Here is a 71,730-nt window from a genome sequence, read left to right as displayed (position 1 = left end):
GTTGGGGGTCCGGAGAATTCTCAGAGGGGCCAGAATCTGCCTGCGGATTTCGCCAGGTTGCCCGTCTAAGAATACCCGGTTTTGGGAGAGAGGGAGAGGAAAGAGGAGTAGGATTTTTAGAACTGGGGTTAGAACTGGGGGTGGGTTTGTCTACAAATGGTTGTGGCAGACCTTCATAGTTATTTTTAATAATGTCTCTAATTTGGAGAGCCAAATGTGTAAATTTGGAAAGAGAAAGATCTGACTGTCTGAGGATCTCCCTTCCCACTTGGTCCCAAAAGGGGACTTGATATAATTTGCTAGCCGAAATATCAGGGAAGGTCTGAGACAGCCATCGGACAAACTTCTTAATTTCACTTTTTTAGACGTTTTTTCCCCAACACAAAGGATGCCCGCAACTTGGGAATACAATCTCTTCTCAGGCGCAGTCAGCTTAGCACCCATGCTGAGAGATGGAGAAGCGCGCCATAAAATCCACAACCGGGAAAATAACAACGAAAAACAAAAGACTGCCCTTAGTCTGATTGCCCTTAAAGCTTCCCACACCCTGGGAAAGGAAGCGAAAAAGAGAATGTGGGATCTTTCCCCAACACCCAGGGAGAAAGAAAAGCCCACCCAGCAAAGGAATCCTTCCCCCAAACCCTGGGGAGAAAGAAAATTCCCAAAAAAGGACAGAAGGCTAAGCCCCAAGGGCCCCCTTACTTACCAACAGAGAGGGTCCAGGGATGTCAGAGCAGAAACGAAAAAATCCTGGAGGTAGATAAGCCATTGGAGGAAACCAACTCCGGTGGTGCCGTCTGGAGCTGCCGGTGCTGTCCCCGGGAGCGCCACCCACTAAAACAAGGGTGTGCACAAACCAGGGTAGTTTGATGGCCAGAGAGGTGCAAGCCCACGGGTCTTCTCAGACTCCGAGGGTCCTCTGTCATGGGGTTAGGCGCTTTGGAGGCTCCACATTGGGCGCCAAGCTGCCACGCTCCCGCCCCAGGTCCCTTTCTGCCCCAGCTAGCTCTCCAATGGGGCGAGGGGGGCAGATGAAACACCCTCTGCTGAGCCCAGTGGGGCTTTGAAGAGTGCTTTGTGGGTTAGGAAAGCGCAGCTGAATCCCACAGCGTGGCAAAGAAGAGAGTCTCTTGTTGGGGGCTAAATCCAAAGTTTATTGTAGCCCAGCAGGGCCCAACAACACCTCAACAGTGCCTGCCAACAAGAGCACCTGCAAGGTGCTTGCAACATCTTATATACTAGGAGGGAGGGGAATCGACCAGCCAATGGGAGTTTAATGGGGAGTGGCTCTTGTATGGGCGGACACATATGGGAACCAATGAGGGATGGATATGGGAGGGACCCCAGGCTCCTGCCCAATCACCCGGCACCTAGGATGGAAGCTTCTGGATGTATGGGAAGGGATACCAAGTGACTGACAGGGCACCTGGGAGGGGACAAGGGAATGATTCGGCACTTTAGGGGAGGATTGACACTTGGGTAAGGTGGGAAAACTAGGGACAAACCAAGTTGAATATGGGAGGTACATAGGAACAAACCATTACATTATGAAATGATAATAACACATGTAATAACACAGCTCCACAACTTGGAAATTGTAGCTATACAGGAAAACGCACAAATATTTGCACATTCCAGTACTTACAATAAAGAAAAGGAAAAAATCTGGATCTTGAAAGTTTGAAAAGAACTGCTGTGACCCTGTATCACTGTGCGGGTTGGATTGTAATATCTATAATACACTTGTAGTCTACGCTGTTACAAGGTGTTTTATCTCCCAGTGGTTTTTACTGAGTGTATATCATGATAAAGAGTGAGGATGGTGGATTACTGGGCTAGAATTGTTTTTAATGGAAATGGAAAGGAGCAGGGATGTGATTGCACCACTGCTTTCTCAGTTTTTCTCCAGGAACAGGGGTGAGAAGCTGAAATGTTTATAAAATGTAACTGGGAAACAAAATCTTGTACTTTGGTGGAGTCTGGTATGGCATTGGTGTGGAGCTTCTTCTGGAGCCCAGTACTATAACAAGTGTTTTTCGGCTCTCTGCTCTGCCTCCCTGAATAGGAAGGCAAGGTGATGTTGCTCTTTCTACTTTACAACGACTCAGAATTAGACACAGCAGAAGAAAATATACCTATGCATATATACAGAGCAAAAAAATTAATTGCATTAATGCAGATGCAGTTTTCCATAGCTACCATGTATTTTAAAATCCATGGAGTTCTGTATTTCAAGGTGTCTTTTCTCTTGAATTGGAATCAAGAAGATGGGACAAAAATCTGCCTAAAGTGTACTTTATGAGGTAATGGAAGATGATACATTATATATATGTTTTGGCTATATTTTATCATCTGATTTAATATCAAACAAAAAATTGTTTCAATTAATTGAAACAGTAAAGAAAGCGGAAACAACTAAAATTAATTATAAAAAAACCTGAAACAAAAAACCCCAGCAATGCAATGAAACTGAAAAGTTATAGATGGGGAATTTTAAGACAAAGAGGGCAGAAGCTCTAGAAAAAAAAAATCTCTTGATCTATAGCAATTTTTTCCCCTTCACTCCTAAAGAAAGGCAAAATTTAGTCTTTTGCTTCCTGAACTCTTAGTGTGTGCTGTCATGAACATAGAGACACATGATGATCAGATTACCATAAACATGTTTGTAGTCTTAGTTTCTGTCTGGTGGTGTGAATGTGGTGCTACTTTTTTACTTCAGTCCACACTCTTCCAGCAAACCATTGCCCCAAAGCCCTAGAGTAATGGCCACAAATAGCCCTTTCTGTAGCCATAAGTAAAAAAAAAGCAAAGCCTGCTTGTTCAGGAAATAGAGCACCTTATTTTAGCTGTATCTTTGCTAGTAAATTAAATATGCCCAGGGATGTTTGCTTGACATTAAAACCACCAAGAAGCACAAAACACAGAATTTATGTCCAGACCTGCACATATCTCTGCAGCCAAAACTTCTACTTCTGTCAGAGACCAACTGTTGTAGGTGGACAGTTGAACTTAGTAACCCAAGGGGTAATGAAACTGAAGGCTGCTGGTCATGAAACACATAGGAACCATCCTAATAGTTTGATGTCAAGGATGACCGACCATGTCACAGCAGTGGTCAACTTATTGGAAAAGTAATACTATAAAAATACAAGCCACTATTTCCCACCAATCTATATTCTTTGAGCTTTTGGAGGGGAGGATGAAAGGAACCTCATCTGTGTATTAGGCATATTGCTTACTACTCATAATCACATTTCTTGTTGTGCAGATGCTATCCATTTGAGGATTTTATTTCAACAGAGAATGGATGTGCTGAGTAAGTTTAAAATCTCCTAGTTGTTTGTCATGGTTTAACTCAGTTAGCATCTAAATACTGTGCAACTGCCTGCTCGTTTTCCCCAGGTAGAGAGAAAAGTCAGGAAAAAAAAAGTAAACTTGTAGATGGAGATAAGACCAGATTAATAATTGAAATAATATAAAATATAATAATACCAATTATAATTATATCAACAATATATTCATCATCAACAACACTAATGAAGCAGAGAGAGAGAGGAACAAAACCCCAGAAAGGCAAGAGCTGCTCAAAGGTAGTGCTCACCACCCAATGACAGATTTCCAGCCTGTCATCCTGCAGCAAGAATCAGTACCTCCCAGACAGCTCCCCCCAGTTCACATCCTGGCCATGTCGTTCTGTATATGGAATATCCCTTAGGCCAGTTTGGGTCAGTTCTTCTGGCCATGCTCCCCCAGCCTCTTGTCCATCTGAACATAGGACACTGGAATGTTGTTGGCTATGGAAAGTATTTAATGATAATAAAAAAAATAGTAAAAATAGCAAAAACTAACAATAAACAACAATTTAATTTTAGTAGTGAGCAGAGGAGCTTACTTTTGGTGAAGTTTGCAAAAATTGAAAGATTTATAGCAAGATGTTTTATCCAGACTTACACGTGTGTAGGCAAGGCTGTGCTCCAGGACAGTTAAGGTGAATGGAGACGAGAGATCTCTGACGGCTGCTCTTGGGATATCAGGTTTATTAGGGATGGTGAAAGGTCTTGATTGGAACTGCCAGACACAGCACGTGGCGAGGCTTGAGGGGATGGGGGAGGGGAGAGACAAGGGGTAGAGAGGATGCTCTAGGACAGGGTGGAAGTTCCAAGAGAGCGGGGATTCCAAGAGAGCATCTGGCTACTCAGAGACCCCTTATCAGGGGGCTTCAAGGTGGGCTGGAACAAGGCTCAGGCCAATGGGTTTACAGGCACTTGACGTTTCAGGAGAGGGTTACAGGTGTGGGATGAACCATACATTTTGGGGATTGAGATAGAACAGTCCATTTGACTTTTGGACCTATCTGTAGGCAAGGGCATTGTTCAACCCGTAGGGGGGATTGTTTTCATCCTGGCTGTATTATTGTGAATCTTTTGCCAGGCAATTATATTTATTCATCCTTCCCAACACATGTGCAAATAATTACAGCAAGAGATGTTCACAAGAGTGGTATAATGTGAATACTTTAATTTAGGAGATTTTTACAGAGGTCGTCTAAGGAAAGCTTCCTAACAGGGATCTACCTCAGGCTGCAACCTTCAGCCCTCCTTAGACTTTAACACCTCTGAGATGGATAACCCTAGTGTGAAGGAAATTAGGTCTATGCTCTGTTAAAGGCACAGCTTTCCCAGGAAGGTCTTCTTGCTTAGAGAAAGCATCCTTCTGATCATATTCATGCTGAAATGGGACTACCCTTGCAATATAACTGAAGACAACTGTTACTCAGTATGCAAAAAAAAAAATAGATGATCAAGTATCTCCTCTGCATGCTCTGCTGTTGATCAAGGAGGAAGTTTTTAATGAACAGGTAGGTATGTAATTCAATTATAAACAATTAACAGCCTAATAGCCATCATAATTTAAAAATTATTTCCAAGAAACTTGTGTTTACTTATTAAATATATGCTATTAGCCTTTCTGACAACATTGCTATATTATAGCAAGATATCTTTGTTTTGTGAGAACTGGGGGGATTATTTCCTAAACAGGAGGCCTGGTACTTGTGTTTTGAGGGTGTTTTGCCTATTTCTTTTGAGACACTTTGTAATAATTACAGAATCACAGAATCCTGTATACTGGAAAAAACTTCTGAGATCACAGAACCCAACCTTTGATCACCACCTTGACAATCAGAGCAAAGTTCCATGTGCAGTAATTTCTTGAACACCTCCCACCTTGGTGCTGCCCTGGATCCTTCTTCTGGCCCTTCTTATTGATGAGCGTCACATTTAGCAAACTCCAGTCAACTGGAATGTCCCCAGTTAGCCAGGATTGATGATAAGTGACAGAGAATGGCTTAGCAATCTCTTCTGCTAGCTCCCTCAGTACCCTAAATGAACAAGTTCACAGCAAGTATCATCACTGTCTGTCAAAGAGTTCACAAAGATACATGTACTTCCAAAAACTTTGTACTGTGCACATTGATGGGTAGAACTTGAAGAAAATCCTTACAAAACCAGTTTTATTCACTTGGATATGCAAAGTTTCTAAATTTATCTAATAATTAAAAAAGGGGAGAAACAAAAAAAAATTGGCAAAAGTTGGTGACAATACATATTTTGTAAAGAAAAAAAGGCTACAGCAAATAAAATTGGCTATGAAACGAAACAGCATTAAACTGTGATCTGCTTATATTTAGGAATTTGCAAGATCCTGATATCATGCCAGTTATCTGGTCTCCCTTTTTCAAATTTAAATATGCTCTATGTTCGCAAGTTAGCAAGGCTAATTTTAGGAAAAATACAGAAATTGCACTTCATAGAGAAAAGAGTAGGGTAGAGATAGGCATCCAATTATTCACTTGGTATTGAATGTTTAGTACATAATTCCTTCAACATAATTCCTTTTTTATCTAAACAGTTTGTTGTCAATAACAGTATTTTAAGATTTGTTTTTTTTTTTTAAAAATTAGAACAGTGAATAGCTCTCGCCCGTATTGGCCAAAGAGAGTGGCCCCAGCTGCCCGCAGTGCCAAGGACACTGGGCTAATGGACCCTTTGGGAGGCACCACAACAGTCTGCCAACTTTTCTCTTGCCTACTAACACCAACTGAATTCCTGAGGTGGGAGGCAGAGTGGTGGAAGGAGGTCCAGGATGCCCTATTCCACCTCTGGGAGAACCCAGCCACTGCTAATGATGCAGGGGGAGCATGCTCTCCAACCACCTCTGTGGTCAGGCCGAGTGGGCTGATGGGGTGAAGCAGGCCACGGAGATCCCCTGGGGGGCTCTCCATGAAGCAGTAAAGGCAGCAGAAAAGGCTTTTTTGAACCTGAAACCAACAGGTCAGGTCCAGAATTATTTATTTAAAGATAACTCAGTCCCCTACTGAACCATTTATGGAGTTTGTAGAGCAACTTTGCAGGGTGGTGGAACTGCAAGTGAAGAAAGAACGGGCTCGCTAGGAGGTGCTGAAGGAGATTGCAGTTCTCAATGCAAATGCGCAGTGTAAAGTGGCCATCCTGAGCTTACCCATGGAGCCTCCACTGACCCTGCAAGACATGCTTGAAGTCTGCAAGAAAGAAAGTCAACTTAGAAGCAACAGAAGAACCACCACCATTAGGACATCCACCTAGGACTGGACCCACAAGAAGAGCATATGCCACTGATGCCTTTCCTGCGCCACACTGACCCAACACTACAACCGCCACCTTGAACACCCAGGCCGCCCCAGGACAGATATTACTTGTGCAGAGAACCAGGACACTGGGTCAGGAACTGCCCGCTAAAGTAGGAATTTCAGCAATTCAAGAAGGAACAGAGTTGGGGTCAAGTGCCCTCAAAAAACTAATGTATGAGCACAGTCCCCCCCTGTGCTCCAACATAAATTTGGTGGGCTCTTTAACATCGCAGGGAGGAGACACACAGCAGACGCCCACTTGGACTCTACAATCTAATACAGACTATGACAATAACCTGCTGGGCTATGACATCATGCATAAGAGACCTATTTTAACCACATGCTCCAACTTCTTTCCCTTTAGGCTCCAGCTGATGGAACCTACACATCTATGGGATTCCGACCACCACCTTATTTCGGTTTCTCCCAAGGGTTCAGGTACCTGGAGCCAGCTGAGATGTAAGTACATAGTCATTGGGGACATGAAGTACACACCCCAGGAGATTGTGCCTGGGTTGATAACATCGGACCCAGGGCGATTCGTGCTTTCCCTGTATTGCGTTTGCCTGCCCGTCTTCCTCCCCAAGGGATAAATAGTAGCCCAGGCCATCCCGGTCCCCAAACCATCTTGGGACCGGGAACAGGCCAGTGCACTACAGAAAAGACTCTTTCCCTCAGTCTGTTGGGCACAAGTCCCGGGGAAGGACAAGCCAAAAATCACCTGCGGCCTCCATCTGGGCGGCGAACGCAAAACAATACAGGGGCTCCTGGACAGTGGGGCAGATGTGATGATCATTCCAGCTTGGGAATGGCTGTCACATTGGGGGCTGCAAAACATGGCAGGACGCATGCAGGGTATAGGGGGAGTACAACTGGCAAAACAGTCAAGGAGCGTTGTTCAAATTGAGGAGCTGGATGGGTAATTGGCCTCCATACGCCTATTTGTACTGGGCTTCATGGAACCCCTGTGGGGAAGAGACCTCATGGCCTAGTGGGGAACGAAAATTGACATCCATAAGGCCCCCCAGTTTTTTTGGGCTTCAGTCACTGAAAAGCACCTGTGGGAGGGGGTTCTGGAGACAGTCCCCCTGAGATGCCATGGGAGGCAACCAATGTGTGAGTTCCCACCTCCCCCGATGTCACTCTTTTATTATCCCTTCCCCTTGTTCATGCCCATCATTGTGTAAGCCGTCCCTCAGTTCTAGAAGGTTCTTTGTTCTATGTACCCTCATTGGTTCCTTTCTAGTAGCCACTCCTTCCCCTTGTCCCCATTGGTTGTTATCCTGTCAGGTTTCCTCTACTCCGCCCTTGGGCCTTTCGCTCATTGGTTGTTGTGCACCTTGACCCTCCTACCCTGTTGCTGTTAAATACCTTACCCCACCCTCGGGACGGGGCTCTCAGAGTCTGCTCCCCTTCCAAGTGGTTGTTCCCATGCACCTCTGCCTTTCGCTACCCTTCCAATAAACCCTCTGGAAATCAGCTTGCCAAAGGTAACATTGTGGAGACCACATCCCCGTGGAACTCCCCAACACAACAAAGACAAATGGCAGTTCCTTCACGACCTCTGTGAAATCAACAAGGTCATTGAGGATATGGGGTCTCTTCAACCTGCAATGCTCTCCCAAAATTGGAATTTGGTTGTAATTGACATAAAGATTGCTTCTTCCAAATTCCCCTACATCCTGACGATGCCCCGCATTTCGCCTTCTCGGTTCCAACCATCAACCGAGAAGCCCCAAGGCAGAGGTACCATTGGCAAGTCCTTCTGCAAGGCATGAAGAACAGCCTGGTGATTTGCCAGTGGTATGTCTCTTCCTTGCTGTGCCCCTTCCGTGTAGCTGAGGGAGATGACATCATCCTGCACTATATGGATGACATTTTGGTGTGCACCCGTAATGATGATTTACATGCCTATGCGCTTGATCTAACAACCGATATGTTGGTTGCTGCAGGGTTCGAGCTCCAGACAGAAAAGGTTCAATGGATGTGCCCTGGAAGTACCTGAGACTTGAAGTGACGAGGAAGACCATTGCTCCTCAAAAATTGGAGATAAAAAATTCTGTCTGGACCGTGGCGGGTCTACAACAACTGTGTGGGTCATTGAACTGGATAAGACCATGGCTAGGTATCACCACCGAGGACCTAGCCCCCCTTTTCAATTTATTGGAAAGGGGAGAGTGTGGAGTTACGTTTCTAGATTTTATCATATTAGCATTCTGTAGTGGTTTGTTCTCATGTACTCTCGCATTCTATTTGGTTTCTCCCTAAGTTTTCCCGCCTTCCTTCCTGTGTCAATCACCCCTAAAACTGCTTAGTCATTCTCCTGTCCCCTCCCAGGTGCCTTGTCCGTCACTCGCTGTCCCTTCCCCTACATCTGGAAGCTTCCATCAGGGCACCAGGTGATTGGATGAGGACCTGGGGTCCCTCCCCTGCTCCTCCCTCATTGGATCCCTTGTATGTCAGTTCCCACAAGAGCCACTCCCTAATGTCTTCCTATTGGACCGTCGGTTCCCCTCCCTCCCCGTATATCAACTGTTGCAGGCACCTCTCCAGTGCTCTTGTTGGTTGGCTGTATTCGCTTGCTGTTGGACCCCTCTGGGTCACAATAAAGCTTCGGAGTTTAGCTCCCAGTGAGACTCTCTCCTTCTGTTATGCCGGCAGGATCTGCGGCATCCTCGGAACCCATAGGAGCACTCCCTAAAGCCCATCTGGGTCCAGCAGGGAGTGCTTCCTGCTGCCCTACTCGCCCCATCGGAGAGCTAGCCAGAGCTGAGGAATTTTGGAAAAGGATGTGGGGTGAGGACACAACAGCTTGGTGCCCAACGTGAGGCCTGAAAACCGCCAGACCCCATGGCAGAGGATTTTTGGAGTTGTTGGGACTCTTGGATCTATTCCTTGTGGCCGTCAAGCTACCCCAGTGGGAGCAGACCTATGTTCTAGTGGGTGGTGCTCCTGGGGACGGGACCAGCAGCTCCAGCCAGCACCTCCAGAGTTGGTCCTCTGTCGGCAGGCCAGCACCTGAGGATTTATTTTCCACCCAGACGCAACCAGACCATCTCTGGGTGAGTTGGTTCCTTGGGGCTTTGTGGGAACTCAAAATGTCTCTCAGACATTTTTAGAGGTTCCAGGCCTTGGTCAGCATTCTAGACCCTGGCAGACAGCTGGAAACAGCTGTGATTTTGCGTTTGAGCCATGGAATGAATTACCAACTTTGGAGGTGGAACAAGCAGTCACAAAAGGTTAGATAGTATAGTAAAAGTAATTACAAAGTAGAGGGGAAATTTTTTTAGTATTGTACAGGGGGTGTTTAGCACATGTACGGGGGGGTTTTACTTTGTACATGGGGGTCAGAAGTTCTAGGATAGAGGAAAGTGGGCTGATCCTGTTCTTCCTCCTTCTTTTTCCTTACCTCCATGTTCTTGGTGATGTTGGCACTCACAGATTGGTTTAGAGTAGAAAAGCACTTTGTAATATAGGAAGTAGGTATTGGGGGAAAACTATAAACATGAAATACATAATATATCATATAAAAGATAGCAGCAGCCCTGAGCGAGAGGAGAGATGAAGAAGACAGCAGATAGAGAGGATGTCAGTGTGTGTGTGTGCCTCTACCCAGGCCGCTGACCAAACAGCCGCAACCCGAGAACATAATCTGTTAGATAACTAGAAATAAACCATCTTGAGATGGAACAACAGGAGACTGTGAAGTTTTTCTTTGGAAGCACGGGTTGGAGGAGGAATTTCACTGCCACATGGGAACCCAGAATAAGGCCAAAGTTCTCACAGGGCTTAAATACCCATTCTTTTGAAGGGTTTTCCTTTCTCCTGAAGGGTAGGGGGAGGGATTGCCTTTTTGGGTGGTTTTTTCTTGTTCCCTGGTGGTGAGGAAAAGATCCCACATTCTTTTGTTATAGCTCTCTTTCCCAGGGTGTCGGGGAGTTCAAAGGGTGGGTAGTTTAAGTTGTCTGTGGGGGTCTTCTTTTTTCTGTTGTAATTCCCTCAGTTGTTGGCTTTGTGGCACATTGGTAACATCCGTCAGCATGGCTGACAGTGCCAAAAAGGATAATTTATTTCCAAGTTGTGGGCATCCTTGTGGGGGAGGTGAGAAAAAAGTTTAAGTTTCCATCAGTCACTCCCCCTGGCCCTGACTCCGCCCCTTCTGCCTCCCACTTCAGTTCCCACGATCTCATTTCCGGTTCCCACGGTTTGGGTTCCAGGAGGGGGGAGTGTGGGAACTGCGGCCTGCCCCATTCTCTGCCTGCTTTCTCTGCCGACCTGTCAACTTCACCCCACGGTGGGGAGGCAGGTCCCTCGCACAATAGTCTGTCATCCCCTCAGCAAATCATCAAGGATCTCTGCAAGGCCCAGAAGGAATTTGGCAGGGAAAGCGAGTTTTTCCGAGGGCTTTTAAAGGCAACACTGTCATCATCTGACCTGACAACAGACCCTATGCCCTACCCAAAGGCATCTTCCTTATTTGCGGAAATCGGGCTTCAGCTGGCATCCCCCTTCATCTAGTCAGAGGTCCATGCACCTTTGGGCAGTTGAGCCTGTTTACCCCCAATAAAACCCAAATTTCTCATTGGCAGACCCTAAACAAAACCACACAATTGGTGACCAAAAGGAGATTCTGAGTTTATGAATTAGGATGAAAATTGTGACTCGGAAGTCATTAATTGTTCGAAACCTAAAAGCATAGCCACCATCACATTTTTACCATGGGTGGGTATCGCACGAACATTTGGGGAACTGGCGACCCTTGAATGTTGGGTGACTAAGCAGGAAAATCTTACATCAACTGCTCTGTCAGGCCTCCTATCAGATGAAGAAGTAATGAGGCAGGCAATCCTACAATATCGTGCTGCTATTAATTTTCTTCTACTCCTTCATGATCACTCCTGTGAAGAATTTGAGGGCTTGGAATGTCAGGAAATCAATCAATCAAATGAAGAATAAGATAAAGGACATCAAGAGAGAGACTGGGTACTGGCTGGGAGACATGTTCAACAGTTGGGGATTCTCAGGCTGGGTGACTTCTGTGATCAAGACTGGACTGCTAATTCTGTTTATTTTTATTTTAGCCCTTATTGCTTTTGGAATTCTGAGATGGGTGGTGTCCAATCTTATGGCCAAGGCTTTAAACATCCCCAGTGTGAACCAGGCGGCAGTTCTACCAGCAGCGGAGTCCACAGGATGAAGAAAACTACACCAAGCCGGAGCCTCAGAGTGGACCATGGAGGGAGATTGCTCCAACCTGCCAGCCCTGGTTCGCGAACACCTACCTGGACTCGGAATTCCTTCCCTGAATTGTATTTAATTCATTTTAAGAGACTTTTTTTTTTTTTTTTTTTAATTTAAAATAAAAAAAGGGGATAGTTGTTGGGTTGTGTTTTTAGATTCTCCCCTTAAGATGGTTGTTCTCTGTTCCCCCTTTATGTTAAATGGTCCTGCTCTCCTTTTCCTCCTCCTCCGCCTGTCAATCTGTCCTGGTTTGTAGGATAAGCTTGTATTCTATTTACCATCTGTTGGAGGTTGGGCAGGTTTGTTATCTCTTCCAAAAACAATGGTTTGCTCCGAAGAGGTAATGGTTTGTTAATGGGCCATTGACTGACTCACTGCAGGCCTGGTAACGTAACACCATCCCATTGTGAGATGCTCCACCCAGAGGGGGAAGCCAAGCACTCTTTTTTTTATTGTATAAAGGGATAGCTTTTGGGAGACAGAGCAGCTCTCTCTCTCTTTGCGGGATTCCCAGAGAAGCAGCTCCTTCGGTGGAACTCCCAGAGAAACGGCCGGAGCGTGGTGAGGCGGTGGCGGCGGAGCTTGGAGACGGCCCCGGCGCAGAGGAAGACCGGCCCCACTGCCACCAGATCTTCAGAGAAAACTATACCCTTCTAAAGATCACCACTTCAGCTGCAATTCATCAGCCACTGCAAGAGGAGCAGCTGTCATTTCAACTGAACTGCTACCAACACCCTGAATCCTCAGGGTGTCAGGTAGTGGACTTTATTACTAGTTTTGATTGTACCAATTGCATTTGCCTTTTTAAATTGTTATCTAGTTTTCTCCTAGTAAAGAATTGCTACTCCCATTCCCATATCTTTGCCTGAGAGCCTTTTAATTTAAAAATCCTGGTAATTTGGAGGGAGGGGGTTTACCTTCTCCATTGCACAGGAGGCTTTCGCCCTCCTTCACAGAGTCCTGTCTTGTCAAACCAAGACACAATCATTCCCTCCCTCCACCTACCTCATTAAAATTCCTCTGAGTCATTCCCCTGACCCCACCCTGGGGCCTGTCTGTTACTCGCAGGCTTCTCCTCTCCATCTAGAAAGTTTCATCCAGGGCCTCAAGTGATAGGCTGGTCTCTCGGGTCCCCCCTTACCTCCTTTCCCCATTGGATTCCACCCCTGTATGTCACCCCGGTTTCCACGCCCTGTTACTACCCCATTGGTTCTTTGTGAATCCCTGTGGGAGGGGACTTAGGAAATAGTCCCCCTGAGCTACCATGGGAGGTGACAAGTGTGTGACTTCCTGCCTCCCCTGTTGTCAATCTTTTATTATACCTTCCCCCTGTTCCTGTCCTGATGTAAGCCATCCCCCAGTTCTAGAAAGTTCTTTGTTCTCTGTACCCCCATTGGTTCCTTCCCGGTAACCACTCCTTCCCCTTGTCCCTATTGGTTGTAACCCCATCATTCATCCTTTACTCCGCCCCTGAACCCTTCCCTCGTTGGATGTTTCCTACCCGGACCCTCCTTCTCTGCCACAGTTATAATCCTCATCCCGCCCTCAGCTCGGGGCTCTCAGTGCGAGCTCCCTTCCAGAGTGGTTGTCTCCCTTTCGCTCCCCAAGCTGCCTTTTCCTACAATAAACCCTCTTGGAAACTAAGCCGCCTGAGTGTCATCCCGCCTTTGAGAGGAAGCTGTTTCTACGCTATCCAGCTCCTGAGGACCTGACCCTGTGGCATGCCCGGAGGTTGAAGGACCCAGGCATGTCAACTGGTGCCTGAACAGGTTGACCCCTCTCAGGAGTCAGCCGAAGAGCGTCTCCTCTTCCCCTTTGGATCTGTGACACGGCTGCAAGAGGAAACAAAGCGCCATTCCCTGCCAGTGCCACGAGCAGCTGCAGTTCGTTCAAGAAGATCTCCTGCCTCGTGAGCTGTAGGCAACCCGTCCCCATTCGACACTACAGCTTCGGGAAAGCTTTGGACCGGATGGGACCTGCAGCGCTTCCTCTCCCCCTCAGAGGTCCTTTGATTTTGACAGCGGTCTTCAGTTGGTGAGTTTTTCTGTGCCCTGCTTGGCACCTGACCCTGTCTCTTTCCTTTTCTTTCTGCATTTGCCTCTTTGGGGGATTTTATTTTGCAGTGAGAATGGGCAAACGCCTTTGTCCTGCCTGGCGGGATTTTTATATCCACATTAAGTCCACCCTTGTCTTGGGGAATATTTCTTTTAAGAAAAGGGAGCTTAAGGCTTTTGTTAATCTTATTTTTGATCACTTCCCTGATACTTCCAGGGATGATTTCTCTTCTGTTGTATTTTGGGGAAAAGTTGGGAAATTGTTGTACAACTTAGAAGTTAGGGGAACTTTAAGGTTGTGCATTTTATTCCACGTTTTCATTCTATTTTTACCTTATTTAAACAAAAAGGGGAGAGTTGGGTCCCCAGTTCTCCTACTCCTCATTCCGCCCCCCCCTTCCTAACCCTGTTTCCCCTAAGAGTGGGTTGGGCGGCAGACCCTGCCTCAACCAGGCACAGGGCTGCCACCGTCTCCCTGCTGCCCCCCATCCCACTCTGTCCCTTCCTCGCTCTGGGACTGGCCACCCCAGTGCGACCCATTCTGCTCCCCAAAACCCTCAGGCCCCTGCTCCCAGTTTAAAACCCTGTTGTTCGGTTCCTGACTTATGTCGACACGAGAGACAAAATGGCGCCGGCCACATGGCCGAGCAGCCCTTTACAGAGACACAAAATGTCACCTCCTCTCCACCTCCCTGCTCCCCTCAGGCCCCTGCCAATTCCCCTCAGCTCCACCTCTGCCGAGTGTCGCCCCTGCGTTGGGTCCCACCCTATCCAACGTGTCGATTATTATGTCCTTGGGAGCTGCCCCTTCAGTCCCCATGGCCACACCCCTGGGTGGGCCTCTGGTGGGTGGAACCAGCCTGCTGGACGGCCACGCCCCTGTGGGTGGGACCAGCCTGCCAGACGGCCACGCCCCGGTGGGCGGGCCTGGCCACGCCTCTCTTTTAGCCACTTCTGCTTCCCACTCCACTGGAACCAGAAGTCGGTCTGGCCGGAAGCAGGCCATCTTGGTCTGCCAGGCTTCACATCAGCGGAGTCCACCAGCCAAGGGGAGGATCCAAGCCCTTGCCCATCCTGCCTCATCCTTTGAAGAGGATGAGGACAGCGACAGCCCCCGGCCCACACCCAGGTTGGGAGGCGGGTGGGCCCGGATCTGGGCGGAGGCAATCAAGGATGGGGACCTCGAGCTAGCAAAAGACCTGGGGCCATTCATGACACCAGTGGTGAGGGCGAGGGGGGAGCGGCTCAAATGGGAGCAGCTTCCACATGTGGAAGTAAAAGAACTAAGGAAGGCTGCGAAAGATTATGGAAGAGACTCCCCATTCTTTAAGAATGCTTTAGATCTGACTTTCTCAGGCCACACGTTGGTCCAGCATGACTTAAAATACATCGCAAAATCACTGTTCACCCCCACCGAGTTTCTCTCGTGGGAGATCCAGTGGAAAAAACTGCTCAAGTCTCTGCTAAAAAACCACAATCTATCGGAGGCAATTGGTGAGGGGGAAGAGGCCATAGAAGCTTTGGCGGGGGAGGGAGAGTTCAGCCGGCCGGAGGACCAAATCCTACTACCGGTGGAACTCCTGGACGACACCAGAGAGGCTGGCCGAACCACTTTATTGAAGATCCCAGATGGAAAGACCCCCCTCTAAAGCTTCTCATCTATAACACAAGGCCCAGAGAGACTTTTATCAAATTCGTCGACCGATTGAGAGAAGCCATTGACAGACAAATCAACCATCCGGCAGCAAGGGAGGAGCTCCTGAGAAAGATGGCTGTCACCAACGCAATGGCCAAGACAAAGAAGATATTAAAGGACCTTATCTCAGGACCCCAAGCCCACCATAGTGCAGATGGTGGAGGCCTGCACCAAGGCCACATCAACTGAGGCAACCGTCACCCGGACGTGAGTAAGGGGATCAGGAAGGTAATGTTGACGATGAACACCGTCCGCTGCTTCGGGTGCGGCCAGATGGGCCATATACAAGCCAACTGCCCACACTGGCCCCCAGAGCAGCCGTACCACCAGTATACTGCCTCCCCAAAGCCAACATCCAGGAACACGATGCCCTATCATCAGCAGGTGGGAAATAGGCCGCAGAGCGCGAGGAGGGGCCGCGCAAGGACACCAAGTGGCGCCTCACAGCGCCCAGGCCTCCCCACCATCTGGGAGGACCAATGGCCCAGCGGCCAGTTCCAGAGGTTTGGCGGAGCCATGACGACGGGCTCTGCCTCTTCTGAAGAACGCACAATTTGAACCCGGACAACTGCCAGGTCCTCAGAAGTTCCATCACCGTGATGCTCCGGGATGAGGACCTGGTGAGGATCGCCAGGTTCCTGGAGCCCCCTTACAGTGACTGCGAGGTGACGGTGCTCATCCTTGGAGATTGCAGGCGCACACCAGACCAGATCACCATCCTTACGGAGGTGTGCTTTCAGCTGGGATCCAAGGTCACTGTCTCGGTCGTTTGCCACGAGCCACCATGCACCATTGGTAAGGGGCTCCCCTTTGCTGCAATGTATCTGTCAGACATGGCCGACCTCACGAACTCGACGATCTACAACTGCTATTCCGGACAGGACACCGAGGAAGACAATTATGTCTTACTCACCCAAAACGTGTGTAAGACCAGACCGATGATTGAGGCTGTTTTATCGCTTCACGGAAAAATCTATCAAGATGAACCTAATGGCAGACATCGGGGCGGATGTCACCATCATTCCCAGAGCAAAGTGGCCCCGCGACTGGGAGTTGGTGCCCCCTTGTGGCACAATCTCTGGAGTGGGAGGAGATGGCAACTCCATACGCAGCAAGCACTTGGTAAGTGTGGAGGGCCCTGAGGGACAGATAGCACCCATCCGGCCCTTTGTTGTATCCTCCAACATCATGTTATTAAGCAGGAACGTTTTGTCCCAATGGGGTGCCCGCCTCGACATCCCTAGCCCTGCGTGGGATTTTTAGTGTGGGCCACTGCGGAGCGCACCTCACCATCGCTGAATTGGAAGACCAACACTCCGGTGTGGGTGGACCAGTGGCCCCTTGTGGAGGAGAAATTGAAAGCGCTCAATGAACTAGTAGAGGAGCAGGTGCACCTGGGGCATTTGATACCCTCCACCAGCCCCTGGAACACACCTGTCTTTGTCATCAAAAAACCCGGCAAAGACAAGTGGCGCCTGCTCCAAGACCTGCGCAGGGTTAATGATGTTATTGAGCACATGGGCCCCCTTCAGCCTGGCCTTCCCTCACCCTCCATGCTTCCCCGGGATTGGCAGCTTGCAGTCATTGACATCAAGGACTGCTTTTTTTAACATCCCATTGTATCCCGGAGATGCACCCAGGTTCGCATTCTCCGTCCCTTCCATCAATCAGGCAGAGCCCTATAAGAGATACCAATGGACCACTTTTCCCCAGGGAATGAAAAATTCTCTGGTGCTCTGCCAAACCTTCGTGGCGCAGGTGCTTTCACCAGTGTGAAAACCTTTCCCTGAAGTGATAAATCTGCACTACATGGATGACGTTCTTGTCTGTGCTGAAACACCATCATATCTACAAGCAGCGCTCTCAAAGGCCATCAAGGCTGCGGGATTCGAGATCACAGAGGAAAAGATCCAACTGTCAGCGCCGTGGAAGTACCCAGGCTTCCTCATCATGGGAAGGACCATCGTGCCCCAGTCCATCATCATCAAGGACAACCCACGGACCATGCAGGATCTTCAGCAGATCTGTGGCACCATCACGTGGATCCGACCTCTCCTGAGACTCACCACGGAGGAGCTGGTGCCACTCTTCAGTCTTCTACGAGGACACGGCGACCTGGCTTCTCCATGTGAGCTGACACCTTCCATGAAAGGAGCCCTGGAGAGAGTTGCTGATGCCATCAGATCCCATCAGGTGCACCGTGTGGACCGGTTCCTTCCTGTCACCCTGGCCATCTTGGGTAAGTGCCTGAACTTCCACGGCCTGCTGTTTCAGTGGGATGCTGGGCAGAAGGACCCACTCCTCATCATCGAGTGGCTGTTCCTTCTGCACCAGCCAGCCAAAATGATCTCGACTCCCGCAGAATTGATGGCGAAAGTGATAATTAAAGCCAGGCAACGCCTCCAGACCCTCGCAGGATGTGATCCGGCATGCATTTACTTACCCCTGAATCTGGAACAATTGGAATCACTACTTCAAACAAACGAAAATTTGCAAATTTCTCTGGACAGTTATCCCAGTCAGATCTCTATTCATTACCCTAAACATAAGCTTTTTAAAGATACCTTGTATTTGGCCCCAAAATCATACAAAAGCAAAACACCTATTAAAGATGCTCTCACAGTGTTCACCGATGGGTTGGGAAAATCCCACAAATCGCTGATCACGTGGAAGGACCCGGAGAGTCAGAAGTGGGAGTCTGACATCCAACTGGTTGAGGGTTCCCCCCCAGATCGCGGAACTTGCTGAGGTTGTGAGAGCATTCAAAAAATTTCAACAACCTTTCAATTTGGTGACTGATTCAGCTTATGTTGCCGGGATAGCAGAACAGGCAGACCATGCCCTGCTCAAAGAAGTTCAAAACAAAAAACTATTTGACTTGCTCACAGAACTGATTTGGTTGATCTCCCACCGAGAGCAACTCTATCATATCATGCATGTCCGGGCTCACACAGACCTGCCAGGAGCCATCGCTGAGGGAACCGGATGGCTGACCAGCTCGCCATGACCTTACACTTTAATGCACCTGCACTTTCACCCAATCTACCAGACTTATTTGCACAAGTGAGGCTTAGCCACGCATTTTTCCACCAAAACGCACCTGCCCTTGCAAGACAATTTAAAATCTCCAAAGAACAGGCCAAAGGTATTTTAGCCAATTGCCCCAGCTGTCAGTCCCTTGCCCTTCCACCTCTGGCAACGGGGGTAAACCCCTGGGGGTTGGGAGCACTGGAGTTGTAGCAAACTGATGTCACACATTACAACCCATTCGGTCGCCTTAAATATATGCATGTGTCTATAGACACATTTTCTGGGGCCATATTTGCGTCACTCCATACAGGAGAAAAGACGAAGGACGCCATTAAACATCTTTTCATGGCGTTTGCCACCTTGGGGGTCCTGAAAGCTATCAAAACAGACAATGGGCCAGGCCTCACCTCCACTCGATTCGAACAGCCCCTACAACAATGGGGAATCACTCACACAACCGGCATTCCCCACAACCCAACAGTACAGGCAATAGTAGAGCGCTCCCACAAAGAGTTGAAACGATTACTAGACCAACAGCACGATTTGGCCCTGGCCATGACGCCCGTAGAAAGACTGTGTAAGGCACTTTATGTGCTGAATTTTTTGAACTGCTCAGACCAGGAGCCAAATCCCCCAGTGCTCAGGCACTTTCATAACAACACTAGAGCACTTTTAAAGGAGTGCCCACCTGTCCTCGTTAGGGACCCGGAATCCAGAACCATTTCAGGGCCGTACCCTCTTATAACGTGGGGGAGAGGGTACGCTTGTGTTTCCACAGCCCAAGGCCCCAAGTGGATTCCGGGGAAATGTGTCAAGCCCTACTTAGAAGACACTGGCACCGTGGACCCCCCGACACAAAACAACCCAGCAACTGCATCACCCGCACCACCGGATGATGCGGTTGCCTGGCGATGGAGAAGGAAGAAGAGGACAAGGAGATGGCCCAACATTGTGTCCCGAGTCCTAATCACCAGGACATACCTACCTCTGCTGGACTCGACATTCCCTGATACCCCATCCCTTCCTGTACCGTTCCCCCTACGTTCATACATCACCCATTGTCCCTTCACCCCTCTGCCCTAAATTGTTTTATTTTTATTTTAATCCAAGGGGGGAGCTGGGAGGGGAGGGAAACAAATTTTGTTATTTATATGTTTTGCTTTATTTATCAGTATAAGGATGGCTGCCAAAACAACATCCACCTGGATGGAACGGCAGAGGATGCCCCATTGCGCCCAGCTGGTTGCCATCACACTTTCCATCCTCCTGTGGCTGCAAGCGGTGGACGGCTGGGTTGTGCCACAGCCAAAGGAGAATGTCTGGATCACGCTGGCGAAGTCCTTGCAGCAGGACAATCTGTGCCTGGCCATGGGCAATGTGGACAATCCTTTGTCCACTTGCCTGGTGGGACTCCCCCTGGTAGCCGATGATTGGCTTGTATCCAACTCTGACCTGCTCCAAACCATGGGTAAGAGACCTAACCCGGTCGATACTTGGGACGAGTGGACCAAAATTTTACCTGACAGTAAAGAGGAACCCCAAGAATTGGACCTACTGGGGTCCTCTACAGCAAGATATTGCATCAAATTCTATTTTAGAAGGCCAAGTCAAAATTGGCACGGAATTGACTTGGCCAAGAACACTTACCGAAAAGACGTAGCACCACTCAGCAAAAAATACAATAGTCAGACCTGGTGCAATTACACCAGCCAGGTGATTTCGGTCTCTTCCACTCGTCCCAAGACATTGCCCAGGGGGATGTTTCTTATCTGTGGGGACAGAGTATGGTTGGGAATTCCATCTCAGCTCCAGGGAGGCCCGTGTAGCCTTGGCAAGCTTGCTACCCTCACTCAAACAGAACCCAAATTCTTGATTGGAAAAAGGAGAGACAATTGGCCTGTACAAAAAAATCTTATGCGCAATTTGACGAAAATTGTGACTCCGAAATTTATAATTGGGGAAAGATGAAGAGGGTTGCTGCATCCATCTTTTTGCCATGGTATGCTGCAGCTAAGGCCCTGGGTGAGCTTTCTCACCTGGAGTGCTGGATTAGCAAGCATGCCAACGCCTCGTCTGCTGCCCTCTCCGACCTTCTGGCAGACGAACAGACCACCAGGCATGCCACCTTACAAAACAGAGCAGCTATTGACTTCCTATTGCTCACCCATGGCCACAGCTGCGAGGACTTAGAAGGATTGTGCTGTTTTAACCTGTCATCTTGAAGCACCTCAATACAAGCAAATATCCAGTGGATCTGGACCGAAGTTCAAGACATCAAGACAGAGACTTTGGCTGTGGACCCCGTCAAAAAAGTGTTGTTGCAGTGGGGCATTCCTGGGTGGGCAGCCTCCATTCTGAAAGGACTTGCTTGGGTTTTCCTAATTATCTTTATTATTTCTGTCACCCTAACACTATTCAAAAGAATGCTGATGAAGACTTTGGGCGATGTTTATTTAATTAACAAAAACGGGGGAGATGTGGGAGGGGACTTAGGAGATAGTCCCCCTGAGCTACCATGGGAGGTGACAAGTGTGTGACTTCCTGCCTCCCCTGTTGTCAATCTTTTATTATACCTTCCCCCTGTTCCTGTCCTGATGTAAGCCATCCCCCAGTTCTAGAAAGTTCTTTGTTCTCTGTACCCCCATTGGTTCCTTCCCGGTAACCACTCCTTCCCCTTGTCCCTATTGGTTGTAACCCCATCATTCATCCTCTGAACCCTTCCCTCATTGGATGCTTCCTACCTGGACCCTCCTTCTCTGCCACAGTTATAAACCTCACCCCGCCCTCAGTTCGGGGCTCTCCATGTGAGCTCCCTTCCAGAGTGGTTGTCTCCCTTTTGCTCCCCAACCTACCTTTTCCTACAATAAACCCTCTTGGAAACTAAGCCGCCTGAGCGTCATCCCGCCTTCGAGAGGAAGCTGTTTCTATGCTATCCGGCTCCTGAGGACCTGACTCTGTGGCGTGCCCAGAGGTCGTAGGACCCAGGCGCATCAAATCCCACCCCCGAATAAAACCCTGTGCACAGGCCTGCTCAGAGCCTTTGGGTGGGCATCTCCTGTAAAGTTGTGTTTTCATGTTTTATTGTATTTCATTTCAAAATGGTTCATTCCTTTGTACCCCTCTGTACCCTCTTAGTTTAGCCCTGGTTTTCCCACCTCTCCTTATGTGTCAGTCACCCCAAAATTGCTGAATCTTTCCCCTGTCTCCTCTCAGGTGCCTTGTCTGTCACTTGGTATCCCTTCCTTTCTGTCTAGAAGCTTCTACAGAGGGTGTCGGGTGGTTGGATTAAGCCCTGGGGTCCCTCCCCTGTTCCTCCCTAACTGGGTACCCTGATTGTCAGTTACCAAGAGAGACACTCCTATGTTTTCTCCCATTGGTTAGCTGGGTTTCCCCTCCCTCTATATATAAGTTGTTGTTTGCACCATTCCAGTGCTCTCTTCAGTTGGAGTCATTCGGGTTTGGTTGGGCTCTGGGGGTTCCCTTGGAGTCTCAATGAACTTTGGAGTTACCCCTCTGAAGAGTGCCGTCTCCATCATTTGCCAGTAGGATCAGCCCAGTCCTTGGATCCACAAAGGCACTCCCCCAAAGCCCAGCAGGGTCCAGTGGAGAGTGTCTCCCGTTGTGTGTTTGCCCCTTGTGGAGCTAGCCGGGGCTGGCAGGAGATCGGCTCCTGCGGACTGGGTACGATGTGGCAATCTCCCCTGAGTTAAGGTGGCTCCTCGGAGTCCCCAAATAAACTTGGACTATAGATCCCCCCCAAAAGGATGACTCCTTGCCTTCCGTTATCGCTGCCATTCGTCTCCCCGGATCTGGTTACTCTGGATCCACAAGCCGTTGTCCCTACCACCTGTGGACTGGGAAGGTGGCCTCTGCTGCCCGCAGAGTCAACTGGTGCTGGGCAAGCCAGGAGAGGGAAAGGGACCGACGCTGCGACAATAGTGACCACTAAATGATAGCCTTCAATTGGTGTAGGAAGAGAAATTATAGCTTTCTTGGTGAAGGAAGAGAGGGCATCAACTAAACTTTTGCCTTGGCCTCCCAGACTTTGGCCAGTTCAGGACCATGGTTCAGAGAGTCCCTTGGGAAATAGTCCTTAATAACAAAGTCATCCAATAAGGTTAAACATACTTTAAGAAGGAAATCTTAAAGGCACAAGAGTGACTCATCCCTATTTACCAAAAACAAACTGGAGGGGGCAGAGAGAAAGAAGACTGGCCTGCCTGTATAGGGGGCTTTTCCTGGAACTCAGGCTAAAAAAACAGATTTTATGACCTTTCGAAGAAGGCAACTCAGAAATTGTGCAAAGATATTATTAGGTCATTTAGACTGAAAGTTAGAAAGGCAAAAGCTCAGCTACAACTCACATCTGGCCACTCCTGTAAAAGATAATTAAAAGGGTTCTCATTAAAAAACAAATAACAAGGAAAGGTGAACCAATGTGACAGCTGGGACCTGTGTCCCACTGGGAATGTCACGGAGGGTACGGTCTGACAGTGCCAGATAGTTAAAACGAGGCTACCCCCGAAGGTGGGATGACGCTCAGGCTGCTGTATTTCCCAGAGGGTTTTATTGAGGGATAGAGTAGTTGGAGGTTCAGGGAGACACCCTCTCAGGAAGGGAGTGGGCTCTGATCACACCCATCCAGAGGGTGGGGCAAGGTATATAACCGTAACAGGAACAGAGGGTCGGGGGTACAAATCAACCAATAATGGACAGATACAGCAGGGGATGAGCAACAGGGTGAGAACCGATAGGAACAAGGGGAAGGGGTGGCTAAGAATTGGGAACCAATAAAAGCATAAAGAATGAGGAACATTCTGGAATAGAGGGATAACTCAAACCGAATATGGACATGAACAGGGATAAATGATTTGCATCGGGGAAGGTGGGAAAATTATACAGAAGTGGTTTCCCAGGGCATACCAGGTGGGCTGTCCCCAGGACCCCCTCCCAAGGACAATCTCCATAACTTATTGGATGCAGAGGGAAACATTGTACCTAAAGATGAGAAAAAGGCTGAGGTGCCTGCTTTGGGTCAACCTTTAACAAAAAGACAGTTATTATCAAGGCAACCAGCCCTCTGAGCTGGTAGGTAAGGACAAGGAGCAAGAATCAAGCACCTCCTCAGGAGAAATTAGTGACCTACTGAGCTGCTTAGACATGAAAAGTGTTGAGGGCCAGATGGAATCTACCCAAGGATACTAAAAGAGATGATGGAAGAAACTCACTGAGCCACTGTCCCTCATTTACCAATGGCCCTGGCTAACCTGGGAGGTCCCAGGTGACTTGAGTGGAGATTGGCCAATGTGACACCTATCTACAACTAGGGTTGGAGGGAGGTTGTGGGGAGCTACAGGCCTGATGTTGGTGCCTGGCAAGGTTATGGAACAGATAATCTTGAGTGCCATAGTACAATCCACACAGCATGTGCAGGACAGCCAAGGGATCAGGCCCATTCAGAATGGTGTCAGAAAAAGTTGGTCCTGCTTGGTCAACCTGGTCTCCTATGAACAGGTGACTTGCTTAGAGGATTAAGGAAAAACTGTGGATGCTGTCTACCTAGACTTTAGTAAAGCCTGTGATACTGTCTCCAATGCCATTCTCCTGGAAAAGATGGCAGCCCATAGTTTGGACAGGTGCTCTGTTCCCTGGGTAAAAACTGCCTGGATGGCTGGGCCCAGAGAGTGGTGGTGAGCGGAGCTCCATCCAGCTGCTGGCCAGTCATGAGTGGGGTTCCCCAGGGCTCAGGACTGGGGGAACTTCTGTTTAATATCTTTATCAATGACGTGGACGAGTGGATTGAGTGTGTATCCTCAGTGTTGCAGACAGCACCAAGTTGGGTGTGACTGTTGGTCTGTTGGAGGGCAGGGAGGGATCTGGACAGGCTGGATTGATGGACTGAGGCCAGTGGTGTGAGGTTCACCAAGACCAGTTCATAGCTGGGCCAGGTAGCAGAGCACTGCTGTGCCTTTCCTGCTCATGGTTTCAGGTTTGGCATCCAGCTATGCAAGTATCTAAGGGATACAGGGAATGCTCTCAACATCCTTCCTGGGAATCCTTGCTTTTGCAGCACAGGCAAATAAAAGGACAAACAATTTCAAGGATGAGGAGAATGGAGGTTTCACTGCAGTCAAGACTGTGATGAATATTGAATTCTTGAACTTAGAAAAACACTGCTGGGGTTAGAAATCAGAACTGGTATTTAACTACTCAGAGTTGTGCTGAAGATTAATGTTTCAGAGCTTCTGAACTGTTTCAGAGCTTCTGTCAGTTTAAAGACGGAATTATCATGTGTTTTACTACTTTATTTTCTCAGTTGTTGACTTTTAGTCAAATTTCTGTAAAAAAAAGTAATTGTTGCTTTCTAGTGATTTCTATCAAGTTATGAAAAATAATTTACTTTGGCCACATATACATGTCTGTAAAATACATTTAAAACAAGAATCCTACAGTTTGAGACAATTTTTGTCAAAAGTCTCTCAGTCTCTAAAATAACTTAAAACTTGTGGAGGAAACTTCCAAAGAAAATCCAGAATCAAATGCAGCAGCTACAAACACTTGCCAGCGTTCTTTCTAACTATATCTAAATATAATTTTGTAAATTTATTCTTTTACCTTATTAGTTAAAAAACCAGTTTTGATTGCATTGGTAAAAGGATTTCAAAATTGCAAAACGGTGATTTAGGCATTTAGATCCCAAACAGGAAGAATCTACCTATAACTTTTCTCTCAAAACTGCACACGCGGAGTAATTGTGCGGACCTCCAGTGTATTTCCACTCGTGCTCTTGCACACTGAAGTAGCTGTCGATTTAGCGAAGATTCTGGTATTTTGTTTTATTAATCGGTGGTTATTGGTTTTTACTGGCCTCGGCCCCGCCGGCGCCGCGATTAAACGGCGCTGCGGTGCGGGCGGCGCTTGGCACTGCGGAGCGCCCGCTTCGCGGCGCCCGCTGCGCCCTGCTTCCTCACGGCGGGGGCCGCGCCGGCACCGGGCCGATCCAGGGCCGCGCTGGTGGCCGCTCTCGCACACCACCGCGGCGTGCGGACCTTCCGGCCGAGGTCCCGGGCACCCGCCGGGACCAACGCGACCGCCCCGCGGCCCGAGCTCGGCTCGCGGCCTGAGGCCCCGCGCCGCCACCGCCTCGGCGCTCGCCGCGCCTGCGCCGGCGGTGCGGCGCGGCCGCACGCGCCGTGACGGCGGCGCCGGGGACTCCCGCCGCGGGGGCGGGGCGCGCTCTGGGGATTCCCAGTCCCGCGCGAAACGTTCGGGAGGGTTCCCGTGACGTCACGGCGGGGGCGGAACCGGGGCCCGGCCGCTCCTGCCCGGGCTCCCGCGCGGGGCCTCTCGCGAAGCTTGCGCGTGCGCGCGCGCCGGGGAAACACTGCGGCGCGGAGCGGCGCCATTTTGAGGGAGCGAGGCGCGCGCGCGTGGGGAGCGAGGCGGCACTCGGGACACCTCCGGGACACCCCCGGGAACGGGCGTGGGGCGGACACGGAGCAGCCGGGCCGCCGCTCTCCTTCCCCCGCCGTGCTGCCTGGACTGCCCTCGGGGCCGGCAGGGAGAGCCGCCCCCGCCGGCCTGAAGGGCAGAGGAGCACTCGGCGGAGCCGCAGCGCGAGGTCGTGCCCCCCGAGAGGCGGCGTTCTGTGTGTCCGCACAGCCCGGCGCGGGCCGGCTGTGTCCCCACACCCGGGAGAGGAAGCATGCCCCGGGCCGCGCTGGGACACCGGGAAACGTCCCTGGCCCAGGTCAGCGATTCCCGCCCTGGGGCTTCCTGCACATCCGTTCAGCTTTCCCAATAAATCGAGAGGTGACCCCCCTGCTCGTTGCTCCCAGCCGCACGCCCCGTGCCCGTGGCTCCCCCGCGTGTTTGGCCGGCGCGGCGCGGCAGGAGGCGGCTCTCGCTGGCGGGCTGCGCCCCGCGTCACGCGCTCCTGCCGCCCGCCCCGCGCCGCCAGTGGAGCTGTAACCCGGGCTCTGGGGCTCGGCTCCCCGGCTCCGGCCCTGGCTGCTCCTTAGGATCCAGGTTTCTGCTTGTTTCCAAGATTCAGCCTTTTGGGTTTTGTTTGTTTTGTGTTTGTCAAGCGCCAGTCCGGATTTCATAAGGAAAAACTGATTTATTTGGTTCTTTTTACCTTAGGTTGAGTGAACGACAGAGTCAGTCCTGGATGTTTGCAGCCTTTTGCTTCAGCTGGCAGAAAAGAAAAAAGGTGGACTCTGATCTGCAGCAGTTGCTTCCCGTGAAAGGGAAGAAATACCGGACACGGTTCTGGAATTATTTGTGCGTGCTTTGTCCTGAAAAGGCCTCTGAAACAAGCGGCTGTCATATGGGAAGAGAATTGAGGAAGTCGGGAGGTTTTTTCTAGCAGTGTCGAGCACATCTCCCTTGGATTCTTTTGTCCGCATGGCATGGATACGTAGCTAAATTTATGAAGTTCTGAATACTTTAGCTGCCGAAATAAAGTGCTTTCCTCTTTTTACATACTCTTTCTCTTCTCGGCAACATTCTTTCTGAGTCAGAGGCTTAACCAGTTTTGTTAACTGCCTCCAGGTTAACTGTAGCCTGAGTCACTGTGTGGACATTGCTGAAAAGTTTCATGGCAGATTTTTTTTATTCCCTTGCTTAATTTTTGAGATTTTCTGACATAGTCTTCTCTCGTTTTGCACTGAGACCGACTTTATAAATGAAGAATTTAATAGATGTATGTTTATACTTTTTTCTTTTGTATTTTATTTAATATTTCTGTTGTAAAATATTGTTGCCCACAAGCAGTATGGAGGTATCCAGATAACTGTTTGCAAATGCCCCTGCTACCGGAAGGTAGGAAATGTTCTGCAGTTCATATGTGAAATTTGGGGTTTTGACGTCACAGTTTGTGGAGTAAAACCTATATTTATTTCACTTGGAGCTGATGCTGCATATAGTGGTATCTACATGGAATAGACAAGAGAAGAAACTCTCAGAGAAAAGAAAAGGTTTTTAAGAAAGACATTGGCAGAGTTCGTAAATAGTCTTGCAGCATCTGTAGACAAGAAGGATGGGTAGCTGATTTCTGTGAGGTCAAATCTATGTCGAACTGCCACGAATGTAGTGTCAACAGGACCTCGGGATATTATCTCAAGGAAAACAAACTGGAAAAATATAAATCACGCAACACTAGCACCTTGTGTGGTCCTCTTGAATTAGGTAAGTGTTGTAGTGTTCATAAATTGGTTTACATTTGAAAAACCATTTTATTGGTAGAACAGTTAAACCTGTAATTTTTATTGGTTAGAGGTTCTTTGGTGTTTTGTTTTTGGTTTTGGTGGTTTTTTTTGTTTTTTTTTTTTTTTGAGAATGTTGAATGTTGAAGCTGGTTAATTTTTACTTGCTGGCTTTTATAAGTAATGGAATAATTTCTTAAGAATTTGAAGAATACAGGTACAAGGAGAAATGTATAGATAAGAGTGTGATTCTTATGTGAGACTAAAAAGTAGCTATATCTAGACTAAATCCATAAGTATTTAGACTTCATGGTAATGTTGTAATCTCAACAGTGAGTGTTATTTTGTTTTGACCAAGTCAGAATAGCTTGCATGTGTCATTCCTTCCATTTGTGTTAGATGTGATTTGCAGCATTAGGGTAATAATAATATAGAGGGTTTTTTACTCTTCTTTTTTTTTTTTTTTTTTTTTTTCTTTCTTCTATTCTTTATTACACACGAAAGCCATTAGGGTTTTTTTTTACCAGAAATAATTTTGCTGTCTCTGCAGACTAGCTTATTTCTGTTTTGATATTATAAGATTGACTTCAGTGTATTTTCCTTCAGTAATGGGAATGAATTAGACTGGCTGGTCTGCAAATATAGCACTTCATAAAAAGCTCCTTCTCCTTGGAATGATTCAAAATTAAATCTAGTGGCAAATTGGCTTGTCTTCCTTGTTATTTTTAGATGTATTGTAGTTTTCTTTATCCCACAGTAATTAAATAGTTTTTAATTTTGGCATTAATGTGTTTGTAATAATTTTTTGTAGGTTTGCATTCAACAGAACTGCTACTGCCTGAAAGAAAATTAAGATGGACAGAGCAACTTAATTCAAAAGTCAGTGGTGATTTTACTGAAGTTTTCTATTCCCTACCCCACCCTGGTGATTCATAAGGCTTTAAATAATTAAAGCATTATTGGGTAGACTTTAAACTGAGTGTGTGGTAGAGGTTGCACATTTACCTCTGTTGTCGCCTTTTAAAATATTTTCGAGAGCTTCTACAATACTGAAGTATTAGTAGTAGTGAACTTATGAAAAAAAGGTTTTCTCCAAGGGCAGTGTAAAGATATTTGGGAAGATTGCATGTGTTAAAACCCTGTAGAAAAAATGTAGTTAAGTGTGTGAAACTATTTAAAAATTACTGCAGTGTATTTTAAATCCTGCAGCCTTGATATTTTGACTACAAATGAAGGACTTGCATCTTCATAAATTTTGTAAATTCTCACTCTTTCTAAAGTTCTTACCTATATGTTGTCAGTATCTAAAAGTTGAACTAGCTTCAGTTTTCTCCTTTGGATGCTCTTGCTGCTTTGTTATTTTAACTTCTGTTTCAGTTTTGTTGTTTTGAAAATATGGAAACTATGGAACTTGAGTAGGGGTCTGTTGCTGTAATCTGTGGCTATGGCTTGTGGCTCTTCTGTGTTGAGTCTATGTGTGGCTGGGTTTGACTGGTGAGCTGAGCCACTTGTTAAAGAACCAAACCAATAGAAAAGAATGATCTTGTATGTCCCTTTACTTGCATGATTTTTTTTGAAAGCATTTGGTTGATGGAGAGTTCTGGTGTGAGTGGCCATTTAATTTGGTTGTTGTCTATTGTATGTGCATGACAGTAATAGAAATATTAATTTCTTAGCTCATAGAAAAAGTGATGTGTTGCTTGTTTTTCCAAGCTATTAATTTTCAGTGCTGAGATACTTTTATTTATTTTCAAGATGCTCTCATTGAAATCAAGGAGCTACATCCCCCACTTACTATTTTGGGTGGCATCTTTTTGTAGACTCTTCTCCTTCTGGGAGTTTTAAGGAGTTTGCTTTTTAGCTTTAATAAATTAATTCTATCTTTATATATCTCTGTTTGCTGGTAGGATAATTCTTTTATTCCTTTCACAGTACTTACACTTGGGAAATTAGTAGTGTTCCACACTTAAGGGGAAAGGAGCACCCAAGATTCATAAATGCTGTGGTTGAAAGGGACAACAAAAGTCAGAGGGTCTACAAAAAAATCACTAGGTTTTATACATAAATTGCACACTTGGCATTGAAATGGGTATGTCAGTTCCTGGCCTACTGTATAAGCACACAGCTTACATGGTAGGGATAGGATACAAGGGAAGAGAAGAAGTAAGGCGAGGGAGAGAGAGAAAAAGAGATCACCAGCCCTGATTCCTAGTGTTGGCCAGGCTATGGTATGTCCTGGGATGTGCAGGCAGGGCTTGCTGGTTACCTTTTTATAGATTCCTTGCCCTGAACTTAAGGTTTTAATTTTCAATGTACATCAGTTATCTTGCATGGTCGATTCTTTGAGGCCTTTCTGGAAATGGCTTGGAGGGTTTTGGGGGATCCCTGGTGGTCTCCTTATCCCCCTATTGTCAACAGTTCATGCTTGCTTCTGTGCTGATGCTTTTGTGTCTCAGGGGACTAGAATGAAGATGTTTGTCCCTGAAGAGTGCTGTCCCACCTCTACCTGACCCCTTCTCCAGCCTCATCCTATTTACCACAAACTGTTGGTTGGCTCTGCTGTTATCCAGCTATTGCTGTTGGAGATATACATGTTAGCCCCAAATCCTAAGGGATTCTGTAGAAGTGTATTTTTTTATTTGTGTTCATATGTGTTTGGACAAGGATTCAGGAATGTTTTACAGCTGTGCCCTTGTACCCTAAACAAAATTCATACCTAGTGAGGAGAGAATGCCAAGTGTGCTGGTCCACTTTAATTTTTCCCTAGATTTTTGTTTTTCAAGTGCTTACAGTCTGTTAAATGCTTTGCAGACAACTATGAAGATAATGTCCTTGCTCCGAAGAGCTTACACTTTAAACCTTGATGTAAACATAGCTTTTGTAGTGGGATAACTGTCAGCAGGTTGTGTCTTTTACTCATGTGTTTATTCTGGTCAGTTCATAAAATGGGTACATTTGTACTTGCTAATTCTTCAGAATGGTGGAGGTTGCTCTACTGTTTGAGAAAACTGTTGGTGGAAACTTTTGTGAATAAGTACCCTTTAATCCTGCAGCAATGCTGAAACAGAATTACATCGGTAAAATGATAGAGGGAAATTGTGCAGATATTTAGCATTGTACAAGTTAATGTGCTTTGTGCTCCTTTTATTTTGTCCTCCATTCTAATGAGGTTATTCTGTTTAACATATGTGGATAGAACTGTTACCATGACAGTTCATCAATAATGTCTGAAGAAGTTGCTTTTATTTCTTTTTTTTAGTAGTAGGAATAAATTCTGTCCTTTAGAGACAAATATTTGCAGACCTTATTATAAACAGACATGAAGGAAACTTGTCACACTTTTTGTTTTGTTTTTTTCTTACTCTGTGTTTGAGTAACTGAACATGGTACCTGATGATAATGCCCTATGTGATGCTATCAACTCTTCCACAGTCTCCTCCTTTCATGTCTTGGGTAGACACAGTCCAGGAAACAGCTGAAATTGGGAGTTACCTGTTTTATATGCTCAGCATAGGGCAAGACTTCTACCTTTATCAACTGCTCCTTCTTTCTTGTGACTATTCCCAAGTGCTAAAAGAACTCCTGGTGATTTCCTACACAACATATATGCTGACTAGGGTAGTGATGTAATTCAGCTCGCACTTTAGCTTTGAATTTGAATGTTGTTAAAGGGCAGGAAATGAGCATCTACCAGGCTTTTACTAAATGGTCAGTTAATGATTTAGTGGTATCATTACACACCAAAGTGTGTTAGACTCTCAAGGAGGAGAAACCTGGCTGCAGTGAATTGAAGTTATTCAGTTGAACCTGGCTGTAAAAGTGAAGTTATTTCATGTTATGAAATAGCTTGCATTTTTTTAAGTCTTCTTGGTACAGTGCAAAAAAGAAACTTTTTTTTTGTTAAAAAGTTGTCATTATGTTATCTGAAGGACTTAGCAGCTTCATCTATATCTAAAACACTTCTTAAAGGATGTTTTGATTGTTGTGACATTTATATTTGATTCACAGAGGTAATGTTAAAACCTGTTGCCTGTGAACCATAACTGTATGTAGAAAAGGGGATGATATGATAAAAAGCAGTGCTCACATTCTAGAACCTTATGTAAAACATAAGGTGTGCTTTAGTTGGCTTATTCTCCTATAAGGAACTTGAGCACAAAATAGAAATGAAGGTGGATGATTTTTTTTTTTTTTTTTTTTTTTTTTTTTTCAGTATTCTATATTTTTCTAAGTCTCTGTAAAGGTAAGTATTAAGTGTGTGGCTGTACTAAAGAATGTGTTGGTTTTAATTGGCTAAAAAATGGACCATTATATTTTGACTCTGCATACTCCTCATACATAAGCTTAAGTGCTCAGATCTAGCAGGGGACCTTGCTCCTTCCTTAGTATGCTGCAGGAAATCTTGGTTTTAATTCTTCTTTTTAAAACATGAGACAAGAAGGTAAATTATGAATTGTATGAATATCTTCTTTTGTTCTCCTGTATTGTCCAGTAGTAGAATATATATGAGGACAATTCTGTATTGATGGTGGAGGTATCAAAACTAAAACTAGAGGTTTTACTTGCTGTCCAGTAGCATGATTGAGAAATAAGAGGCTGCAGTTGAACTGTTTCTGAGTTTTTTGTTTAATTGATGGGAGAGGCCTTCAAAAGTTCAGCTCCTTTTCCTTTCTGTTGAAGGTATGAGTCTTAGGCAATAAACTTCAGAGAACCAAAAAACTTGAGGGAATTACCATACCCCAGCCTAATCTTTCTTATAAATAGTCTTTCATTGAAATGCCACAAGGGGTGAAGTGACACTCTTTCCCTTCAGAGTGTTAAAAGTTTGGCTGTAAAGATGTAAACTTATTCTGTTGTTGTGGCTGTTCATTTATACAGAAAGAAGGAAAGAGAAAGACTCTTCAGTTGAAGTGTTTGTCATGCTTTTGCAGCAACTGATCAGTAGAAATGCTTCTAGTTTCAAAAGCTCTTAAAGCTTGTGTAAGGGTTTGAATGTTATTTTCTGTTTTAGTGACATACAAATTTGGAATAGCAAAATAACTTGAAGTTAGGTTATTTTGTTTTGTTGGAACTACATGAATCACAGAAGAGTAAGGAAGATAATGAATAAACTGTCTTTAAAAGAGGAATGAAAATTGAGGTTTATAGATTTTAAATAAAAGTATTGTTTAGACCTTATATTTAGCAACTTGATTTGAAATTAGTGCTGCTCTTAACTATAGATAGCAGAGAGGGATAACAGAGAAGGATCTCTGCTACCACTGGAAATTTTTCTTTTGACAGAAGATGTATTTTATTGCAGAAGAAAAAACTTTTGGTGGTGCAGGTTATTTTGAAGATCTGCTTAGTATGAAAAAAGCCATGAATGATCTTGTGTGGGGAAAAGGTGTGTGTAGGCTGATGAATAAGTCTTGTGATTGTAGTTTCTTTGCCTAGTTCAGACCAATACTTGGCTGTTTTCCTTTTGCTAATGATACAGAGTTGAAGCCAAAATTTGAAGCTGGCCCATGATGGGAGGACTGAAGGGCCAGTATTCTAACTACCTTGTTGGACCCTCTGAAGTTCATACATATGCTCTTGTTTGTCTTCTGATGAAATAAGAATTTGATATGTGTGCTGGAGCTCATTATCAAGGAAACAAAGCAATAACAGCAAATTGAGACGATGCATATAACCTTTTCTTTCCACACTTTCATAACAGCACTGTAGTGTGCTTTAGTTCTTATGGCTTACAACCTTCTTGTATCCCATTTATAAATATTATGCTAAAAATTACATTGACAAAGTGAGGGTGGTTTGTCAGATGTTTGTAGCTGAGAAGTGAAAAAGGGTCTCCTATGTAATTTGTGGTGTGCTGTACTTGCTGTGATAATACTCTGTGAGGCATTAGATTAAAGCTCATAGGAATGTGCCACTTAGATATGCATACATACTGACTTTAGATTCCCTTGGAAAATATAAATGTGTATATCATATCAGTGCTTTTAATATTTATTCTGTTTGAGGTTTTCTCTGTGCAAATCAATTTTTAGTAGATTAAATTTTTAAAATCTAGAAGTTTTGGCTATTTTACTGTATTATTGGTTGTTTTCTTTTTCCTTATTATAGTAATGTCACTCTTTTATCTGTTTCTTCAAGTTGGGACATTATGAAAAAGGAAAGCTGGTTTTATTTATTTTCACAGTTCAGACAGTGTTACCAAATGTACTGTTTTTTTTTATTCTCACAGTTCAGACAGATAGTGTTACCAAATGTATCTTATCTATAGTAACGAAACCTATTTTAAGTCCTGAGGATGAGTTTCTGAGCTAGAGAAATACTTCATTTTGTTCACTGGAAGAGACTTCCCTAAGGTTGGAGATCTATTCAATACCAGTGGGACTGTCTCTTCCAGCTGAATACTGGTTAGACAAGTTAAACAATGCCCTTAAGATTGGGTGGAGACCATCTCTGGTCTCATGTCCTTGTCATCTTCAAGTTCTGCTGTGCCTTTTTTTCTCTACCCTCAGTGAAGAAAGAATCAGGTTAGGGAACAGTTAAAGAAAGTTGTAAGTCCATGGGGCTTGACAGGATGGTTCCATGATGGGTGTTCCGTTCTTCCATGAGAGCTGTTGTTATTGCAAAGCCATTTTTGAGAGGTCTAATGGTCATTGGGATGGGTTCTTGAGTAAGAGAAGAGAGCAAATACTAATTTTGTCATCTGGGAGGATGAAAAGGAGAATCCAGGGAACTACAGGCCAGTCATCCTCACTTCAGTCAATGGGAAGGTTGTGCACCAGCTGATCCTGGAAACATGTTTCCAAACGTGGTGGACAGGAAGGCGAGTGAGAGCAATCAGAATGGCTTTGTGAAGGGGATGTCACACTTCAGCAAGCTTTAAAATGAGGTGACTAGCTTGGTAGATGAACAGAGAGGAATGGATGGTGTTTATTTTGACCTCAGTAAGGCTTTTGACATTGTCTTCAATGACATTGTCAGGGGAAAGGTGACAAGTACGTATGCGAAAGTGAGCAGTGAGGTTGTATTCAGAACTGTCTGAATGGTGAGGCACAGGTTCTCAGAGATGCAGTCAGTGGCACAAAGGCCATTTGGAAGAAGCTGTTCCAGTGTACCCTGGGACAGGGTTCAGTACTGGAGCCCCTGCTATTGAGCATCTTCATTGAAGTCCTGGACAGTAGGGTAGGGTTTACCCTCAACAAGTGTGCATAATAATATAAGATGGGGAGAGCTGGCTGATGCACACGCTTGATGTTTGGTCTGCTGTGTGGAAGAATGTGGATAGAAGATCCTCATGAAGCAAAGGGAAAGTGTGGATTTTTTTGGAATTGCAGCTGCATATGCCAGCTAGAGAGAAGGACCTGGGGGTCTTGTTGAACAGCAGTCCAACCATGAGCTAGCAGTGGGTCCCTGTAAGGAGTAAAGTGAAAATCTCTCTGGCAGCATTAGGAAGAGTGTTGTGCTCAAGTCAAGGGGAGTTCGGCTTTGTCCCATGTGCAGCCTTGGTGAGGCCACAGGCGGACTGTGTCACCTTTCTAGGATGTGTAGTACTGTTACAGGCTCCCTGATACAAGAAAGGGTGAGACATGGTGGAGAGAGTTCAGTAAATGACCATGAAAATGATAAAGACACCTCAGTATCTTTCCAATGGTCAGAGGCTGATACTTGGTTTGAAGTTCTAGGGAGGTAAAAGTTGGCCATTAGTCTTGGATTGAAATTTAGGGAGGTATTGGCCATTAGTCCTTCAGAGTTTTCTTTGGATGTTTTATTTTAATTTTTCAGAAGGTTCTTTCAATATTTAAAATCAGTAAGTCTTTAAACTCACTTCTCTTGTAGAGCTGTGTGAAGATGCAAATGATGAGGAAGACTTTAGTTTTGTTAATACTATTGATGGGACTAGAGACTCTAGGTACAAGAGTACTGGAGTCCCAAATGGTTTGATTTAATCTGCTTTTTCTGCCCTGCCATCTTGCAGTATATCAGAAGGTGATTTCTTTTGCTCTGCCATCTATTACCTCTTCTGTTGACCTACACAGACAGTGTAGAGATTGTCTCCAACTCAATTCTCACAACAGTTACTTTTCCAGTTCCTGTATTGTGCTCTTCCAGAGATGCTCTGTGGCTATTTTCAGTGTTGTGTAAGTCTTAGAGGGAGATTTTTTTTAATGCTGTAAAGATTTGATGAATACAATTAAAACTAGAAGAAATTCTGGGTAAAGGATTGTCTTTAAAATGGTCCACAAGTGATCAGGTGAATTATGTTTTTGTGTAACCAGTTTATTCTAGACCTCAGTAGCCTTTGTTTTCATGATATATTTGAGGCCAGATTAAATACTTTTGTCAAGGAATTTGCTGGTCTATTGTGTTGTCAGAAGCCGTACAGAAGATGTGATACGAGTTTCTACTACATAAAAGTAGTCTGCTTACACAGTAAATTTTCCAGAGTTTGAGCTGAAGACTTTCATATTTTATTTTTAAAAATTATTTTTATTTTTACTTTATTTGTAATTTATTCTTAGTTTAGCTTATTTTTATTTTATTTTATTTTTAAAATTTTATTTCTTTAAAAGCTTTGTCTGTGCTAAGTGTTTTCAGTGCTTTATAGATGCCTGGCAAGGGGGAAAAATAGTCTAGGTCTGTCTTCATGTCTTATCCTTTTTCTTTATAATGTTTGGCAGCACAACTGCTTCCTAGTGTAGTGCTGTATTTAAGTGAGGTAGTACATGCACACAATTCTGTCTGTAGTGGCTCTGCAGTTACCCTGTACTGAGTCTGATATGTGACTGCAGTATATTCCCATTTTTTTGTGCTACGCAGAGATACAATCTGGAGTTACAAATGCTTGCTCCAGTTCTGCATTGTGCTTAGCCTGTGGTGTTCTTGGTCTTCATTAGTGGTTAGAAAGTAGTGCCACGTACTGCCAGTCTGCCTGCTTTGTGGAATTGCCCCAGAGTGAAGGTAATGAAATCCATGACAGTGGTGGCAGCAGTCCCAAATTTAGCACAAATGGTGTGAGAATGAGCAAGCATTTTGTTCTGTTCGTGTCCTCCACCTCCCCCCAATAAATAAAGAGAGGAGAAAAAAAACAAGTGTTAAAATAAATTAATTTTTACTGCTTATTAAAATGCAACAAATTGTGTTTGTTAAAGCCAAGATGTACTCTATAACACTATTTCAGCTAGTTTGTTTATCTAGATCTCCTTGATCTGTATTATGAACAAACTTTGTAAATGAAACTTAAATGTTAGTAAGTTTGCTTGTCCCAGGAATAGTGAATGGTTGCAGATAAGGTGAAAATTTTAATATTAATAGGAAGTTTGAGGAAGCACTATGCTAAAGTAATCTGAAAGCAGGCTAATCTGAAAGTTTATGAATAGAAGGGTGTTCTCTGCTTTCGTATTGTGTCAAATTCTATTTGTGTTATTGCAGAAAAAACCAAAATTTTACTTATATTTTAGTTGTAACGGGTGTTCTTTGTGCTTAAAAGGTTAGTTTTTTAAAATGTATATTGATTTCAAATAGGAGGGGAGAGAAAAAAGTTGCTGGAGAGATATCACACTTGTCTTGTTGGCACTGAAAATAGGGAAGAAGTGGATTAGCTTTTACAGTGTTACCTTTGTGTAATGTGTCATCCTGCATGTTGAACTTTTTTAGTTACAATCACTGGGATCTGATTTAGAAGTGTCATAGAAATCGACAGTTTCAATACTTGTCTAAGTCTTAAAGCTATTTCAGAATATTGGTCTTTAGATCTTCAGGATCATGTGTCTGTCCACCTTCAATCTACTGTAATTGATACTCTGTGGTTCTTGTGGTGTTTTGGATTAACACATCTCCTTTCTTGCTGAAATTTTCTCTTCTAGATGTTCATAACCACATTTTTAAATACAGTTTATGTCTTCATTTTGTGCGGCAAAGTAAGCCAGATAGTTTCCTTAGACTTTTCATGACCCTGATCCCTGAAATAGTTTGTTATTGCACCAAGAAAAATCTTGAAAACCTGTGTTGTTATTCTTAAGTGTGATTTCACTTCTTCTGTGTGAATATAAAAGGAAAAATGTAGTAGTGTGAGGAAAATTGGCAATAGCCTTTAATATTTGATTTTTTCATTTAATTTGGTAAGGACAAGATAAACCAATGGTACTTGTTTTAGCTTAATTTTTGTTGTTTTTGCAGGTTTGGGTATTGACTCTAGGTGTTGTTTCTTAGCCTTTTCCCAGAAGTCTTGACGCCTGATTCGTGCAGTAGCTTTCTGATTCCCTTTCATAGTGTATTGCTTATTTTTGTAAAACGGAGACTGTACATCAATTTTTCCCAGATGCAATGCAGATAACACAAATTTGTTTAGAATATAGACTTTCCTACAGGTTTACAACTGATGGGAAATAGTTCTGTCACAAAAGAAGCTTGTTGACTTAATCATAAAAAAAGCGCAGCCCAACCTTTTCTGTGTGGTGGTTGAGTATATTTGGTGCAGTGTTCTTATTTCAACTGCAAATATAGCTCATAGTAGATGACTGAGTAATATTTATGGCAAATCTCTTCACTGTATGTCATTTGGAACCAGCTGTTTGTTACTCCTTGGCAGTCGCTGCCTTATTATTGAAGATCATACTTAAAAAACTTGAGAATTAAATTTTATTTACTTGAATATTGGATTAATTACTGCATGTTACTTAAAGCAAAATTCTTTATATACTTCTTTCAAATCCCCTCCTCAAGATGTAAAACTTAAGAACATGATTTCTTTCTTTGCTCTAAACTATTCTGTTATCCACAATACAGCAACACATTACTTCTGTCTAAATTCACGGGCTACAGAAGACTTTTGTTACTGAGGTCACTAAGGTCACTGCACATTACTTGGATTGGTCACAAGTGGCTATTGCTGAGATGAGGCAATAGTTTGACCAGTCTGACTAAAGACTTTTAAATGTATTTGTGTGTTAATAGTATGAGGACAGCAGTATTTCAGTATCTTTTCTTACCTTTCTAGAATTGTGCAGCTCTGCTTCAGCAGCTGAGAGTCTGAGCCAAGTTAGCTTTTGCTGCAGTTTGGTTGAAGAGTGGCAGATCTGTGCTAATAGAGAATGGTGGTTTAAACATTCATGATAAATTTTGGGCCTGCTCTTTTGTTACCAAGAGAGATTCTGAAAGCCCTGAATTGTATTTGAATCTGTGGTGTTTACCTCACTAAGTTTACTTCTCATAGCTGTGTTAATGGTGAGAGTGCATCAGCTGCTCTATTAGTGTTACAGAACAGTATTTGTGTGGTGTGTATGCAAGAAAAAACTTGCTAGTAGACACACAGTTTCAAGTCAGTGTAATAAAAGCAATTTTATGCTACTGACACTCATTCTATTAAAATACTTTAAATGTTGTTTTTGTTTAATTTAGAAGTAGTAGGTAGTATGTATCTGAATAAAAACTGCAAATGCTTTAGTGGACACAGAATGCAGATGCATATCTGACTCTCTTGGGTAGCTTAGGTAGAAGACCTGAATAGCAGGGAAAAAAGGTAGAAAGAACCTTTTTAGTGTTAGAATGTGTTGCTGAATAATTTTCTAGTTGTCGGTTCAGCTTCAGTTGGAAAACAAGCAAGAAACACACTAATGTTGGCAGCCAAGATGATCACAAAGGGTTTAAGCATAGTAAATCCTGCCTGTGGCATTAGAGGTGCCTTGCTGACATCCCATTCTTATGTTTTTTGATTTGTTTTCAGTTTATCAAAAATACTTTCCTGGGAATGAATAGTATCCTAGAGCTATCAATTACGTGTCAGATCATTTAAATAGAGATCATGCTTATAATAAAATCTTTTCTATCTATAGGAGAAACCTGTTGGCAACATCAGAAAGCTAGCAGCTGTTAGAATGTTTATGAAACCTGGTAAAATATGGAACTAGTACCTTTAAGCTGGGTAGGCTATGTCCTCTAATGCAGTTTAAAAATACCTTTTCCTGACCTGCCCATTGTTTCCCAGTTTAATTATGCCTGAGATGTTTGTGCCTATTCAAAGTTAGAAAGGTTTAATAATGAAAGAACTCTCTGTTCCCATGTCTAATTGCTAGACCAGGCATATGTACAATTTGGTGAAAGAAAATGTTTTCTTCACTTTGGTATGGAATATCCCCAGGAGTTGTCTTTCATGTTAATGCTTAACTGCAAACTCCTGAGTTTGGTCAGGTAATGTTCTAGAAATACGTCTGTGTTTTTATTCTTCTTGGTTTTTTTAATTAAAACTATTTGGAAGAATTAGCCCTAAAAGTTTGTCTTTTATGGGTTTATTGAAACTTATATATATATTCTTTTGCTGATTTGGCTCGGAGTATTGTGTAGTTTTGGCCCATGTCTCTCTTTACCATTTAAGTTTATTTCTTTTTAAGAAAAAGATCGACTCATCTGACAGAGCAGCACTATCAAAAAATTTTAAAGCTTTTTTAGCTGAGAATGAGGAAAGTTTGAATCTGCTTCTAGAAAAAATTTTGCATGAAGAAATAGGCAGACAGTGTCAGTGAGCTGTGGGAAGAGGTCTTTATGCAAAATACCTTTTCCAGTTCATGGATACTTGGTGATCGATCACCCAGTCTTTTGTGCAAAGGATAAAAGGTAAGTATGTTATGAGTTAATAACAAACTCTTCTCATGACAGTTGCATAAATGATGTTAGGAAGCTTGACTAGTTTTCTAACAACAGTAAGATAAATCTATTAAGTTACATTGTTAGTGGATTTTCTGTCCTGTACTTAATAGCTGATGCACCAATAACTGGTGATATTTTGTGGAATCTTTATATTCTTACTTGGGGTAAGCCTAATCTTACTCATTATTTTTCAGACTGTAATTGCCTCAGTCTGAAGACTTTGTTGTTGTTGCATTAATCTTTCAGTACTGAAAATGTGTCTTGATAATTTCTGAAAATACCATGATTATTCTGCTTGAGGATGAGAACTGTGTCTAAGTGAATCTGAAATCTGCTCAGATTTGTTGTTTCTTAATTTAACATCTGTTGGTTCTTTTGTAAACATATGCCCTTTTGTATACTGTTGCTGAATGGGATATATCAGTAAAAATGAACATGATTCCTTTTAGAAAGAGAAGCCATTTCTGTGATGGCTCATTGACTCCAGAATTTTGTTAATTTATATTTTACTAGTTTGATATAACTGGAAATACTTAGAAAAAGTCTCTGTATTTTTGTTGAAGTTGGTGTAGGAAGGAGTTGAATGACTTCAGCAGAGTAATTTAAAGTTAGTTATTTGGATGAGGCATACCTTTAACCTTGTCTGTATTTAACTGAAATAATTTTACATCCTACCTTACAATTTATCTATAGTATTGGATGTATCCAAAAACTTAGGGGTGAGCTCACGTCGCTAAAAACAAACAGCAGGTCAACTAAATACAGTTTTACACTAAGTTAAATCTAACAAATCTATTAGACTTCCACTTAGAAACTGGAACAGTCTTGCCTGTTGGTGGAGATTTGCAGTAGTCTGCAATATTCTGGTTCAGGGCAGAGAACACCATAATTATGAGTTAGCAAGTTCAGATTCCACATTTCTTACTAATACATTACAGCAGCCGTAGATTAAAATTAATTAAACTGTGCTCAATAACAGATTTGCACTCTCCGGTCCAGAGATGTGGAATTCACATTTATTTGGCCTCCCTATAGAATGTGTGAGGGTGTTCATTATGTTTTCACTAGCTAGATTGCTAATAGGTTGTATATCATACTTGAAAAATTTTTGAGTCATTGACCATTTTGCAGTACTTAGCTGCAGAGCAGCTAGTTCAGTTGCCCTATATAATTCAGGAAGTGTTTAATCAATTTTTTTCTTGTCTGTGCTACAGTTCAGCTTCGGCTAATATAGTTCACATTACCTTGCATTCTCTTGCTCATTGAGAAGTATTTTCTTACCTGTGAGAAGAGTGTAGGGTAGAAAAAGTATTTGTGGGTTTTAATTGTAAACCATTACATTCTTTGGACCGTGTTCAAACTAGAGAATTTTACTGGATTTTGACACTTTGGACGAGTACACTCTGTTTCCATTGAAGCTAGAGACACTGAGTTTTGCAATGAGCCCAAGTATGTAGGTTTTCCATAAGGAACTTTCATATGGCCACTGAGACTAACTGTTAGGGATTAATTTAAAAAAATCAGCTTCTAGGAAGCTAATAAAATAGCATGCCAAATCCCTTCTAGATAGTACTAGAATGTATTTCAGTACTAGAATGTATTTCTAGCTAGTTTTGCCATACTATTCTGGATCAGACCTTACACAAGATGCTTCATCCCATTTATAGGAGGAAATAAAGGAAGAAATGTTACATTTATATTTTCCTAATTCCTGTGATATATTTTATTGATGTGACACTTTAGTAGTAAAACACAGTTCTGATGCTTTAAATGAGATAATGATAGTTAGATTCTAAATCAGATCTGTGAGGAAAATTACATGGGAAAACAGAAGAGAAATACTGAACAGAATACAAGAAGTGTAATCCCCTTGTAACATAAGCATCTGAAAGGACTCATTTATTTTCTTCTGATTACAGGGACTTGTCATGAGGTGCTAAGCCTTTTTTCATTGATTTGGAGAGACTGGACCTAAATGGCGCAGCATGACTTTGCTCCAGCCTGGCTTAATTTTCCTACTCCACCATCATCAACAAAGGTATGTTTCATATTGCTTCGAAAAAGCACTCTCATTATTAGGGAAGTTTAAATGTTGCAACCTCAATCACAGTAAAAATGCAAATCTCTTCATGAATACTGTGATGACAGATGACTCTAGTGGAGATTTTTGCTTGAGCAGCTTAGTTTGTAGAGAGACGCACATATCTGGCCTTGGCTGTGGTAGGTTTAGGATTGCCTTTCTCGGTCGTTTAAAATTAATTATTGTGTTCTGTGATAGAAGTACCAAGATAGAGCATGTACTTGATGTTCTTGCTTCTGATTTTTAATTGTGTCCTGTAAATTTTAAACGAGTATTATTTTCAAGTGATCCAAGTGATTAAAAATATGCTTTTTTAGACTTTCTGAAATGGCTCTGCAGTTGATGATGGAATGCTTGTTGCTACTGGTGGAGTGTGGTGCTTTCATACTGTTAGGTATCTTCATTCTGGTTGTTTCATTTAGACTACTGTTACAGCTAGACTAATGGGACAGCTTTGAAATGGGAAATAATAATATCTTAATTGTTAGAATTAGTAAATATTCCTGGAAGTCTTGAGTATATATATCTCAGAAATGTTTTTTCTACTCTTTCTTAATTTGTGCAAGTGCAGAAGCAGAGTCAACAGTGAATATTAAAACTCCTGTTATCTGCTTCCCTATTTGTAGACCTATCTTCTTTATTACAGTTTGAATTCAATATTTGTATCTGCTGTTATGAGAATTGTTTTGCTTTTCTTTAATATATAAACTTTGTGCAATCTTTCATCTCCATGGAAAATGCTTAGCCTTGAGAAACTTATGGCAGTAGGCTTGTGGTATTGTTAAATGCACAGATAGATGGCAGTGTTAATTGTATTCCTAATGTTTTGATTCTGTATGTCTACACAAACATAAACACTTTTTTTTTTTTTTGTCAGATCATTGAATGTCCTTATTTATATTACTCTGTTTATATCCCTTCTACCCTGACCTAGCTAGATTGTTTGTTTAGTATAGGCTGTTTTTGGGAACATAAAGCCTATCTATTCCAGGACACATAATGTCTGAAAATCTAAATAAAGAATCAGTCTCTTTGTTTCCATTCTCTGTGATTTCTGATGCATTTCAGCTCTTTTGATCTGATTTTTTTCAATGTAATATGTTTTAAATTGGAAAAGTATTTGGAGCTTAATTTGTTAATGTGTCACAATTGCAAAACAATCTTTACTACATATTTAGAGTCTGCTGCAAGAGCTTTACCTGCATGCTTTATGTGCCAATATATCAGGATAAAACAAAGTTCTAGAAGTACTCTAGCACCACTAGAATATATCTTAGGTATGGGTTGTATTTGTCACCTCATTTCTGAATTGTGTGAAAATTTGTTGCAAGTATATTTTTCCTGTTCTCTTCCATGATTCTTTGCCTCATGGAGTTTAGATTTTCTTCTCTTTCAAAAACTCCATGTTGTATGTGTAACTCTGTTGTAATATATGTGTGCCATTATTAGAATGCACCTTATTTCCCTGTATTACCTGCTCCCTCAATGATGAGCATTCTGATACACAGCACATTTGGATTTTAAGTGCTTGAAAAGTCTGTTTGTAGTTCTTAGTTTACAGAATAAGACTTGTGATTCCTCCACAAGACAGGTTGCAAGTTTTGTGAGTCCCTGTCCCCTCTGTTTCCTAAAGAGACTTATTTTCTGCTATCAAAAAAGCAGAAGAAAGCAGCAGGTAACAGGGATGGAGATGAAGAGGAAGAAAATAAGGAAGGCAAGATGTCTCATGTTCCGTGCAGAATGGAGCTGGGGTGAAGCTATGGTATCAACAACATTTAGACATTTTAAACATTTGAGAATTAGAAACTGAGCTTGGTCAATTTTTGTATTGCTGAAGTGTAATAATTTTCAGGGATTACACCTACAGGACCCTGATTTTCCTCTTGAGCCCTTGGTAGCTGAGGTGTTTTTCCTTGCTCAAGGCTGGAATTACAGAAACCTGCTACCAGGAAACTGTGATTTTAAATGAGCTTTGTAATGTGACATACAGATTATAGCTTGATTGAAATCTGTCTCGTCTATTGCTGCTGATTTCTGTTTAACAGCAAGCTTTCCTCATCTCTCTGTCAACTACACAGTAAAATCCACCTAGATAGGTGTGTATTGGTCACTCAGTGGGTTTTGTTCATGTGGAGCTAATGTGTTTGTGTCAGTGCTGTATTGCAGGTGGGCAGGTGGAATGGAAAGGTGGTGTGAATAGTGAAATAATTTTGGGACATGGGCAGAACTTTTAAGAAAGTATTGCTGTGAAATGGGTATGGCAGCATTGTAGATGGATAAAGTTAATTTTACAAGTTCACTTTTACTTCTTGTTAAGCAGTTAGGCTTCCTGTATTTCTTAAAGTTTATGTTATTTCTATCCCTTTTTCTTGACTGTCTGAACCGAGTCAGATAATTTCTCAACTTACAGAAGTTGCCAATAAATTTCCTTTTGATTAAAAAGCCTGCTGACATCTTTGCCTTGAGAGACTTCATAGACTGGTATCTCCATCAAGTGGGGAAAATGCAAACTGCATGATCTTTGCACACTGTTTATAAGTGTCAGATTCATTATAGCATGTACAACTCAAACACAATATATAAAATGTTGTCTGTTATACTTTGTGAAAATGTTGTTTTCAAGTTAGTATAAAAAAATGAAAGTTAAATTCCAAAAGCAATATTAAGAGGATGTTGTACGTAAATGAACATGTGAAGTGTCTTCTAAAATTTCACCTAAGATTGGCACATCTAGTGCTTCCTGAAATTTTTGGCAGCTTAGTCAAAATCTATTTAAGGATTTTATTTCACTTAAATATTTAGATTAATTGGTAATTTTTGAAGTAGTTTTATTTTGACAGTTTTTGCAGTCCTCTGGTTTTGCTCTCTCCAAGAAGAGTTTTCAAGTAATTTATGTTTCAAGTCTCAGATTGGGAGGGTAGTCCCTGTACATTTGACTTCTAAAAATGACAATCTAGAAATACTTGCCTTGATTTTTTAAATATATACTTACTTGAGTTTGAATTTTAAGCAGTGAATATTGAACAACACCTTTAGCTCTACAGGAACATTTTCCATAGAGCTTTGGGTATCTTTCTTTTGTGTGTGTGATTTCCTCTGTGGTTTAGGTGGAAAGAAGGAAATAATTTTAAAGGTACACCCAGAGAGAAGTTAAAACGAAGACATGGGTTGTGTAAAGAAAGATATTTTTTTGGTTTAATCCCTTTAGGTATGAATTCTAGTCAGGATGTGATTTGATTTCTTGGTGTTATTCTCAAGATTTTAGTTTACTACTTCTTCTGCTATATTAAAGATTTATTTCTTTAAAGTTTCTCTGTGTCCTTTTAAGCTGAAAACTTGAAGTATCTTTTTGAATCTGGACACTTCTGATTCTAGATTTTATTAGTGTTTCATCACTACTTGTATTTGCCTTTTTAAGTTGTAATGGCAAGATTAATGAATTAGGCTTTATTTAGGTATAGCTGCCTTGGGTTGAAGGGATTCCTTGCTTTCTGTGGAATGCCTGTATTTGTTCTCTGAAAATCTAGATTAAGATCCCAGACTTCTTCTCAACCTTCCAAATTGTGATCTTCTGTCCTTTCTTATAGTTTAAAAAAAAATTTCTTCTGCTGCAACACATGTCGCTTGTGCTCTGTTTTGCTACCATAAAAAAGAAGACAGTTCCTACCTTGTGTCACAAGCATGTGACTTAAGGGCTGTTTCAGTGTCCTGGAGCAGAAGATGCAGCTTCCATTTAGCCTGAGAGACAGTGACATAACTCTGCATGTGAGGACTGCTGAATTGTCTGTCATTCAAAGTTCTTGTAGGAATGAATTTACATATACCGTGAACAAAGTGCAAGTTACAGTTCTGATTATTAAGTTGTTATTAATCAAATCTCAGGTCTACCACTTATGCTCCTTTGCAGTCATCACTGAATTTTGAGAAACATTCTGAAAATTTTTCGTGGACAGAGAATCGGTATGAAGCATATCGCAGAAGACACAGTTCTTCGGAAGGGTTTGATCCTAACACTGGAAGGCCAAATGCAGGTATAATTTATAGGACACTGTGAATATGTTTGTGTCATTTCTTTGTAGGCACTAGCTAGAAGAAAGTCTGATGATGATAGCTCATCTGTGCTAAATTATTTTTCTGCAGTAAAAGAGTGGTAATGGAAAGACAGATCTGGGAGAGGATGTGAGCGCTAAGGACTGGTTAAAGTAATTAGATTCCAGGTGTATTTCTCTCCTGAATAGATTAAGAATGTTGAGTTAATACTCTAGCCAACAGCATATAAATGAGCAGCCAGAAAAAGATTGACTTGTAGCATTGGCTGGCTATTTTTTCTCTCTGGCATTGTTTTGTGAGAGCCTTCCCTGCTGCTTATGCAAATGAAAACTTGCTTCCTGTGCTACCGTATCCCAGCGTATAGAGCTTGTGATTAAACTTTTTTAACAATTCTGCAGAGTAAAATATTATTTTTAATGGTTTGTAATTACATTTCTTAAAATTTAAAAATCCAAGGGCATTTTGGGCGAAAAGAAAGGAAGGGTTGGCGCTCACAAGGCAGAAGTGGTCCAGAAAATATAAACCAACATGGAGGGTACCATGGTGGAGGTTCCCACACTCAAAGCAGCACCTTTCATTGTGGAAAAGGCCAGCGACTGCATGAAAACAGTGTACTTGATAATGAAACTCAAAAAAAGGAAGACAAAGAAGTACCCAACCAGTTTGAGGCTGAGGATTTTGTAAGTAAATTGTAATTATGATTAAAAAGGTTTCATTTTGTCTGCAAGTACCATTTTGTCCATTACAAGTCAGATCATCGTGTAAGGAATTTTCCATAGGTAAGGGAGTGTTAGTACTTTGTCCAATAGCTTGTTTCTCATTTTATATCCAGATTTTTCACTGTATGTTTATTATTGTTACTCGTGTATTTAAGTGAAACAACAGTTGGATTCCCATCTGCTCTGGTATGTGTATGTATTAAATTCTACACAGTTACCTTACTGGAATCTGAAGTAGTAACAAAGTAATTTTCATGCCTGTGGCCTTCTGAGCACTCATGCTTTAACTTAGGATGTAAGGGGAAGGGTCATCTTACTCTTTGAAGAAACATACATTGCTGGTTTTTTGCTTTCTCTGCTGCTGTCATGTAATGACATTAGCTGCTGCCTGACATACTTTGTTGGAAAAGAGAAGTAAGTGAACATTGTCCTGTTTGGTTCATGAGGGAGCTGTTTAGTCTGTCAGCAGAGGTCATGCTGCTGGTGTTATTGTGATTCTCTAGTTCATTCATCCCAGAGTTCAAGGGCTACTTTTTAAATAATGACAAAACTTTTCTTTCAGCCATCTTTAAACCCTGAATATGAGAGGGAACCAAACCAGAATAAATCTCTAGCTGCAGGTGTGTGGGGTGAGTATTTTTGATATTTTTAAATGCAAAAATGTGGCAGAGATCTGCAGTAGTTTTATTTGAAACATGAGCCTTTTTTTAGAATTATGAAGATACAGATTGAGAAAACTTCAATATTTTACAATGTAGGTTTCTTTTTGTTAAAGGATAACACTTCCATATGAGTATCAGTCAGCTAGTCTGTTGATGCTGCCACAACTAATACTCTTTCCCAGAACAAGTATACATCTTTTTTTTGTAAAGATGTCAAGAAATCTTCACCTTTATTTTCAAGAGGAAGTGCAATGAAGGTTGGTCACCTAAATTACTGATGTTGATTGCCAGCTGAAGGCTTTGTGAAATATGTTGGAAGAATTTGGAGAGAAACCTGGGAGAGCTGGAAGAGTAGGTTAGCTTGCAGGGATTTAAGGTCTCTTTCTAAAAGCAAATGTCTACGCTGTTGGTTGTGTTTGTGTATTATTTAGTGACAAATATAACCCTGAGCATGGGCATTGAGCAGACCTGTAGTAAAGATTGTTTTCTCATCCTTACCTGATTATGTTTGGCTATCACTTTACAGTTCTAATGGGCTTTATGTAGTCAGTTGTTTATCCCTAAGAAGGTAGTAGCTTTAGGTTGCAGGGATTTTAAAGTAAATGTACTCAAAATAAGAACATTTCTCTTTAAAAAAAATAATTAAACATGAAAACTTTACTTGTCTACTTAAATTACTGCTAATGCTGAGATTTTAAAGGTATTTTCATTTGCTGATTCTTTTTCTCATACTTAACCAGTATTTTTTGCATGCTAAAGTAATATTAGATATAGGCCAACTCCTTAATGTAAATATCTAATTGCTGTAAACCTTGCAGCCTCATAAATAATTATACAGCTTTCTGGTTTTGTGGTGTTAGCAGCTTTCATGTGATAATCTATCTTTCAATAAGAGTCTTGTTTTTTAAGGATATATGAAGTAGAATTGCTTGCAGGGAGAGGAGATAATCCTTGAAAGGGCTCTTAATGTTGGAATACATGTACAAAAAATATATTTCTTTACTTAAAAATTTTAGAACTATTTTTAATGCATGTTCCTTAACACTGCTAAATGGCAGTTTCTCTAGTTTGCTGACTGTATGTCTCCTAATTTGTTCTCCAGTGAATGTGGAAATTTTGTCCTGGTATGTCTATCTGAAGCATGGAGCTAGAGAAACTGGTCATTGCCATGGTCTAATGTGTAGTGCACATCTTGTCTCATGTTTATAAAACCTTACTGCAGAGCTCTAAAGTGAGCTATTAATAGATGTATAACTAATTATTCTTTAGGAAACCTTATGGGGAATATGAAAGCCATAAACTCTTTTGAAGTTTGAGTAACTATCAACAACTAACAGTATTTTGATTTTAGAATTGCTATGCAGCAGTCTCTAGAAGTGTGTAGCAGGCTTCTTTGAAAAATATTTTTTCTTTCAAAAAGTGCAATTCCTGCATCACCAAGTAAAATATTTTTAAAGTTATAATTGTAGGAAATGGAACAGAACCTGTGTTTTTCCAGGTTTGCACAGTATACTATTCATGGAACTAATACTGATTTAAGTTCCTGATTTATGTCTATTTGCTCTGGATCTTATGGCTGTCCAGTACCTTATGAAGTAAAACCAAGTGACATTGTGTACACAGGCACACACACACACACACACACACACACACACACATATATCTATATCCATACACTTCTTTTTTTCTTCCAGAGTACCCTTTAAATCCTAAATCTAGATCTCAGAGAATGCTGGTCATTAAAAAAGGCAGTACAAAAGAACTGCGGATATCTGGATTCCCAGTAGTGGGAAGTCTTCACTCACAGCCAGTAAGGAATGGAACTGGCACAAGTGTTTATAAAGGATTAGTCCCCAAACCTGTCACTCCACCTGCAAAGGTGAGTATTGGATACCAGCGTTACAAAAAAACATGCCTAGAAAAATCATGCTGTAATTCTGAATGTGTTTATTTCATCCCTGAGAATATTGTTCCTAGATTATCATGCAACACTTGCAAAATGCTATCCCAAAAATTAATAGAGACAACTTTTTTGCATTTTTCTTTTTAAATTATAATTTAGTCTGTTTTGCATGTCATCTACCACTTTTGAGAAGTGCAGCAGCTGTACAGGTGAGAGTAAAAATGGTGTTTTTAGCTTATGGAATCACAGTCCCTTTTGTATATATGATTTCAATAGAACAAAATTAGGTATGCTGTGGAGAGGTATAGTCAGCATAATAATACCTTCAGAATTTATCCCAGTTATAGACAGAGATGACATTATAACCTAGTAGTGTCATTCTGTTCTCTTGCCAAATGCATAATCACAGACTATTCTGTGTTGGAGGGGATCCATAGGAATCATGAAGTCCAGCTCTTAAGTGAATGGTCCATATGGACTTCAAACCCATGACGTTTGCATTGCTATCACCAGGCTCTAACCAACTGAGCTATCTGAACTATTCCTACTGGCTTCATCTCTACTTTTTTGTTTCAGGAATTTTTCTGTGCTCTTGAGAGCATGTGATGGATTAGTTCTTAACTCTGTAATATTTTGAATCTAAAATAATATTTTCAGCTGTTGAAGTCCCATATTTAATTTTCAATACCTCAAGTATGAGGATCTTAATTGTTTTGAAACACTGGTTTTTATATAAACAGAGCAGATGAATTGCTTATAAATGGCCTCTTTTCCACAAGAAAACAGATGTTTGCACTACATTAAGGTTGCAGTTATGATTTGTTTTTGCTTAATCATTTTTCTGAAGATTGATGAAAATAATATTTTTGTAGTTAAGTCTTTACATCTCTGTTTGTTCTTCTGTCTAGCCCACACAGTGGAAAAGCCAAGCAAAAGAAAATAAACTTGGGAATGCATTTCCTCATGAATCTGCATATGGTGTTGGCAGTTTCAGTCCTTTGAAATCAACTGTCAAGGCATTTGCTGTAACACAAAATTCAGTGAAAGAGGTAAAGTAGTAGCTATAGTTAAATCTAGAAAACATTTACTCGTTTAAGTCAGGATGGGCAGTAAATTTTATACAGAATTGTATTAAATATTTTTTTTTTAACTTAACGTGTGGGAAAGATGGAATGCACATCACCAGCCTTAAAATACTGCAGTTTCCTTTGTAGGTTTGATTTGGAATAAAAACCCACATTAGCAAATGCAGCGTAATACCTTTAGACTTCAAAACTGCTATAAGTATTACATGTTTCAGAAGACCCACTGTTGGGCAGTGCTCCATAAACCTGCATCTCTGGGTTTACATCTACAAACTGTATATACCAAAATACAGATATTCCCTCTGCTTTTGACTGTGAATATATGTGAAACCTGAAAAAAACAGATACCTGTCTAATTAAAAAATTTCTAAATTAACACACTTCTCACATTCCTTCTTTTTCTGACTTCCTGCACTAGTGTAATCGATCAAATTCTTCATCCCCTGTTGATAAATCTGGTCAACCTCGTTTAACAAAATTGACAAGAATGCGGACTGATAAGAAGAGTGAATTTTTGAAAGCATTGAAAAGAGATAGAGTGGAAGAGGAGCATGAAGATGAGAATCATGATGGGCAAGAGAAGGTAATTTTGTTCACACTTACTGTAGATTCAGTAGGTTTCAAACTATAAACTACTTTTCATTTTGTTGTTAACAGCTGTTTAGTAGCAGTCTTGGATCTCTAGATGAAGGAAAAGAACTACCTTTTAATGAAGTTAAAAACCTTGTTCCAAGTACTACTCTTCCTCCAGTGCTACTTTGTAGTTTCTTCTTGTCTTTCTGCAGTATCTGTTGGTGCATGTTCATGACTTAAGTACTTGTGTGTCTTTAGCAACAACAAAAAGGATAAATTAGGCTTACTAAACTAATGTAATCATACATGAATTTATGTTGGAAAAGACTTTTGAGATCCAGTCCAATCATTAACAGTACTGTCAAATCTGTAAGTAAACTATGTATATTCAAGTGTCACATCTAAATGTCTTTTAAATACTTCGAGGGATGGTGACTCTACCACTACCCTGGATAGCCCATTCCAGTGCCTGACAACCCTTCTGAGAAGAAGGTCTTCCTAGTGTCTAATCTGAATGTCCCCTGACACAACTTGTGTCCTGTCGTGGGTATTGGCTAACCCCCACCTGGCCACAGGCTCCTTTCAGGCAGTTGTGGAGAGTGATAAGGTCACCCCTGAGCCTCCTTTTCTCCAGGATAAAAATCCCCAGCTCCCTCAGCTGCTCCTCACAGGACTTGTGCTCCAGACCTTCCCCAGCTCCATTGCCCTTCTCTGGGCTCACTCCAACTCCTCAGTGTCTTTCCTGCAGTGAGGGTCAGAGCTGGGCACAGCACTCAAGGTGTGGCCTCACCAGTGCCCAGCACAGGGGGACAATCCCTGCCCTGGTCCTGCTGCCACACCATTGCTGATCCAGGCCAGGATGCCATTGGCCTTCTTGGCCACCTGGGCACAACCTGGCTCATGTTCAGCCACTGTTGCCAGCTCCCCCAGGTCCTTTCCAGCCACTCTGCCCCAGTCTGTGGCACTAGTTTGGGTTAGCACTTGACCTTGTTGAACCTCAATCCAGCCTGTTGATCCATCCTGTACAGATCCCTCTGCAGAGACTTCCTGCACCATAGCAGATCAGAATTCCCACCTGTTTCGGTGTCACCTGTAAACTGACTGAGGTGCACTTGTCAAATAATTGATAAAGTGATCACTTTATCAATGTACTGAACCCTTGGGAACCACACCCATCATTGGCCACCAGCTGAATATAGATAGCTCCACTCACCACCACCCTCTGGGCTCAGTCATCTAGGCAGTTTTAATCCAGTGGAGAGTGCAGCTGTCTGAGCCATGGGCTGCCAGCTTCTGCAGAATTCTCTGGGAAACTGTGTCAAAGAGAGGCTTTATTGAAGTTCAGGCAGAAGACATCCACAACCTTTTCTCCATCCACTTAGTAGGTTGCCTGGTCATAGAAGGAGATCTGGTTGATCAAGAAGGACATGTCTTTCCCAAACCTCTACTGGCTGGGCCCAATCTCCTAGTTCTCATGCATGTGGTGTGTGATGGCACTCACAGTGATCTGCCCCATGACCTTCCTTGGTACAACAGCAAGTCTGACATGCCTGTAGTTCTCTGGAATCTCCTTCCAATACTTTTTGCAAATGAGTGTCACATTTGCCAGCCTCCAGTTGCCTGGGACCTCTCTGATAATCCAGGGCTGCTGATAAATCATGGAAAGTGGCTCAGTGGGCTGTCAGCTTTCTCTCTACTTGTGTGAATCTCACCTGGTCCCAACAGACTTGTGGAGGGCAGTGTTTCATACCTTGGCTGTTAAGTTATCCTACAAAACAAAACAGTTGGTTCTGCTTCTCAAACCATTTCCTTTCTAATTAGTATTTATGTAACCAGAAGTTCTTTATTCTTGGTCTAATCATAGGAGCAATAGCTCAATATATGCATAAACCACTGTTTTGTACTAATTGAGAACTTGAAGGCCTATAATGGCTATGTATGATACACATCAGGTTTCTTTCAGTCTAAATTCACGTATGCAGTGCTTGAGTGATACTAGAGAATATTTGTGTCAAATGCTACCAGCCACCAGCAAGTTATCATAGTCCAAGTGAAGATAAGTATTCTGTTATTCAGAATGAGGTGATTACAAGCCTGTTTGCTGTAAATGAGTGGTTTAAATTGTCTTATTAAAACAAAAAATCCCATAAATTAGAAATCTGCCAGATAAATAAGTGATTTTGAGGAAATGATATTAGGCCTCTGAGATATTAAAAAGGAAACAGTGCCAGTGTACATTGCTCATAAAAGTGAGATTGACTTTTCTGACTCTGATGCTTTTTCAGGCAAAATGCAATTTGCTGTAACGGGACTGTATAACTTGGCTGTATGTATGAGCTAAGAAAAGCCTGCATCTTTTTATTAGGTTCTGTGACTGAGTGCCCTGAGATGGTTATTGGGGATAGCTTTGTTCATGTGTTCAGGAAATACACAAATATTTTGATTTGAGATTAGAAAGATCTTAGGAACCATCTAGAGATTTAGAATTATGAAATAATGAGGCAAATTGTACTCAGCAGCTGAATCACACTCGCAAGAAGCTGTTTTGTCCTATATATTGGAACTGCTTAGTAAATTATGTGGTATTATGTGATATTATGTGACATATACTTCATGCATATAATGCAACAGCTGAATATATGTTTACTGGGATATATGTTCTTCATATCTTGCTGGCTGTTCTAATATTTCTGAAAGCAGACAATATGTGAGTGAGAGGGAAATTATGGTGGTCTTGATCCTGTGCTCTGAAGTATGATTTCTTACAGGTGCAGAAAATTGCATTATTTCCTCCTGCTATGGGTAATGCTGGTATATACCCACTTTAGGGATTTTATACTCTTTTTTGTTTTTACAGTTGGTAAGACTTCTGAGGCTATTTGGCTCATTCATAAATATGAATAACAGGTTTTTGAATGAGTACAATAGAAAGAAATATCTCATGTTTATAGACTAAAGAACTTTTAATCTCTGAGTGAACCTGAACAGCTGGCTTTGTAAAAATGTTTTCTCCCTGATTACTATTTAATGTCTAATACAGTTGCTGTTCTTAACAGCCTGAGAAGCTGGGGTTGAGTGCCTGTGTGTAAGTGAGCTTGTGCGGTGTCTCCCTGCCGCGGCCTCGGGCAGGTGGGATGAGCCGGCCGGCACTGCCCTGTGAGGCCGGGTGGCCACCACGAGAGAGGCACCCAGGGGAGCGGCGTCTGCCACCCTGGTGGTGCTGAGTGCTGCTGCGTGGGTTGTGCAGCTTTGGTAGTTCCACACGCTGAGAGGAGGTGAAGGGATGAGAGAAGGATGCTTATCTGCGAGCCCAAAGAGTCTTTATTTTCCCCAGGTGAGGCAAGAACAAGGTGCTCTCTGAGTGGGTACAGGAATAAATGCCAAAGAAATCAAAGGTTACAGCAGTTTAGAAAGGGGGTGGGTGGACAGGGGTGCAAACCTGTTTCACCCTATGGGGATAAACCAGAGAGGGATGATATCAGTTACAACAACCTATGATAATGTAACTGGGGTAGGGACAAGGTCAAATAGAAAAGCTAAACTGGGGTGACTGATACAGAACTTTCTGGATGAAACTGGGGGTGGTTACAGGATTGACAGCCAAAAGGGTATAAACAAACTCAGATTGATGGAACGAAATAAGGAGGAAACAGGGAGAGGTGAGAACAGATAACAGATAACTGGGGAGCCAAGTGGCAGGAACTTTTGCGGTAAACAACTTGGATCAAACCAACTGTGAGGGGACAAATGGGGGAGCATAAAGGCTAACTAACATTAATAAAAGCCACAGATTAAATCAAACTGCAACAAGCTTGTCTGAATTTAAAGAACAGTATGCAGTCTTTCTGAATTCATGGCAGAGAATTTGCTGTTTGAGATATGGGTGTTGTGACCTACCTGATCCTTAGACTAAGTAAACTTGAGAGCTCATATACTTTCAGGCTTCTTCTGCCACATACAGCTCTGATATTTAATTAGGAACAATAAAAATTCAATAGCCTGTTATTTCTGTAGGTATGAAGACCAGCTGAAGTACATTTGAATTTTAAGATATGTGTAAAACCTTGCAGAAAAAAAAATTCGGGGAAAAGCATGTGAGTTTTTTTCTGCATTACTTAATCAGTAGCGTATCTTAGGAATTCTGTAGTATACAGGGTATTGCAAAAGCCAGAAGGGTGAACAGAATTACCTGTGAAGTAGAGTCTTTCCATTTAAACTTAATTAAAACTAAACAGAGCTACTGAATTGCAGCACTTCTGGATATTTACTTGTGGATGGAATTCACTTTTACATTTTGTAACGTAAAATTATTTTTGTATTTAGGATGATGAGTTCTTCAGCCTGCATAACAGCAACAGTCCTCATTGTGAGAGAGATATAAACAGAAACTTTGAAAATGAGATTCCGCAGGAGAATGGCAATGCTTCAGTTACACCTCAGCAGATCATTCAGTCTTCAGCTTTCCCTCAGGCAAATGTTCTTTCCAGCTCACTTGAGGCAGAGCATAGGTATGTATTGTATACAACATAAAGAGTGTTCCTTCATGGTAACTGAGCATTTTCATAAATTCTTACTAGTTCAGAAGTCAGAATCTGAAAACTGAGAACACATAAAGTATTTCTTGAGTAATGTAAAATTTGTCTTTTAGGCAGATACTAATTTAACATGAGACATACTTTGTTTCTTAAACCTGTGTACTAACATACATCCAATTTTTAGTAAAGAAATTTTATTTCTTAATAAAGAATAGAGCAAACTACATAGTGATGTCACCCCTTGGATTTTGGTCTAGGTGTCTGGGAGGAGCAATGTGTGTAATTGCTGTTTGTATTAAAAACACTTTGAATACTGCATCTTATATAAAACTTCAGTGAGCTTTTTGTCATTATTAAAGTAGTTAATTCTTTTTGTAGCTGACTTTTTGACACAATTAGTGATATCACAAGACAGTTTACTGACAGATGAGAAAGTAATTTCATGAAAAGAGTCTATTATCACAGTAATCCAGCTGCACTAGCATTTGGTAGATATGAGAGTGATGCTACTAGATAATCACAACCCAGTCTTTTGTCAGATTCTTATGGTTTAGACAGACTTTCTTTTTTATTTGTGATAGAGTCTATACATTGGACTAGACAGCTCTTCATTTTGTAGTGCCTGTAGAAGAAACTTTAATTTCCTCTTACTCCTCCTGAGTATGAAGAGTACAAAGTATCCTGCTCTGTTCCTTTTTTCCCACCATTAGCAACATCACTGCCGTAAGTGACACCAGGTGGGATGAGTTCTGTCACTGGAATGTTGTGGATGGTGGCAGGCTCCTCAGGCAGCACAGACAGCAGTAGTGTGGGGGAGTGCTGTTGTATCTAGTGAGTGGGGTGAAATATATGGAGCTTGCAGCTGTTGATGACATGGTTATGGGCCTCTGGATAAGGATTAAGGAGCAAACAAGGAGCAGATGTCTTTGTAGGCCGCCCACCCAGGATGATCACACTGATTGTCTTTTAAGGAACACCTCTAAGTCATTTGCTGCTGTCCTAATGGGGGACTATTAATTTGGAATACCAAAACCATTTGGAAAATGGTCCTTGCCATTTTAGGGAGAAAATTTGCAACTTTCAGAAAAGAGAGAATGTTCTTCATCCAGAGGATAGTTGGACACTAGAACAGGATTCCCAGGGAAGTGATCACAACATTAAGCCTGACAGAGTTCAAGAAGCATTTGGGCAGTATTCTCAGTCACAGGATATGATTCTTGGGGTTGCTCTGTCCAGGACCAGGAGTTGGATGCCACATTCCTTGTAGATGCCTTCCAACTCAGGATATTCTGGGAGTCTGTGAAATCTGTGGCCACTAGAGGCTCATGATTTTTTGACTGGAAGATGGGAGTCAAATTGAACTCCTAGTTTTTCAATTCAAATTACCTTAAATAGCCTTGTTAGGATTTCTGGGCAAATGTCTTTCTTTTGTGGTATCCCAGAGAGGCTGTGTGTCCATAACTGTCACAGTGCTTTGGCTGTGAGTTCAGCATGCACATAGACAGGTGTTACGGTTATCTTTTTTGTGGTAGTTTGCACTGTGGGTCACCACCTTAGTTCCCAGTTACTTTTGCATACCTAGTAACAGTATTGGCACATTTGGCACAAAAGGGCTTTCTTCCTGCTGGGGAAGTTTCCAACATGCAGCAATCCTGTTGGTATCAAGTTTGTAATCCAAAGTAATATTTTTATGTAGTTCACACTTTTAACCATTCTAGAATGGTGTCAGTTTAAAGAGATAGTGGTGCTGCTAACATTACAGAATGTTGCTTTAAAGTTAGTTAGCTATTACCCTGAATTTTACTTATATTAACAGAAGCTCTGTAACTATTTACTTCAATGAATGCAGTAATGTCTAAGCTTGCTTGCAGTAAAATTTAACTATCATTGAACTGCATTTAACATTGTGTTTTGGATTACTTGTATATATTTTTATTGCATCCTGATGATTTGATTGTTCCTGCCTGTTACGCTTTCTGATTTGGTCCAAATGCAACAGGGGTACAATTTCCATTTCTGTTACTGTCCTATCAACTTTTTCTTCAAACACAGTAGTGCTTTTCTCCTTCTGCAATTCCAGGCTTTTGTTATGTTCTAAAAATGGTCTTTAGTGGATTTGGTTACCTGCAAATTTGCCCAGTGCACATCCACTGTATTGGGGTATAGAATTCTTTGCGGGGAGGGTTGTATTGAAGGACATTTTTTGCAGATTTCTGCCTAAATTAAGTGCCTAGTATATGGTGTCAGCTGTGAGTTTGTCTTACTGTTTTAATATATTCACTGTTTTTTAGCTCTTAAGTGTCAGCTCTGGCATACATTATAGAAACCTCTTCGTTTTTTGTGAAATAGCTTTAGTCTGCTTTAATGTTTAAAGTCAAAGGATACCTGGTTTATCTGAAGGTGTTAATCCTTTTGGCAAAAACTTTGCAGCAAGTGAACATAGTAACTTCATTGTTAAATGTCACGATGTCTTCACCCTCAGATAATCCCTGTTTTCACACCATCTTCAAACGTAAAATCATTTTCTTCCTGCTCAGATACTGCCATCCTTCTTTAGGAAGTGGCCAAAACTTGCTGATTATTGTATCTTTGTATAGCTGAAGCTTAGTTATGAGAGGAGTCTTCTTATTTCTTCCCCGTACCCCAAAATCCACTCCTAGCTGTTTGAGCTTTAATGCCAGCTTGTGCTGTTGGCTGAGACTCAGTTGTGAAGAAGCCTGACACGGCTCTTGACATTAGCATGTGGTATAAAAAAGAAACCACATGAGGCCATTGCATCCTGATTTGGTTTCCATCGAGAGACACCACCAATATTCCTCATGTTTTGCTCTGCTTTGTTATTCAGGAAAACCTGCAGAGTCCCTCAGTGTGTCTTTCTCTTCATACTGTTCTCAGAGGAGTGAATACATTGCTGCTTCACTAACAGTTTAAATTATGTTAAGAAAATACATCTTACTGTTCTGACACAGGTCTCTTGCCTTAGAATGAAGGTATAGTTTTTACCACATACAGTGGTAGAATAGTGTCATCTTTGAGGGACCTGAGAACTCATCTTCTGTGCTTTACATACCTTTTGCAAGACTTGGAACTCAAACTTACATAAGAGTTTATTTAAAAAAAAAATATTGGCTGATTAATCAATGCATTTGTTACAGGTCTTTAGACATGTATGTAGGCAGAGCTTGAAATGTTTGAGTGTGCATAGCAAATTCCTAATGTTGTCCTTCTTAATTTAAAGGTTGTTAAAGGAGATGGGCTGGCAGGAAGACAGTGAAAATGATGAAACATGTGCTCCACTAACTGAGGATGAGATGAGGGAGTTCCAAGTCATTAGTGAACAGGTAAGACTAAGTTAATTTTCCATTATAAACCTGTAATTGGTTACCCTAGATGCCTACCTTTGAGGAGGATCTGCAGTAATTTTGATCATTTTAAAATTACTGTGGCTGTTCCTCTACTATTTCAGTACTGTGCTTTTGGAAGTATAGTTGCTTTAAAAAAATCTGGTACCAATGCTGACTATACCTCAGGCCTATTCACAAAGTATCAAGGGAAAGGTAGGGCTACTTCTGGGTTGTTTAGGTATTGTTGCTGGTAAAAGTGCACAGGCTTTTAAGCTCCTCAGCTTAGCCTGAGGAAAGAGAGTCTTCTTTCAAGGTTTTTGTGCAGTTTCCATGCTACTCTGAGAGCTGTGTTTTCTTTTTTGGAAATTGAGAGACATTTAGTTTACTAGTAGCAAAGTATGAAAAGGTAATCTAGACTTGATTTTTCCTTCTTTCTTTTTTTTTTTTTTTTTTTTTTTTTAATGAGGAGTATTGAGTATACCTGGTGGGGTCAGTGAGAAAAAGTCAGAAAGGAGAACAGCGTGTGATGCTAAATATGAAGATTTGGTAATTCCAATATTGTTGGAAATAATAATTTGATATTGGAGTATTAAACTTCCAAGTGCTTGTCTTAGTGTGCACCTTCTGCATGATATTGAAAATGCAGTAATTCCTTTCTTTTTTGCAGAATCAGCTGTTTCCTTTCTTCAGTGTCTTTGGCTTTTCAGTTGCTGAGATACCCATTCCTTTCTGCAGCATCTCTTCTGGGCCCCTTCCCTATTGCCCCTTGCCCATCTTAGCAGAGATGTTTGCAGCACTGTGGGAAAAGGGACTGGATTGCAGGGAGAGACCGTTAGGGAGAAAGGATCTCTGGGGCAAGGTGTGTGGGGACAGGGTGAACTCTCATTGACTACAGGAGTTCAGCACGACTGGAGACACTGGGATACAGGTGGCTGGCCAGAATTGAAGGCTCGCAGGGGAGTTAAGTTTTTCTGTGTACTTAGGAAAAGCTGTGGATCCAGCGTAGGCCGGAGATGAAGATGCAATGAGTGTTGAGTTGCAATGTTGTGTTTGGAATTTCTTTCTCTAAATGTGTCATGTTTTCACATTTCAGTTACAAAAAAATGGTCTTCGGAAAAACGGCATTTTGAAAAATGCTCTCATCTGTAATTTTAAATTTAGCCCCTGGAAAAACAGCACTTTCAAACCTGCTCTGGAGATTGAGGATTCTGAGACAAGCAGCAGTGATACATCAGATGATGATGATGTGTGAAGACTTCTGTAACACCTGTAGAACCATTTGTTCTCATGAAGATTTGGGGATGTTTTGTTCAAAAACAAAAGTTGTAATTTATGTAGTAACATGCCCACTACAGGAAGAATGATGGGACTTTTTTCTGAAGGAAGCAAGGAATATTTTGTTGGGTGTGTTGAAATCACTATAATTCCTCTGTAAACGAATGTTGTAGAATGAGGCCTTGTGTTGACCCAGCGTTGACATCCATCACTGAAGCATTTTGTCTAGCAATGTGACAGTGTTACAAATCAGACTTTCTCACTTAATAATAAAAGCAAAGAATTGTGTAATGTCTTGCAAAGCTTCTGTCTTAAAATGTATAAGGAACAAAAGGGCAGCCTGACACAGTGTTTTGCTTGCCAAGTAATTTTTTTCTTACAGTGGAAATCAATGAGTCCACTTTGTATGCAAAAAGGGCAATGTACCATGTTGGCTAAAATGAGCAAAGTGCACTAAAACTCCTTTCCGTAACTGAGCTGTTGAACTGTTCTACAAATAACTGCTCTTTAGCCATTTATAGTGTTGTCGTTGTTGTTAATGGCAAAGACCCTGATGTTACAGTTCCAAATTTCTAGAATTAACTTTTAAATTGAAAGCTTTAAGGGGTATAGGAAGACCCTTATTCTCACAGTGACCTGTGGGAAAATAAGCAGTTTGATTTTACTATTCAACATGTGGAAAAATCATTACACTGACTGGATTTGTCCACTACGTGGGAAATAAACTGATTTACAGCGTATTGTCTAAGTGCATAGCATCATGGGTATTGTTTTTAAAACAGCTAAGTTTGTTTGCATTTATATTACATGTACTCTGGCAGAAATGCAGTTGTGCATTTCACTGCAAGGTAAAAATACTTTCATCACCAGATCCTGCTTTTATAGCAGCAGAAGTAATGTCTGCAATAACCACCTCTTTTGCTTACTCTTTGTCAGACTTTTTCTTCATGATCTCACATTTATAAACCAATATTGTGTTATTTATAGTTTTATTTGGTTTATTTTAGTTCTTTAAACATTCTCCACAGTTGTTCAAGCTGTGTAGCATTAATTCCTGAGCACAACTGCTCTTGGGGATGTCACATATGTTTATAATACAGCACACACACACACACACACACACACACACATATATATATATATATATATATATATATATATATGTATGTGTATATATATGTATAGACACTTCCCTGTCAAGATGTTTTTGAATTCTACCACTTCTTAAAGTAAATTATTTGCAGTTTAGAATGTGAAAGCAAAAATACTTATAAAGTTAAGATTCTGTCCACATTTCTTTAGGAAAATACTTTTTTTATAAGGTGGCATCAATTTTGGGCTAGTCAGTATGTTTTTCTTTTTTATTTATTGTTAATTTAAACAGATATTTCTTTTCAAGAGGTCAGTTTTTGTATTAGAAGAGGCTTGCAAATGTTGATGTAGTTAATTTTCGCATGGTGTATTTCTAATCTTAATTTAAGAGGATAAAAATGTTTCTTTTTCAAAAAGAGAACTGCCAGATCTGTAATGATGCTTTTTCCTACCTGCATGCCTTACACACCTTTTTTGTTTCCCTCTCCTGAATTTTTTTTTACTGACTTTGACACATGGGTGTAGTTTGTTCACTTTTTGGTTTTCACATACTGTAGATAGGATCTTCTGCCTATATTAATTATGTAGTGATATGTGGATGCACTCTCTTAATAGTAAGTGAAAATGTTTTTTTCATGGCATTTCTCAAAGTGGGGTGTAGGCTTTGCTCCCTTCTTTACTCAGTTTAGTAATAAATGTCACCTCAGTAATTAACTCTTTGAGAACTTAATATACTTATAGAAGAGCTATGTTAAAATTGTATAGACTTTGGAAATTTACAATTTGCAATTGAGAACATTCTCTTTAGAGGAAGTAGGAGTACTAGTCATACTTGGTTTGCTAGTTTATATCCTGAAACTGGTAATGGAAGCACTAATTATAATGAGCTGTGTGCAAAGCAGGTAGCAGGAATTGGGCAGTGGTTTTGCTTTGGAGAGTGAAACACTTTTATAGCCTTTGTAACTTTTCTGTGTGTGGTTTCTCCTCTTGTGTCTGCTGATACTTGTGGATTAATTTCTGGTCCTGTACAATGTCCAGTTCTGCCAGTTCAGAGACCCCTCAGAAGTCTGTGTGGCCCCTGGCTTAACTGGTTGTCTGCCTGCTCTGCTACTTCTGTTCGCCCTTCACAGCAGTGTGGGGATGGGTGAGCTTTGATATTGCCTCTGAGGAACTGGATTCCCTTATGTTGTATTTGCTTATGACAAAGCTGAGTAGAGTATCTGTCATCTCTGTGTCACCTTAAGAAAGTCTTAGCCATTTACTAGGGGAACTGTTTTAGTTTTTTATTTTCCTGGGAAATGTCACTCAAAACAGTGTTTGGTTTTTGTAGTATACTTCCTTAAAATGTAGGAAAACACTTTATTGTAAGGTTCCGCTTCCTTTTTTTTCAGTGCTTTATAATGTAGAGAAGAATGAAATTGTATTCTCTTAGTATTTAACAATTCAACTTTATCCATCTTTGACTTTTTTCCTTTCCCAGGGCAATTTAAATAGTGCATTGGCCTTTTGTTTTCTCATACATAAACTATGATCCAATCCCAGAATAAGTCCTCTCTTGTTTTTCTGCTTGAGAGGTGTCTACCTTAAAAGATTTAGAAGTTGGTAACTAAGCTTGCCCATTTCCTTAGTGGGCACTAGTAAGCTTTGGAGATACTTTGTCAGTGCTGAGCTGACAGAGCTTGATTTCAGTGATGATAATCACAAGTGGCTGCATGCAAACATGATTTGAAGTCACTACCATTTCTCTTCATCTTCCTGGCTTTATTGGTGGAGAACCATGTTCCCTGGCAGGGAACCTGGTTCCCTGCTCCAACCCTCTTCAAAAGCAAACAGGAGTGATCAGTCACTCACTGATTTTTTTTCTAATCTGCTGTTGATGGAGAATGTACTCTCTTCCTGCTGCTGGCATGGAGGGTGCCTGAGTTTATGGTGGGAAGTTGGGGATCCTTTACCTCTTCCAGAATGGCAGAGGCCTCCCTCACTGGCTTGTACAGGGCCTTTCTCTCTCTTAAGTAGTTGTCTTTTGTTGAAAAGAGTACTAAAACTGCTATAAAGTTGTCCGCTGATTCATGTTGGATCCTGTCAAAAGACTGAAGAAGATTTTAATGGTCATCCCATTTTTTGAGAAGTGTTACCAAGAGTAAAGAAAATTAATTTTTATTCTCTGTGGGGGAAAAACATCTGCTTGATTTGAGATGGGGACTTCAACTTTAGTGTTTCTTTTTAAAAGAATATCTATTTTTCAGTAAATGCATTTAAACTACTGGCTGCTAGAAAGTGGAAGTAGAGTTTAGTCAAGGATGCCTTTGTTTTTCCATTTTTGGTTTGCTGCTAGGCAGCAGCTGAGGCAATTTACTCAGCTTCAGTGTACTTTTGATTTGATTAAGGATTATTGTACTTGAGCACCAAGGGTTACTGGCTCATTAGCATAATAGATGTGTTGACTAGCTGGTCATCTTTCCTCATGCTGTTCTTAGTCTATCAGTGAGTTTTATTGCAAGCTGAATGAGGTTTGTTTTGTAGCCTGGATATCTCTGCAGCCTTCCCTAGAGGTACCTGGAAACGCATTTGCTAAATCAGCAGTGATCTGCAGAGCAGTCTGGCTCTGGATGGGGCACAGGATAGTGTCAAAAACTTTTCTCTCAGGAGATTTGTGAGTATATTCTGAGGTCTGTCTCTCTTACTGGGTTGCTATCTGGGAGAGATCTTCAGACTGAAGAAAAACTGATTCCTTCAACCAGTGAGTCAGTAGAGTTTACTGCTGAGTTCAGTATGCTTCCATTGCAGTCTCTAGTCAAGATCAGATCATCTCTTGAATGTGGGAGGTCTCACAGGGCGTATAGGAGCATGCATTCCTTAAATTCCTGAAAAGATACTGGACAATAAGCTGGCTATGAAGACTTCATTCTTCTTGGTTATTCTTAGTATGCAGCTATTTATTTCCTTAGCACTAGCATGATTTTTGTAGAGAAATGACATTCCATACCTGCAGGACAAGTGATCGTTTAGGGTTTTTTCCCTATGCAGATGAGAGATACAGCTTTGAAGTGAAAGAGTATTTTTGGTAACTGATGATTGCTGATGTCCAGGCAGGCATCTGATTAACAGACTGATGGAATTTGGGTCAGTATGGGGGAACTTGAGGTCCCCTTAGGAGATGTGGGGAGAGAACGCTTTCTGTGAATACTAAGCAAGGCACTACTGAGTTTCAGCATGGGAAGGAAAGGGAAACAAACTCCATTCATTCTGTCAGGAAGTGTCAGATTTGAGAACTGTTGCAGGAAATTGCACATGCTTGAGAATTTAGACCAGCCTGGTGTCCTGAGCTATTTTGTTGTGCTAGTTTACCAGGCTGGTGGTGTGCTGTCCTGAGTTGTGATCTTCTAAGCCTGTAGGTTCTAAAACAGAGCTGTGCATTAGGTACCAACAGGGCTCCTGGCTGGCTCTGAACCTATAGAATATCCAGTGTTTTCTTAGTGTTACCACAGTTGTGTCAGGGAAGGTGGTGCAGCTTTTCCTCCAGTCAACTTCTTGGTGTAGCCAATGCAGGAGATGATGTGCAGCCCTGATCCAGCTTACTCCAGCATGGTGGCTTTAGTATTGGGGCTTCCTTATTCCTTTTGTGTGATAACTTCAAGTCTGGGGACTTTGTGCTGTCATAATTCTTGTGTATTCCATCTCCCATTGCTTTCTGCTGGACTGCTGCAGTGGAATAGTTTCTAGCAAGTCAAGGAGCATCCTCTCTGGGCTTAAGTGACTGCATCATGGATAGGTGAAAAACAGCTTTCAGTTGTTTAGCATACATGTGCACATACTGTGTGGCATAGATGTATTCTATTAGAATTTAAATGTAATACAAGGGGACATTGTAGAATTGTTAGCAATAACTTATTTTCTGCACTTGCCATTTGTGCTTGGTTGGTGTTACTGGTAACTCTTGCCATGAGCATCACATTTCTTTCCTGCCTTAAATTATAGCCAGGCTGAAGGGCCTCTTCTTCAATGACTGGGTTAATTTTTTATTTTCCTACAACATTGCTTTAGGTACCAATTGATTCTGTTTATAAGGGTAATGAAAATGAAAGCTGTCTGAAATCAGCTGATCTGTAAGGAATTGATATACACTGTAAGCAACCTGCTGAGTAAAGCCACTGTTTATGCAAAGCTTCATTACCAGAAGCTGAGAAACACTACTTTATGCATTGGAAGGCTGTTTCAAAAAGAAGTTCAAGTATGAATGTAAATTATACAGATATATTCCTAATCCTCACATGAACATTTATTTTTCTTTGCTTCAGTTTTTTTTATTGTCCACCTCCAAAGTGGGCATGCACAAATAATCTTTGTACAGAATAAACACATTTTCATAATTGAGATAAACAAATTAATTATTCTGAAAATTCAATTTGTAAGTATCTTAATGTTCGAGATAAATTATTAACAGTATTGTTTAATTTTTAGTCTTTCATTTTATAAACTGCTGAAAAATAAGTACATTGTTGTAGATGAAACTGATAGTACTGGCTGTGGTTATGGTTACTTTGTTTCCACTGGAAGAATCTGTTTCTGGTCATTTACTGCTAAATATACTGTGGGACCAGTCTTCTCTGGCTGACCAAGCCCGTGAGCATGTAGCTGCAGGCTGACAGAGCCCAGCAGATGTGCTGAAGGCAGATACAGTTGTGGAGAAATCAGTGGCAAAAGAGGGGAAAAATTTTCAGTGATAGGGGAAATAGGAGAAAACAGTGTAATAATTTTTTTTAAAAAAGGTCTCCAATAAGATTGTCCTGATCATGTAGTTGGAAAATGAATCTTCTGATGACAGTGAAGTGTTCTCCCTTCCTGTTAGTGGCTGGTTTTGTGTTAGATTACAGCCAAGATTTGTTGCATGTGATGATCCTGGATGATGCTGTCTCATTGTAAGAAAGTTCTTCACTGGTTCATGTAGAGGTTTGATGTGGTTCTGTTATTTCTTGTTCCCTTTTTTTCATTAATGTTGAGAGAACCAAGCTGGTCATGATATGCCAGGTTTAGCAATGAGCAAGCAAGATTCTGATTTTAGTGGATGTTCATGCAAATTCTTACCTTAACCTTGGTAATTTACTTACTTGAAGAAAATGGACCGTACTGCTGGCTACAAAGGTAAGCTAATCTTGAAGGACTCAGCACAGGAATACCAGAGGAGGGGACTAGTTCTGTGTTTTGTGCATGGTGTGGATGATGTGTTAAGTAAATCAAAACCAAATACTGAGTTAGGCAGGTATCCTGCCAAGTAAGTGGTATGTGCTTGTGCAATTAAAAACATAACAGTAACACATGCCAAACCCCACCTGACTACAACCACCTTTCAGGGAGTTGTAGAGAGTGATAAGGTCATCTCAGAGTCTCCTTTTCTCCAGGCTAAACAACCCCAGATCCCTCAGCCGTTCCTCACAGGGTTTGTGTTCCAAGACCCTCACCAGCCTTGTTGCCTCCTCTGTATGTGCTCAAGCATCTCAACATCCTTCCCAAACTGAGGGGCCAGAACTGGACACAGCACTCAAGGTGTGGCCTCACCAATGCCAAATACAGGGAAAGGATGACCTCCCTGGTCCTGCTGGCCACACCATTCCTGATACAGGCCGGGATGCCATTGGCCTTCTTAGCCACCAGAGCACACAACTGGCTCATGTTCATCCAGCTGTTGACCACTACCCCCAGATCCCTTTCTGCCTGGGCACTGTCCAGCTGCACTGTCCCCAGCCTATAGCATAGCAGGGATAGTTGTGGCAAAAATGCAGAACTCGGTGCTTAGACTTACTGAACTTCATCCTATTGGATTCTTCCCATCCATTCAACCATTCCAGGTCTCTCTGCAGAGCCCTCCTACCTTCCAACAGATCAACACATGCTCCCAGCTCCAAGGTGTCATCCGCAAGTGAAAGACTCATTCCCCTCATCCATGTCATCAATAAAGACATGAAACAGAACTGGTCCCAGCACAGACCCCTGAGGGACACCACTGGTGACTGGCCCAGCTGGATGCAGCATTGCTCACCACCACTCTCTGGGCCCGGCCATCCATCCAGCAGAGTGCTCCTGTGGGCTGCAGCTTTTCCACGAGTACTGTGGGAGACAGTGCCAAAGGCCTTGCTGAAATCCAGGTACACAATGTCCACAGCCTTTCCCACATCTACCAGGGGTGTCACCTGGCCATAAAAGTTCAGATTGGTCAAACACAACATACCCCTCCTAAACCCATCCTGGCTGGGTCTGATACCCTGGCCATCCTGTAAGTTCTGTGTGATGACACTCAGTATAAACTGTTCCATAACCTTATCTGGTACAGTCTGGCTAACTGGTCTATAATTGCCAGGATCCTCCTTCCCACCCGTTTTGTGAATGGGTGTCACACTGGCCAGCTTCCAGTCCTCTGGAACCTCACCAGTGAGCCAGGACTGCCGGTAAATGATGGAGAGCAGCTTTGTGAGCTCATCTGCCAGCTCCCTCATCATCCTGGGATGCATCCCGTCTGGTTCCATGGATTTATGGACATCCAAGGTGCTCAGCATTTCTCTGACTGCCTCTTGGATAACGGGGGGACCATTCTGCTCCCTAACACCATTTACCAGCCTAGGAGGACAGTTGTCCTGACTAAAGACTGAGGCAAAGGAGGCATTAAGCACTTCTACCTTCTCATCTGCAGTTATGGAGTTCCTTCCCACATCCTGTAGAGAAAAAAGTTTGGTCTTACACTTCCTTTTGCCATTAATATATTTGTAAAAACGTGTTTTATTATCCTTTACAGAAGTTGCAAAATTGAGTTTGAACTGAGCTTTGGCCTCCTTAATTTTTTTCCTACATGCCCTAGCAACCCTTTTGAATACTTTATGAGAGACCTGACCCTCCTTCCAAAGATGATACATTCTCTTTTTATTCCTAAATTCCTTCAAAACTCTATTGCCCATCCAGGCTGGACATTTGCTTCATTATCTCATCTTTCAGCATGTAGGGATAGCCTGTTCCTCAAGATCTCTGTTTTGAAGCACACCCACCTTTCCTGAACTCCTTTGTTTTTAAGGGCTGCTTCCCAAGGAACTCTCTGAATAAGTCTCCTAAATAGACCAAAGCCTGCCCTCTGGAAGTCTAATGTAAGAGTCTTATTGATCCTCCTGATTTCACCAAATATTGAGAACTCTATAATTTCATGATCGCTGCACTCCAAACCACCACATCTCCCACCAGCTCATCTCTATTTGCAAACAACAGGTCTAACATAATCCCTCCCCTGGTGGGCTCATTCACCAGCTACAACAAAAAGTTGTCCTCCACACATTCTGAAAACTTGTGGACTGCCTGTTTTCTCTGTTTTAAGTTCCCAGCAGATGTCTGGTAGATTGAAGTCACCTGCAAGAACAAGGGCTGGTGATCCTGAAACAGCTCCAGCTGCTTATAGAACAAATTGTCCACTTCTTCTTCCTGGTCGGGTGGATGATTACAGACTCCCAGTAGGATATCAGCCTTATTGGCCTTCCTCCTAATTTTTATCCATAGGCACTCAACCTCATCGCCATTAGTTTCAATACCCATGGCATCAAAAGCCTCCCTAATATAAAAGGCCACCTCTCTTCTCCCTCTCCTGTCTGTCCTGAAGAGCTTGTAGCCATCCAGTGCAGAGCTGCGTGAGTCATCCCACCACGTTTCCATGATGGCGACCACATCACAGCTCTGCTGTTGCACCCTGGCTTCCAGCTCTTTGTGGTTGTTACCCCTGCTGTGTGCATTGGTATACATGCACCTCGCCTGGGCTAATGATTTCACCCCTAACTCAGGCTTACCACCCTTGGGTCTGCTTCCAGAGTCCCCAGCTGCATCCCCTTCCCCCTTCAAACCTAGTTTAAAGCTCTCTCAAAAGTGGTCCTGATGTTAGTTTCCTGTCATATGAATGAGAAAATTAAGACTGAAGAAAAGATGAGAAAAAAGCTGGAGCTTATGTAAAATTGTTTTAGGAACAGACACAATTCTGCTAAATTATTTTTAGAAGCAGACACAATTCTGTGGGGTCTGAGATTCAGAGGGCATCCTCTAAGTAACCCAGGGTGTAGGAGTGTGCCTATCTAAAAGATGCATCATTGTGAAAGTGGGGTAGGAGTGGGGGGAGAGGCCAGAGCTCTCTGAAGAGGGAGAACTGATACTTGACTGAAATGGAATAAAAAAAAAATAAATTATGCGCAGTCTGCCCTAGGTCAACAGTGGGCAGCTACATTATAAGTTAAACCTTTTTTCTTCACCTTTTGGTTTGGATTGTATTTTTTATGGTTTGTTTGTGTTTGAGGTTTTTTGTTTTGGATTGAGTTTTTTGTGTTTGTGTGTTTTTTTTTTTTTTTTCTGGATTTTTTGTTTATTTTTATTGTTTTTTTTTTCTGGGATGTAATTTTTTTTGTTTGTATTTGAATTTTTGGGTACTATTAAAATTTCTGAAAGGCAGATGGCCTCACCTTTGAATTTTTGGTAGATTTTATAATGCAGAGACAGTGAACTGGTAGCAAAAGATCCCGTCCAGATGCTGCTCTGTTTGGACTTAGGGAGCAAGACATAGACAAGATACCTTCACACACTAGGATTCATTGGCTTCTTTCCTCAATGCCCAAAGGCAGGTGGCAGCTACAGGTAGAGCTTGCATCATGGAGTGAGGGTAGAGAGATAAGGCTGAAGCAGAATCTGCTCTAATGAGGAATGGAAAGCAGTTTTTGAATAGTGATAACCAAGGGTGAAGAGGATTCTGCAGAGGCATAGCTCTCATGTCTGGGTGGTGGAAAAAGCTGGGCAAAATGAAGGATGGTCAGTTTGGCTATGCGGAGTAGAGGGGCTTCAGTAGTGGATTCAGCAACTTGGCTGCAGCTGTGGATCAGGAGCTGGGTCTGATCTACCTGGTGGGGCTGTAGGGGCATGCAGGGGGTAGAGCTGTGAAGGACAGAGTGACAACCCAGCTCAGAAGCATGGCTGGGGGAGGAGAAGATGCAAAGAGAAGGACCAACCATATGAACTTCAACAAGGGCTGATGCCAGATTCTGCACTGGAATGGGGCAGCCCTGGATGTACAGACAGACTGGGCAATGAGGGGCTGGACAGCAGTGCCATGGAAAGGGCCCTGGGGTTCAGGTCCATGGCAAGTTAAACATGGGCCAGCAGTGCCCTGGCAGCCAGGAGGGCCAAGCCTGACCTGGAGGCATCAGGGACAGCATCACAACCATTAATATGGTTTTGTTTTTCTCAACTAGTGTATCTATATATTCTAGGATTTTTAAAATACTTTACTATGGCAGCACCTAAATGCAGAGGGAGGGGATTATCCTGCTCTGCTCTGCTCTGCTCTGCTCTGCACTGGGGCAGGCTCACCTCAAGTGCTGGGGGCAGCTCTGGGTGCTGCAGTTTAAGAAAGATACTGAAATACTGGAGTCCAAAGGAGAGCAACAAAGACGGAGAAGGGCCTTGAGGGGAAGCCATATGAGGAGCAGTTGAGGTCACCTGGTCTGTTCAGCCTGGAGGAGACTGAGGGGAGACCTCATTGCAGGTACAAATTCCTTGGGAGGGGAAGAGGAGGGGCAGGCACTGATCTCTTCTCTGAGTGCCCAGTGACAGGATCCAAGGGAATGGCTTGAAGTTGTGTTGGGGAGGTTTAGGCTGGATATTAGGAAAAGTTTCTTCACCTAGAGGGTGGTTGGGCACTGAAACAGCTCCCCAGGGAAGTGGTCGCAGCAGCAAACCTGACAGATTTCAGGAAGTATTTGGACAATTCTCTCAGACACATGGCATGACTCTTGGGGATGGTGCTGTGCAGGGCCAGGAGTTGGACTGAATTGTCCTCGTGGGTCCTTTTAAACTCAGCCTTTTTCTGTG

General features: G+C 42.4%; 1 protein-coding gene across 3 annotated transcripts; it reads left to right on the top strand.

Annotated features, from left to right (window-relative positions):
* Positions 1-26,136: 26,136 nt before the first annotated feature.
* Positions 26,137-61,507, top strand: GPBP1 (GC-rich promoter binding protein 1). 3 transcript variants are annotated; one of them, XM_021534332.3, is made up of 13 exons: positions 26,137-26,438; positions 26,831-27,877; positions 28,706-28,773; positions 42,453-42,571; positions 46,496-46,644; positions 47,120-47,343; positions 47,945-48,011; positions 49,739-49,923; positions 50,856-50,996; positions 51,451-51,615; positions 55,929-56,113; positions 59,379-59,481; positions 60,578-61,507. In XM_021534332.3, exons 4-13 carry the CDS (start codon positions 42,519-42,521, stop codon positions 60,734-60,736), a joined length of 1,431 nt encoding a protein of 476 aa, XP_021390007.1. In that variant the 5' UTR covers positions 26,137-26,438; positions 26,831-27,877; positions 28,706-28,773; positions 42,453-42,518; the 3' UTR covers positions 60,737-61,507. The 3 variants fall into 3 exon arrangements, with proteins under 3 accessions (XP_021390007.1, XP_077646367.1, XP_021390008.1); XM_077790241.1 differs by lacking the exon at positions 26,137-26,438 and adding an exon at positions 26,629-26,716 and having other exon boundaries at positions 46,521-46,644; XM_021534333.2 differs by lacking the exon at positions 26,137-26,438 and adding an exon at positions 26,629-26,716.
* Positions 61,508-71,730: the final 10,223 nt, after the last annotated feature.

The sequence above is a fragment of the Lonchura striata genome, chromosome Z (assembly GCF_046129695.1).
Source record: "Lonchura striata isolate bLonStr1 chromosome Z, bLonStr1.mat, whole genome shotgun sequence".
Lineage (NCBI taxonomy): Eukaryota > Metazoa > Chordata > Aves > Passeriformes > Estrildidae > Lonchura > Lonchura striata.
The sequence above is the reverse complement of the archived record's forward strand: the minus strand, read 5'-3'. Positions and strand labels throughout refer to the sequence as shown.

What these genes read in the sequence shown, in the direction of transcription:
- GPBP1 (XM_021534332.3), top strand. Translation starts at nt 42,519, where the DNA reads ATGACTTTGCTCCAGCCTGGCTTAATTTTCCTACTCCACCATCATCAA. An exon ending in TCTAGCTGCAGGTGTGTGGG is followed by an intron (nt 48,012 to 49,738) that starts GTGAGTATTTTT and finishes TTTTTCTTCCAG; the next exon opens with AGTACCCTTTAAATCCTAAA. An exon ending in ATCATGATGGGCAAGAGAAG is followed by an intron (nt 51,616 to 55,928) that starts GTAATTTTGTTC and finishes TTTTGTATTTAG; the next exon opens with GATGATGAGTTCTTCAGCCT.